Consider the following 72,089-nt stretch of genomic DNA (forward strand, 5'->3'; position numbering starts at 1 on the left):
ACAATGTGATGCGGTGGCTAAAACAGCCAATGGAATTTTGGTCTGCATAAATAGGAGTCTAGATCCAGGGAAGTCATACTACCCCTCTATTCTGCCTTGGTCAGACCACACCTGGAATACTGTGTCCAGTTCTGGGCATTGCAATTGAAAGGAGATGTTGACAAGCTTGAATGTGTTCAGAGGAGGGCGACTAAAATGATCAAGGGTCTGGAGAACAAGCCCTATGAGGAGCGGCTTAAAAAGCTGGGCATGTTTAGCCTGCAGAAGACATAGCTGAGAGGAGACATGATGAGAGCCATGTGTAAAAATGTGAGGGGAAGTCATAGGGAGGAGGGAGCAAGTATGTTTCTGCTGCCCTGGAGACTAGGAGACTGTGGTGGAGGCTCCTTCTTTGAAGGCTTTTAAGCAGAGGCTGGATGGCTATCTGTCGGGGGTGCTTTGAATGTGATTTCCTGCTTCTTGGCAGGGGATTGGACTGGATGGCCCATGAGATCTTTTCCAACTCTATATTCTTATGATTCTAAATCTATCATTCAGAATTACCTATTTGGGTAACTATTTGTTAGTATTGGTTCATTGCCTAGGACACACTGTGCCATCAGCCAAACTTGACAGGACAAGATCAAATGAATGAATATGTAAAGGAAAAAAGATTCAGTTCAGTAGAAAATGACATAAAGGCTGTGGAAGATGCTAAATCAGGGGGCGTTTGACGCTGCCAGGAAACTATAACATATGATTAAATACTATGTTAGCTGTTGTCTTGATAAAACAACTACGTATCATCTGCTGTTGGTAATATAGCGAGGTAGAGTGCACAATGCCCATATGTCCTCACAGCTTTTATTTACTAAATACTATGCCGTACATTTTCAAGCCATGATTTTCTGAAGCAACAACGAATACAGGTCGAGAATCCCTTATGCAGAATTCCAAAATCCCAAACACTCTAAAACCCAAAATTGTCCATATGGGTGACTGAGATAGCAACATTTTTTTCTTTTGATGGTTCAGTATACACAAGTTTTTTGTTTCATGCACAAAATTATTGAAATATTGCATATAAAACTACCTTCATGCTTTGTGCATAAAGGTGTATGTAAAATCATGTTTATAATGAAATCCTCACTTCAACAGAGGTTCAAACAACTTTGAATGATTTTCATTTATTAGAAAATGAGTTTCATTGCTTAACTTACTTCAGAATTACTGAAGGTTTCCTAGCAATATTATTACAAGAATTTCTTAAAAAATCTCTGCATATTCTGAAGTGCGATAGCATTATGGTTAATTTTTCTTCTTTTTAGGCAGAAAGAACAAAATGTATTTCCTGTAGAGCTTATACTTTTACGAGGCCAAGATTCCCATGAAATACAATTACACTTTCTTCTCCTGACATCATGTAAAATGAAAATCAGTTTTCCGGAGGGATATTATGCCTCTGAACCATCCTGGAAATTTAATCCCATCATGTTAAATGTGCACCCAAGTATGCCCTATTAAGTACAAATATCAGATGTCATCACATTAAAGAGCCAACTTGTTCCTACATTTTTCCAAAATAGCACTGCTGTGTCACATTGTTAAAAACCACTGCATGACACCACTACAGAAACAAGAACTGATGGTTGGAAGGAATTCAGAGATCTCTGTAGTAATGCAATTGTCACAGTGGTTCCTTGGGGATTGAGCACAAGTCCTTACCTGCAGCAATTCGTCGAAATAAATTTCAATCAAAAAACACCATAAATAATCATTAAAAGGAATTTACAGAGATTAGAACAAGTTAACGCTGATTTCCAGTTGTTTTTTAACAACTGATTTTTAAATATCTGCAATGTCTGGTATGGGTTGGAATAAAATTCCATGTCTCTATGTTTTTGTAACATTGAACAGAGAGTCAGCGAATTGAGCCACAGCAATTAAAGTGTTATCAGGCTGCATTAATTCTACAGTGTAGATGCAACCCTAGTGGCAACAATTTGATGGGACAAACTAGTATATAGCAAGTGGCTGAAATATTTTTAGTTGCGTGGGTGACAATGCCACAGAATGTAGCCACTTAGAGGTGTAAGTTCTGTGTTTTTCAGAGAAATAAAGCACTATGTCCAGGCAATTGAGAGTTAATAGTTTTTTTCGTATGTTGACTTTTCAGCTTTCCATTTACTTTGTTGTATTTATTATGTCTGTTTGAATATTTGATTGTGAACTGCCTTGCAGACCTGAGATGGCTCAGAATGAGGTATAAGTGTTTTTAAACAAAATCAGATAAGGATCTTTGGATGGGGCACTAATCTATCAGGCGAGAATTAAAATAGGGCATCTCTGACTGGTTCTTCAAACTAGACAGCCTGGGAAGAGTGAGCAGCTGCTATAGCCAGAAGCTTCCATATGTTCCTGCTTTTTTCTATAGCTTCCATAGTTTGCATAGCAATATTGGCAGCCACAATACTAAACCTCTGCTTTCCTTTGCCTCGGAGAAAGCATTTTGGGCTCTGCTTGCTGCAATATCCTCTTTCATTTGAACTGCATCCTCCTCCATTGCTAGAAGGCACACTCTTTAGTTTGAAAATTACAAGGCAAGGCATGAGAAGGCACTGGTTTGGTAAAGCAGCAAAAAATGGACACCAAAAAAGGAACCCATTTCTTTTCAAGATTAATTTTTTAAAAGCATCTACTTGTAGTACAAAAAAAGGCAAGTGCATTTGAATAATTTCGGAGGAATCCTCAACAGAAAAAACCAAATTCTAACTATCAAAGAACCCAGTATGAATTGATTTTTGGGGGGGGGGGGCTATGCCTCAGCACAATGTCATGCCGGTTACTCTTATTTAACGTAAACAGCTAATTTTAGAGTACTTTATAATCCCAAAGGCTGCATAATGCAGACCCACACAGGGACCCAACACATGCTTACATTTAATATTAACGAGAAATAATTACATGTGCAGAAAAAATGTTAGGAATTCCACACTGTAAATCCGGCAACATTTGAAAATACAGAGAATACAATTTATGCTAAGCCAAAATAAATTGTTATTCCAAGAGAAAGATGCTAGCTCTCAGAAGCTGCCCACCACCACTCAGACTTAGCCCAATGTAGATTTTTGAAACAAATAGTTTTATAGGGTTTTCTGGGAGTTTGTGGGCATATCTACACTGTAGAATTAACACAGTTTAACACCACTTTAACTTCCATGGCTTAATGTTATAGAATTCTATGATTTGTAGCTCGGTAAGGCACCAGCACACTTTGGCAAAGAAAGCTACAGACCTTATACAACTCCCATGATTCCATAGCACTGAACCATGGCAGCCAAAGTGGTGGCAAACTGTGTAGATGCACCCTAAGTAAACCCATTTTTGTATTTTCCAATGTTGTATCTTTAAAGAGGAAAGCAATCCTGTAAGTTGAAACTACATTCCTTGGAAAATATTATGAGCCACAAGTGTTCAATTATGCAATCTTCTTTATAATTTGTGGAATTGCATATTACATACAAGTTTAAAATACATTTGTTTCATTTGGGATTTTGAAAGTTCTATGCAGTAGACATGTTCCTTCAAACTTTTTGGTTACAAAAATGCTGGCTGGTTTTAGGTTGTGTCACATGATGTCAGATGGGGTGGCACTTGTTCCTTCCCAACAAGGTAATGCATGGAACCACCAAAGATGTAATTGCCTCCTGTACATACCTCCATTTTCTGTTCTTTGAGAGTAAATCATCATGCATATTAGAACCTCATGCACAACTTGTTTCGCAAGTTAAATTAGATATATAGGGAGAACTGAGATAACCACTCTTCCACCATATGAGTAAAAATGTAAATGGAAGACCCAGAGCTCACTTTATAATGGGATTTAAGTTGGTTAGGAATCAAAATGCATGTTACATTTTGCCAACACATATTAATTTAAAAACAAACATCTAATGTAGTGCACAATTCTGAAATACAAATGTAATTTATACAGCTATGTTTTATATCTCTACTCAAAATCAAGACCCACTGTATAAAGGTTATAGCCAGAAAACTGGACAAAGTCTTGCAACACTAGCTATTTTGTGTAAAAGGTGGCAGAAACCAAAACCATATTTTAAAGGATTTTGTAAAAACCAATATAGCTGATTCTGTATCAATCAGTGTCTCCTGGTATAATGATAGGCATAGGCCACTCTTTTCAATCTGGTATCAATCGGATGTTGCCCATACTAGTGTAATGGTGAAAGCAACACAGCTAAAAAGGACCATGTTGGATAAAGCTGATATAAGCAAAGCTGTTTCTACTGTCTCATAGAACTAACCAATTTTATCTGAAAATAACAAATAATCTTGTGCCTCTTTTATAAGTCCTGATTTACTAAGTTCCCATTGATTGAGTACATATATTCTTGTTAGGACAATGCACTGTATTTAGACCATTGTGTTTTTACATCAAACCTTTCAAATGTGGAATATTTGCAACAAAATTCTTAAAATACATTCATCCAAAAACATGAAATGGCATTTGAATGGATGTGGTGTATAAAATGTATTTTACTTAAGAATGACTGTCTTCTGCATAAACATAGATGACTTTCAGATATGTGGTTTTCCATTTACCTTATCAGAAGGGTTTTCTAGGAATCATTTCTGAAGTGGTCATTAGTATAATGCCTTGCACCCACAATGCACCAAACACTATATATCCCATAGTGGCCTTTCATTATGGTAACTGTAAGGTACTCTGATTTTCTCCAAAGGAAAACTTGCAACTTTCCATACAGTGTGTGAAATAATCCTAGATACTTGTAAATGATTTATTTAGGAGTTCTGGAAAAGTGCATTTCTGCTGAGGTTTGGTCACCCGAGAGACAATTATTTAACTGTGCACTATTTATGTCAATTATACTAATCATCAGATAAAGCTTATTCAAAATGTGAACTACTGCAAATATAAAAGAGCATATATACAACTATAACACTGAAAATACGGTACTTTATTAGCACAAAAACGCTGTAACAAGGCACAGCAAGCAGAAGGAAACACACATAGTGATAAACTAGTTAGTGTTGGCATACAAGTATAATTTATCCTGTATATGCAGCTTTGAAGTTTCCCTACCTCGCGCTCACTGCCATGAAGAAGAACATACTGTAGCAACAATTTAAGAAACTAGAAGCACTACTTATTGGTACAAGATACATCAGCAAAAAACAAGGGACGCCGTACTCCAACACAAATTTTAGTGCAAACACAGCTAGGACAAAACAAGTAATGTTCTGTCCACAAAGAGAGAAAAAGGAAGCAAAAGAGCAAGTTGCTAAAAGTATTTGCTGAAGAAGGAACACAATCTACAAGTTTAACCTCCCCCCTCCCAAAGTGCTACACAGTTTACAAATACAAGAGTACCTATGAAGCCTGAAACTTTAATTCTGATGCATTGAAAAGGGAGGGGGAAGGGAGAAGTAGGGTAAAATATGGAATATTTTGGATCAGCTAGAAGTTATATGTAAGCTAGATGGTCATTAAAACAGTTTATAGAAGTTTAACATACTGTTTTGAACCATTCAAAAACAGGTTACTATAGCAGTAAACTTTTGCAGACCATTTGAATGAAAAAATAATTAAGTGATCCACTGAGCTCCCAAGCAACTTTCTTGTATAAATGAAAGCACATTACATATTTTAATAACGTCTTTTTCAGGACAGATATTATCAAAACCAATGTGTTTTACAGAAATCTTGGGCCCTAGACCTGAGGCATAGTTTATGGAACAATGAGTAGATGACGGCATGAAAAGCATGGGTCCTAGGCCAGGCCCTGTTCAGTAATCTACTCTTGGACAAAATTGCCAAGATTTGCATTATCAGAAAAATAATTTACTTACTCATAATCTTCCACTATTATAAGCCGAGCATTCACATAATTGGTACTCCGCAGATCAACTTGAAAAACTCCAAATTAATGTGGAATTCTAGTTTCCACCACTATGATTCTTATGAGTGAAACAGAGTTTAGGTCAAGAACTACACCAACAGTAGCAGCTGGCTTAGTTAGCGGTAAATGAAAACTTCCTACATGCGATGAAATTTTGTTTCAAAACATTTTAGAAGTAGGATTGCAACACCAAAGGTGATTAATCAATTATAACTCTTTCAGTATTCTTAAAATGACCACAATTAATTTAATAGCTTTGTGTTTTTTTTAAATGTACATTTAAAATACTTATAGAAGTTGAATGTGCAATTCAAACAGTCCCCCTTCTGTATTAAGCAGTATGGTACCCTTCCTAACCCACACTTTAGATGTCATGGACTTCAAAACCCACACAATGCAGGTCATTTTGGAGGGTGACAGCCTCAGAGAAAGCTGCAGCCCGGAAATGCTTCTTCTACAGTATAATACTGGGGACTATGTGCACACATTATTCTGTAAGTATGTCTTTTCTTTTAGAACTACTATTTTGTTACATGCAAATCTGTGCAGTTTTAACTGGCTTATTAAATTATACTTACATTATTAATTCACTAAAATGTCTTTAATTTGGAGAACTAAATATTTGGCTATCGAGCAGAGTCATATAACAAATAATTAAAGCACATGATTGGGTTTAAGAAGTGCCAGGTGAAGAGACAGTTTTCCTTGTTAATTAGCTTCAATAAGGAAATTAGCATGGGGGAAACCAAACTCTGACAGGTGTTTGTTGATTTTTTGGTTTTGGTAATCAAGTGGTCATAGTCAAACAAACAAAAAAGCAAGCTACCCACTTTGCCTGAATCTTGAAACTGAATGGAACTTAAAAGTCAATGCCCAACATCTGCCTTGCATATTTCAGAACTGGCAAATCATATCCTAAAAGTCCATTTTTTCAAAAAATATATATGTGATTTTGTATTTTGCATGTTGTTTCAAGAAATATTCACAACTAGGTATGACCAATTGCAGGCAGCATCTGACACTCATAAACACAGTAAGTTTAAAGTACAATATTGCCCCCCAAAACAACCACCCTAAACACTGATGTGCTTATTGCAGTTATACTGTAACACACATAAAAAGCACAAATTCTATTGAGCTTTTGGGGATTTTGAATTCTCTGTTCATTTTGCTTTAATTGGTTCCCGCTCCAACCATCGAACTCGAACTTTTTGCTTATAATGATATTCCTTTAAGAAGTCCTGCAACATTGATGGCAAAGGGAGACAATCAATCCCATCGTATGAAGTATATCGGCAGATTACAGCCCGACATATATATTGCAGGCTGAAAGGGAAAGTCCTGTTTAGGGAAACTGTAAGCAATGGTTCAAAAAACATGCAAGAACTAGGATCTTTATAGTGTTCTAGAAGGCCTGTAACAGTTGAAGAGTGAAACACACAGGGGTCGTGAGCATCAAAACTAAAATTATGATTCCACTGCTCAATGCGTGCATGTAGAGACCGGTTGTAACGACGGAAGCTCACAGAGAAGAGGTAGTCTTCTTGAGCAGAATCCCTGAGCAAAAAAGTACCTTCAGGTTTTCCTTCCAAAAGTGCTTCAGCTTCATAGCGGTCCATCACTCCCCAGTAGCATGGATTACCAGTGATGTGAAGCAAATCTGGCACAAGGCAATGTATGTAATCAATCTGGGTATGCACTTTCCAAGCTCCTTGCCTGCTGATGTGGCTATGGCTCTCTCCAGACATCTGCCGTTGCTTTTGTCTGCGTGACTGCAAACAGAGGGTTGTTGTATCCTCCTCCAAGTCAGAACTTCCCTGTGGTGCTGAAGTACAGTCTCCTGTAAGCTCAGACATACCAGGGGCCAGCTTTGGCCCCAGTTTGTATAATGGATTAACCTGTGCGGTAGCTTCAAAAGTATGTATCTGAGCATTAGGAGGAGGATCAACTCCTTCTTCAATACTAAGTCTTCGTCTCTCTCTGAGTCTATCCTCCTCATCCTCTGTAGAAGCCAGAGACGGATCAAATGCATCAAAGAGAGTTGAGTGTGGGCTCACTGGAGCTGTATGCTGTTTAATTAGATGCCATTTTTGGGCCAGGTCTGACCCAGGAGGGAAAGGACATTTTTCTAACATCAGTTCAGAAAGATGGATCTTTCTTTTGTTAGAAAACAGAGGTTTGGACTGTTTGCAGTAAGTTCTCACAGGAAAACATAAACCCACAGTATCCTGCAGCCTTTGCCGCAAAGAACGATTACCTACAGTCCTGCTTGAGACACTATCTGTATCATGAACAGAACTCACACCGTATCTCCTTTCTCGCCTTTGCAATCGACAACAGCCAAATCTTTTATTACTCTCCAAAGAGCTCTGTGTTTTTGTAGAACAGGAATGTTTCTTTTTACCACCCCATGGTGCATGTCGTGAGTATGAATCCCTTCGTGCAAGTCTAGCTCCTGTGGCGGCACCCAAGTCACTCTCTTTCTCAATGCTTATTTCCACAATCTGTGGGATTTCAGCAGCGCAGTTTTGAAGTTTTTTTGAAGAGGCTTTTGAAGGATTTAAACTCAGCTGTAAAGAAACATCTCTTAAAGGGCTGCTTGATCGCTGATCCACTGGATCAAGCACAAAAACACTTTTATCTCTAACAGATGAATTATTGGAGTTCACATCTAAATTTTCATTTCTGTTTCCACTTTCGTTATTGAAGAGATTCTGGCATCTGTATTTAAAGCTATTCCACATCTTCCCAACTTTACCCATGGATTATGTTACCTAAAAAAGAGAGAAAGATAAAATTTTAGTTTGTTGTCTAATAAATAATAAATATCATCATCTGTACAATGAAGTAATAATAGATGCAGACAAGATAAAAGTCCCCAAGGTACTTTCAAATATAAATTTCCATGAAAATTAAAACCAATCCAAAATAGAAAAGTAGGACATGAATGTTCATAGATTATTGGGCAGGCCAATATGGATGTCATCTGTGATGTAACTTCACTGACAAACCAATTTTACTTAATGTAAATAAAAGCTTTACATATTATATTGTACTTTATTGTTACCTAAAACAACAACATATACAAATGATGCTCAAATTTAATATTGTAACCCCCAAATTAACATGATTGAACTACAATTACCAAATACGGTACATGGATTTCAGTATACAAGGAAAATTTGCAAACTGAGAGTGGCAAGAGCCAACACCAATGTACTTTTGCCACATTAACAGTAGCTAGTGCATAGATAACTTCAATGATTAAAAAATATACAGTATTAACAAAAACAACTGTGAATGAATCACTGTTGCTGACAAAAGTAAACTATAAAAACAGAAGTACATGACTATTAAATAGTAACATATCACTGAAGAGAAATATACCGCTCCACAAAATTTACTAATTCAAAAAGCTACCCTTAATGGGTATTTTGTTTAAAGTAAAGTATCAGGGAAGGAAATTCTTTTGTGTCACATGATTCATGCAAGTCAACCTTTTCAACAAGCAAAAGCAATATATGCATAGACTATGACTTTATAATCTATGAGCAATCACAATGATGAGGAAATGTAAATATTTTTCTATCTTTGCCACACTTCCTCAAAAAGCTTATTTCATACATGTCTTCATTACATTTTAACTCAGTCAACAGAACTGTGATATTAACTTTCCCCATAAAATGAACTAGAATAAAGAATCCAACCACAATGTCTACATAGAAAAAGGAGGCTGATGGTTTCCTTCCTTCCTGTTTCATACTATGCATTTATTTTCCTCATTGTTGTATTAAAGCAAGGATAGTAACCCACAGCAGGGACACTGAGGGGGTCCAAAAAAAGCAAGCTATCACACATCCCTGTAGGTAGATGTTTTGGCCAGATTATTCGCTACTCAATTATCTGGTGAATCAATTACAGTACTTAAAATAATAAGGAAGACACAAGAGGACTGTGAGTGTATCACATTCCTGACCAGAATGTGATAGACGTAGAAAAGGCAGTAAAAGAAATATAGAAAATACAAGGCCAACACACACTTTCCATCACAAGATCTAGTCCAATGTCCTGCTTCAGCCAGAAGTGAAACACAAATGTAGCCATCAGTCCAAACTTTACTCGAAGGGGAAGGCACTTATATTTCAAACTTAATTTCTTAAGCAACAGGACATGGACAAGAAGGTCTACCAGAGAACTCCTTAAATTCAATGAAAAGCTAAATCCAAGTAAGAACTTTAAGACAACTAGTGTAAAAACAGTTTGATGGACTATTTGATCTCATTTTCTTGTTCTAAAATGTGTTCCCTATCATTTAATTGAGTAAAATAATTTTTATTCCCAAAACAGTACATATCAGTAATATCTACAGTAGTGTTAAGAGATATTTAATTTGTTGGGAATTGAACATGAGTATCACTGTACATCATGACAGTTATACTTTCAAGGAATACTATAAAACACTAATTAAAATGTTTTAGTTTATTTATTTATTTATTTACAGTATTTATATTCCGCCCTTCTCACCCCGAAGGGGACTCAGGGCGGATCACATTATAACACACAAAGGGCAAACATTCAATGCCCATAAACACATCAAACAGAGACTGAGAGACACACACAGAGGCAAGTTAACGTTCTTCTGAGGGGATGTTCGATTCTGGCCACAGGGGGGAGCAGCTGCTTCATCATCCACACTGACGGCACTTCCTCATTCCAGGTCGTAAATTAGTTAATCTTGCCTCCCCACTTTAGTGGTACCTTATCTCCTACTTGATAGATGCAACTATCTTTCGGGTTGCTAGGTCAGCAACGAGCAGGGGCTATTTTTTATTTTTAATTGACGGGTGCTCACCCCGCCACGGGCTGGCCTCGAACTCATGACCTCATGGTCAGAGTGATTTAAGGCAGCTGCTCAACAGCTGCGCCACAGCTGTTTATATAACTGTTTATAATTCAGTTATGAATTATAAACATGTATATTATAACTTTTACATTGGTATGTTCTACTTTTTTGACTGAAGACTTTAAAATACATAGCCTATGCCCACTCCCTCATAGAACCAGACTCTCCACTCAAACTATTCACTTTTCAAACTATGATCATTTGTAATATTGTATAAAGGAGCACAACCAGAAATGTGATAGACTTTCAACATTTACATGCATAGATTTAGACTGGGGGGGAAAAAGATTGCTGTCACCAATATTTTGGTTTTCTTGAAATACGCATTTACAACTGATACAGATGCTGCAAAAATGTAATATAAACTACATACTTCCATGTTTTCCATAATTACTATATTTTAACTACAGTTCTCAATGATATTGGGATTGCCTATCCATTTTTGAAAGTATTTTAATTTTAAAAAATCTATTACCTTTTAAGAAACCCATAATATAACATTTCCCATTAATATATTGCTAATGTTGCACTCAAAAATAGCTTAAGGCAGGTTATCTTCCTGCTGCTATGAATTTTCACATCTGTAATCTGATTATTTCCCCCTAATAGCAGAACTAAAAAGCACAAGATCTGGATATTCCTGAAAAGGTAGGTACAAGTAAAACTCATGGAAGGCCCCTGTCAATCTGCAAATACATGAAAGCAGCAAACCTGACCGATGACCTACAAAGCAGTTGGTGATCTGAGTTGGCTGATCATTTGAGCTGGCCGCTTGCTTTCCCCCCCAGCTGCTGCTTAACATCAAAAGACTACTAAATATATATATCACTTTTCTAATATTAGTTTTCCAGGTAAGCAATTTTTATAGTTGCCATTAAAATGATACAACATTGTGAAAGAGCAGATTTCATTCCTTCATCATACCTGTCAGTATCTCCTTGCAACTATGAGTAATGAAGACATTTGATGGCTGAACAAATTTTTGCAGTTCAGAGTTTAATCCAGCAAGTGAAGATAACAAAAAGAGAAAAGAGTGCCTGCGAGGACATAAATATGAAAATATAATGGATTATGACTTGAAATGAGAGTATGGAGCCCAATTAAATATGTTGATGGATCACAGTCTTTAGTATACTAAGCCATGCTAACCATGACAAATAATCCACTCATGGCATGCTTTGAAACCATAACACAGAACTGTGGGGATGATCTGAATCCTCCTACCTTCAAGGTTCAAATAAATGTATCTATACAGCATTTCTAAGAAAGCATGACAACACCAACTAAAATACCAGTAACAGAATTATAATACGATTTAATATCTGGCTGTCTCACATAGGTATTTGGTCTTTATTTGGATCATTACAATTGTGTGTCTTTTTTACAAAATATGACCCATACAAAAATGTTGCAAATACAGTGTTTCAGCTAGTCACACTCTTCCAGAATAGTCTCCCAACACGCCAATACTGACAGGTGGTACGGGTGGAATAGCAGCGGGGTACACACAAATCCCTGTGAAAACTGGAGTAAGATGTGAAGCAGTTAGAATACACAATGCCTTGGAAAAGAAGATAGAGAACAATTCAAGAAGTCATATACCCTACAATATTACTGATTTGAGATGGAGGGAGGGATATATAAAACATCTCAGAGAGAGGAGGATATTTTCTCAGGCCAGTTAACTGGCAATCAAAATACAGTCCCACACAAACAGCACTCTCTACCTCAGGGGTCCCCAAACTAAAGCCCGGGGGCCGGATGCGGCCCTCCAAGGTCATTTACCTGGCCCCCGCCCTCAGTTTTATAATATAATATTTGTATATCAGTTTTAATAATATATTGTATATACATATAATATTGATAATAATCTTATGTTATACAATATAATACTAATAGTAATACCATATAATAATATTAATTGTATGTTATATATTACATATTATATAATAGTATAGTGGTATAGTTCAATACAGTAATATATAATGCTAATATTGTGTTATGCTAATAATATAATATATTGTATGTACATACAGCTGCTCTGAGTCCCCTTCGGGGTGAGAAGGATGGGATATAAATGTAGTAAATAAATGCAGTAAATAAATAATTAATTTTAAACTTAGGCTCGGCCAAAGCCTGACATGACTTGAAGGCACACAACAACAACAACAACAACAACAACAACAACAATCCTAATTAACTTGACTATCTCATTGGCCAGTAGCAGGCCCACACTTTCCATTGAAATCCTAATAGGTTTATGTTGGTTAAAATTGTTTTCATTTTTAAATATTGTATTGTTCTTTCGTTGTTGTTGTTGTTGCACTACAAATAAGACATGTGCAGTATGCATAGGAATTTGTTTGTATTTTTTTTTCAAATGATAATTCGGCCCCTCAACAGTCTGAAGGATTGTGGACCGGCCCTCTGCTTAAAAGGTTTGGGAACCCCTGCTCTACCTATTGCTCAAGCTACAATGGTAGCATAAACGTGAGAGTTGCTAGAGCTCTGGTTTCAATTTATCAAAATAAAAACTGAAAAGTGCTGAAATTGTACTTGAGATAATGTCTAGAAATTCCATGGTATTCACTGGAAGTTTATGGATGTGAATCTACGTGAAGCTGCTGCATTCTTGCTATTGGTGAGTCACTAAAATAATGTTTTTGTACTACTATATTTAAGTTTCCTGGCTCTAAATAGTAAAAGTTAAAATAAAAACAGGTGGGCAGAGGTAACAAAGTCATTCAGTCTGCAAGTGAAACATGGCAGTCCTCTTCATGACCTTTTTAATGAGCACATCCATTTAGGAAGGTTGTGTTTTAGTATATTGATGTACTACTTTGCTATAACCTTGCATTAAGGCTGCAATTCTTCACACTGTATTTTGGGAGTAGGTCTCACAGATTATCATGTGAATTACAGCTCTAAAAAATATGAGTACTGCCTTAAAATGATGTATTGTAAAAGAATGTGCAGGTAATGTATATTGCTGATACTTCAAAAATATGCCTCCTAAACATCCACAGATTATTATCCATGACATCTATACTACATCTACTCAATTTTTTCAAAAGGCATCCAGTTCTCAAAAGCTCTAGCTAAAAAGGCTTGTAATGCAGAAAAGTAAACATAAATTGAAAGTGCTCAACTAGCCTTGGGCAGCAGACTCCTCATGTCTAATACAGAAGCAGAGGGATCGAGTTTTCTGTTAATTATACACTTTAAAAGTCAACTGCTTCAAAACATTGGATTTCATAATCAAGTACAGAGAAAAAAAATAACTAGAATGTGGCCAAACTATATCAAGAGCAGTCTCAATCTCTTCATTGTTTTTTCTTCTTCCACAAATACCAGAAGATGGCAGAGGTGGTCATACACAAACAGCCTTTTTTCTTGCAATACCCAGCACTCTTCAGCCTGCTGCTCCCTTGTAGAGAGAAATATGGACATCCTACAAGAGCAACCTTTGCAGGGCACGTTTTGAAAGACTAAACAATTGGAACAGAGAGGATTAAGCAGTCTCCCATCTCTAAAATTCCTGCTTCTTAATCCCTTTGTAAGGATAATAGCAGTGCTTCGTCTCAAAATTTCACTGAATTGGGACAGGGACAGTGCCCAGGGAATCATGATGTCTCATTTGAGCAACTTTATGGGCCAGATGTTCCTCTTCATTCCTCCGAAATCAGTACTACCCACTTTATTTGTTTTTCTCTCAGGAGATTGAGAAATAGCATAAGGAAATCTCACTAACAGTTTATCATTGAGGATCAAGGAATATATGTACAAAAAGAAAGTCTGTCTGCCCTGGCAATGCAAAAAAATATAAGTAAATTAAAACTACCTATGAGAAGTACACAAAACCTCAATTTAGTGACTGAGCAGCCAAATCTAAACAGATATTTTACTCCTCAGCACTATCTCTGCATTACAGTTATGATTTCACTATATATCACAAGTCCATAACGAACTACTCAGGATACTCGCAGTAACACCTGTTGTGCAAGATTCTACAAATACTAGGATGGCTTACTATTTAACTCCTCTTAATCCCAAATCTTCCAGCAAGTGCCAAGTAGGGATGGAGAGAATTTGATATGAATGTGCACTTCCCAAATTAAAATGCAAACCAGAATAGAGTTATCTTTTGATATTCACATTTCCCAATAATTTTACAATGCATTTCTCAGGAAAAAAGGTGCATGCAAAAATTTGTTTAATAGAGAAGCATATATTCAAGTATGATAGACAATCTCTACAAAGATGATGTAAAATGAATACAAAATCATATATTGCAAGAAATGAACAGAAACATCATAAAATATATACAGTCTGTGTTAAGACCAAGCTCATACAGAAACAGAATAGAATAAATTGATGAGGAAAAAAAGAGAAACGGGGAGAAACCAAAATCGACAGATTTGTCCATCTCTAGCATGAAATGCAGACACTAGGATATCCTCTTGCTTATATAGTGATACAAAGGAAAACTGCCTTTTGAAATCTGATGTACAAGGTGAGAAAAATGTCCCTCTTCCAATTCTTTCACACAGGAAGAGAGAAAAGAGTGGATGAATATGGTTCAGAGAGATAGAGATTTTTTTCCTCCACTATAAGGAGATTTGAAAGATCAGGAGATATTTATTTTTCTTATTTCTTTCCTATTTGGACCTCCTCATCAATGACAGAAAAAAAAATCCTCTCTCTTCTAGTCTTCTCTAGTCTTGTCAAAAACACATCACTTTGCATGGAAGTCTGGTAAAGATAAGAAAGTATGTTTTAGAAGGAGATGGGAGTTTTCTTTCAGAGTTGCAGTTCAGTTTCAAAAAGCAGGACACTCATGCATGCTATTTGTTCTCTTTCCAAAAATGAAATTGAATGAGTAGCAGCTGAGAGAATTTCCTCACTTGAAGAAAGCCAAGGGCATTTGCTACTGGAAAATGACACTGGACACCTGATATTCTTGTTTCAAACAAATATTTCATACAAAGGAATCAGTCCATGGAGGAAGAAGTGTGACAAAATGATTTACTTCATTTATATCCCACCAGTTTCACCCCGAGGGGAATCAGAGTGGCCTTACAAAATAAGCAGCAATTCGATGCCATGAACAAACATACAATAAAATACAGGTACATTAAAACTAAAGACATTACAAAACAACCCAATTTAAAAACAATTATTAAAATCATGCCATCCAAAATCAAGCAAACCAAGCAATTATGCACATCTGCTTATTAACTTATTAAGAATTAATACTAAAGCTTCTTTAGCTGCTGAAAGGGCTAAAGAAAACTAGCTTAGGATTGCCAGATGTCAGGGAAACTTTCTGAAAATTCAACTTGGGAAAAACCACTTCTGCAAAACATTCACAAAAACATGATTGTATTTATTATTTTGTATTGCTTACTACAGCTGTCTATTTACCCTCGCTGCTTGGAAAACATCTGCATAAAAACACACTCAAACATACACAGAAGGAGAGGATACACTAATAAAGACCTACTACACATTTAAGTAGACAAAGTTCTTGAAATCAAGCAGACTTTCCAAGAATTGAGCTACAAGTATTACATAAACACAATGGGTGAACAATAGAGAAAAATAATAAATGCGTTGCAAGGTAAATTTCGTGTATAAAAAAAACGCAACTCTAATGTTTATTATGTTGGGTCAGACCACATTAAGTTTTCAATAGTATTTTGAATTAGATTTGTTGTTTTATATTCTTGTACAAAAAGCAAGCTAAATAAGCTCCAAATGAATATGGGTGCAGCCTGGCAATTTCTTGGGCTTGTGCCACTGATTCTAGCAAAAAAGGCTTTGCATATTGCAAGAACACATCTAGCTTTTATCAAACAATTGCAATGGTTTCTGCTGCTTCCATTTCATAAACCTCTGGAGCCTACCACTTACTTGCTAGAAGTTTCTGGCTCTTACAGCAACCAAATTCTGTCTGTCCACATTTATCATTTAATTGCAGTGTGCCCCCACATAGGATTTGAACCCCAATTCTATGCATGCTTTTATAGAAGAGGATCACATTGAGTATACTGGAGTTTATTCTCTGTAGCAGAGCAAAATAACAACAACAACAACAACAACAACAATCTCATGGTTTCTCCAGAACTGACATAAAACATTAAAATAGAAAAAAACCCCAAACAAATAAAAGATCACAAGAAATTAATTCCACTATCAAGAACACTGAAACATACTCACGCGAGTATAATCCCATTCAGCACAGGCTATTTTACTGCTACTTTAATATGCCTTTTGACTGACCAGCAGGGCCGGCCGGAGATATTTTTTGATGTGAAGCGGGGGTGCTGAAAAGCGCCCCCGCCACCGGCGCCCTGGCCCCGCCCAGCGTGCCCTGGCCCCGCCTCCCACGCTGCGTGGGAGGCGGGGCCAGGGCGAATAGTGAGGGGGGCGGGGCCAGAGTTGGCCCCGCCCCCCGCCCAGCGTGCCCTGGCCCCGCCTCCCACGCAGCGTGGGAGGCGGGGCCAGGGCACGCTGGGCGGGGGGCGGGGCCAGAGCTGGCCCCACCTCCCACGCTACCCCCGCTCGCCCGTCTGGCCATTTCTAGCAGGCCAGAGTTCAGCGGAGGTTCCTCCAGGCCGCGATTGCGGCCTGGAGGGACCTCCGCTGAACTCTGGCCTGCTAGAAATGGCCAGACGGGCGAGCGGGGGTAGCGTGGGAGGCGGGGCCAGCTCTGACGCCGCTCCCCCCCCCCGCCCAGCGTGCCTTGGCCCCGCCTCCCACGCTGCGTGGGAGGCGGGGCCAAGGCACGCTGGGCGGGAGGGGGGGGAGCGGCGTCAGAGCTGGCCCCGCCTCCCACGCTACTCCCGCTCGCCCGTCTGGCCTTTTCTAGCAGGCCAGACGGGCCAGGGCGCACTGGGCGGGAGGCGGGGCACCGTCAGGGCGGTGCCCCGCCTCCCGCCCAGCCTGACGGCGCCCCCCCGGGCCTGCGCCCGAGGCGGCGGCGTCAGGTGCCTCATTAGTGGGGCCGGCCCTGCTGACCAGAAGCTCTCTGCCTTGTCTGCTTAAGCTTCATTTTGTTCTTCTTTATCCAGTCCCTTATGATTAAAATGCTGGTCCATAACCAAAATCCCTTCCTCAGAATTGGGTGGAAATAGTAGCAAAATTAGGTATCATAAGCACACTGGTAGTGGTAGTACCAAACCTCCAGATTATCTTATTACAGCAGTTTCACCTATTGGTATGGGGGACAAAATGGAACATCAGAGAAACCTATAGGCCATCAAGTCAAGGAGTCAAACAAGAATCCCGCACACAGAAGCTAGACAGAAGTTGAACGAAATAATGTCTCATTCAGGAACATGTCAATTGGGATATAACCTGTCCTCCCAGTTCATTGTCTCAAAATACAATAATTGACTTTAGGCTTTGAGAATCCGAAGCTTTCAAACTATTTGTTCAAATATTTTAGCATGAAAAACGAGATGTTCCCACGCCAGCTGAACATGGGGGGGGGGGGCATTGAATCCCTGTTCACACTATTCTAGAATTCTCATAATTTTACATAGAACTTTGACAGAACCCATTTTCTTTAAAAATATCTAGTAAATCCAAAAATGCTAAATGGAGAATTGATTGCATTAAAAAAATCCCTCATCCAAACCACTGATCCTGATCAAGTCAAATTTGCTAGAACACATTGGTCTTGTATCCATCTGTTATGATTGTAGAATAGAAAACTTTACTAAGAAGCATTACAGATATGGTATTTATCATACCAATCAGACTCATGTTCCCTAAGAAGCAGCAAACTTTCCTCTGTAGGTTTATAAAGGCATACTTTGCTTTAATATGTAAAAATTGCAAACTTAAATCCAATTGGTAGTCAAAGCAAGAAAAGCCCTTTTGAATCACACGTCAAATGACAAATCCACACTTATGTAAATCCCATTGATTCAGTGAGTTTAATTCCAGCTAGCTGATTTACTCACAGTTTAAATCTAAATCTTCATATTAGAAGGAGCTGTAGAGATAAAGAAAATTGTTTGTAATTTTATGAGCCTAAGTATTGAATTTTGGGCGTTTCTTTCAAATACTAAAGCAAAATCGTTTGCTTATAGCAATAAATTATTTTGCTTATTTGAGACCAATAAAAATATACCCCCTTTCTATTTTTTCATCCCCTTAGTACTTTCATTTCTTTCTTAATCAAGCTGAAATTGTTCTCTGTTCAAACTAGATTCAGCATCTGACTTTCATCCTAGCTCTCCAAGATGAAATGGATACCAAGCCTTAAGATTTGCATTCAACCTGGATCTCAGTCACTAAGCTGAAACTGCTGGCTAGCCAGAAGACAGAAAATAAATTGTGTGTGTGTGTGTGTGTAGAAAAACTGCATGAACTAATATAACACCTTTCCAATTTTGTTTCCTTCTCTTCCAGTTAAGCAACCAATTCAACTTGATGGATGATAGGAGGAGTCTAGATTGAATGAAGAACATCCACCACAGGATCTCGAGCTAATATGGCTACCATGCCAGCAATGCCCCTTCCTAGAATTGGAGGACATAAAGATGGCGGTGCGCATGCTGGAAATCTCAAGGCTGGACTTCTGCAATGAGCTGTACACTGAGCTACCTCTGTGCCATATTTTGACATTCTAATTAGAGTAATTCAAAAGATGGCAGCCAAGGTTGGTTATGGGTACATTTAGGAGTTAACATATTACACCTATATCAAAATCACACCACTGGTGGCCAATTAGTTTCTGAGCAAAGTACTAATTTAAAGGTTGTTAGCTTTAAAACTTTTACATGGTTTGGGTCCAGGCTACCTACAGGATTACCTTCTCCCACATAATCCACCCCAGACACTTAGATCCTCTGGGGGCTGTTTACTTCAACCAGCCAGAACCCAACCAGCAACTGTCATCCAGAGGACCTTTTCATCAGCTGTCCCTAGACTGTAATGGCCTACCAAAAGAGGCTTGACAGCTAAATGAACTGCCAGAATTTAAATCATAATTAAAAACCTATCTTTTCTAGTAGGTCTACCCAGTCGATTTAAACTATGAAAATTAAAATTTACATTTTATTAGTATTGGTGTTTTAATCTATGTTTTAATATACTTATTCAATGTTCTTGTGTTTTATCTATTTTAACTATGGTGTATCCTACCTGGAACTTCATGGAGAGTTGAGTAACAAATAAAATTAATAATAATAATAATAATAATAATAATAATAATAATAATAATAATTTATTTATTTCGTGTCAAAAGCATTGCATAATAAATAAATTTAAAAAGTGATGAAATAAATGAAATCACAGGCATCTAAATAGTTTTAGACAAAAAACGGGCAACAGCGACCACATTACTTTTAAACTTTTAACAATAATAATAATAATGCTTTATTTGTATTCCACCCTATCTCGCCAAGGTGACTCAGGGCAGATTCTAACATACAACAGCAAAGCCTCCATCAAACAAACAGATTCTGACCTAAAATCTCGGAAAACCTCACATATGAAAATAACATCAAGATCTAAAATTATATTGAAATCTTATAATAATAATAATAATAATAATAATAATAAGTAATATGCATTTTAAGTGCATTTTAGGAAAGAGGATGAAGTAAAAGTATCATGAGTCATATAATTACCACACTAATTAGTAATATACCATTGTTTTTGGCTGCTGTTTTAGTGTTCATTTTAAAGAGGGTGCTCTTTTTTTAATGCAGGGACCTCTAAAGGAGGAGTACAAGTAGACTACATTAAAACTGAAAGAAAAATTAAAAAGATTTTTTTTATATAAAAAAATGTTGATTAGACACATCCATCATTAATATTCCAGTTTACATGACTGGCAGATGTTAACCAAAATTAGCTATTTTTATGAACTCACAGTGTTGAATGTGGGTGTGTACAGAGAATATCACTGTTTTTAAAATAACCAATTTCAAAATTGAGCAAAATGGGTTTGAAGAAAGCAGAAATTAAGATAGGAAAGTCAGTGACTAGCAAAGTGTTGTTTGGGTCTGGGGGAAATGGTAGTTACAACAGGCACCAATTACTGGTGTGACACACAGCATCTATTATATGAGTAATGAACAACATAGGCAAACTGTATCTTTTATTCTATCAGTTTGGTTTGGCCAGAGGAGAGTTTAGAAGGAAACCAGTTACACAAGCCAGGGAGTTCTGTACTGGCAGGACTTTGGAGGAGATGCCTGTTGGGTTTTCCTTCCAAGCAACAACAATTCTATGATTCAAAGAGCTTAACAGTAACATACCAGAAATGCAATCTAGTTTTGTATAAGAGTTTCTAGGCCAAATGTATCCACTGATTTTACCACTACAGGTAGCTCCTGAGTTACAAACATCCAACTTACAAATGATTCATAGTTAAGAACAGGGGTGAGACAACAGGAAGTGAGAGAAATCTACTGCAAGGAAGGGAAATTCACTCCTGAAAGAGTTATAATGGGGAAAAAGTGTCTCAGCTGAAGCTTTATCACCAATCCTTGTTTCCATAACAAGCCAATTTTTTTGAAATCCAGTTATCACAGGGACAGAAAGTGAGGTGATATTGTCTGAACAGGGGCACAGGCAGCAAAACAAACACCACAAGGGTGTTAACCCTTCCCTATGCTATCCAAAGATGGATAGATAGATATGACTGGAGTGGCACTTTAAAATTGTACCTGTTTCAACGTACATACAAATTCAACTTAAGAACAAACCTGCATAACCTATATCATTCGTGACTTGCGGACTGTCTGTATTGGACGTTCTTAGATATGTTTTCACATTCAACTTGCTTTCACCTCCATGCAATAGCAAGCTTTTGGTCCCTCAAGCCATAATGAACAGTTAAACATTACTTTGCTGCTCAGTGTCTTCAAATAATTTCTGATTTAAGACAAATCCAACAATGGGTTTTCTTGGCAGAATGTGTTTAAAGGGAGTTTTCTTTCACCTTTCTGTGGGGATGAGACAATGTGACTTCCTCATAGTTATCCAGTAGCGGGGATTAACACCCGAGCCTCTAAGTGTCCCAGTGCAACAACAAAACCACTACTAAAATCAAAAGTACATCTAACTGAATTAACAATATGACCAGTTGTGCTTGCTTTAAAGTATAATTTCAAATGTATAAGTAGCCTAATTTTGGCCTAGTATTCAACTGAATTCATAAACAGTTTTATTAAAATCAAGCTAACATCCAGACATGCATCAATCAAGGGCAGCTAACACCTCTGAACAAAGGATTCCCCTACACAGGAAGAAGCCAGGCCATGAAGCTGGCAAGGCCATTAATGCTAATCAAGGTGATTAATTACAACATTCACACTGGCCTCCAACAGACAAGTTATTTCTCCCACCCTGGACCTTCTAGATATATAAACTTCACTTGCTTAGTTTTCCAATATACCTCACAACCTCTGAGGATGCCTGCCATAGATGTGGGCCAAACGTCAGGAGAGAATGCTTCTGGAACATGGCCATACAGTCCAGAAAATGCACAACAACCCACAAAAATATTAGTTAGATGATATAATAAAACCAATTAGAGCTTGAGATTTGGTTAAAAAAGAACTATTCTCCATAGTGAAGATACTCAATTTAGGTATATTTCAGATCTCTGTTTGTCCATTTTACAATTAATAAGTTGCAAAATGACTTTATAATATAGGATGCAATGTAAGTATTTTAATACATAAAACATTGCAAGATTGTTTTCAATTAAAGATACAATTGGAGCCTGAATGTTTTTTATTGGGAATGCTAAAAACCACTGAACTAGTATTGCATTATATGATAATAGCAGCACCGACATTATATGCACAGCTTTGGAAGACCTCTCGACAATAGAAGAATGGATTGTTAAAAGTTTTTAAAATAGCAGAAATTGACAACATAGCAGTGATTAACAAAGAAAAAAACACACAAAAACTTTATCAAAGACTGGGAGCAATTTCTATACTTTGTAAAAAAAAAGAAAGAGGGAAAATTTATTATAGAAGGTTTCATAATTTAATATGTTAGAATCTTTGTAGGGAATCTATAAATAATAACTATTAGGTCAGAAGGAAGAATAGAAAAGCAATGTAATAGGAAGGAAGAACAGAATTACGTATGAATGTCTCTAGCCCAAAGGATGGGAAGTCACCACAACCATATAATTATAGTGATGGAAGAGATCACAGGAGCTGTCCAGTCCAAACCCTGGCCATGCGAGAGCACACACTCGAACACCCAACAGATGGCCACCCAGCCTCTGTTTAAATATCTCTAGAAAAGGAGACTCCACCACACACCAAGGTAGCATATTCCTCTTCTGAACAGCTCTTACCATCAGGAAATTGTTCCTAATATTTAGGTGGAATCTCTTCCTGCAATTTGAATCCACTGCTCCATACCCTAGTCTCTAAAGCGGGCTTGTACAACCTGCGACCACTCCAGATGTTTTGGACTTCAGCTCTCAGAATTTCTGGCCATGGGAACAGCTGTCTAGAGCTCTGGGAGTTGGAGGTCCAAACACCTGAAAGGCCACAGGTTATGCAGGCCTAGAATGTAGAGTTGGAAGAGACCTCACGGGCCATCCAGTCCAACCCCCTGCAAGAAGCAGGAAAATCTCATTCAAAGCACCCCCGCCATCCAGAAGGAGCCTCCACCACAGCCCGGGGGAGAGAGTTCCACTGCCGAACAGCTCTCACAGTGAGGAAGTTGTTCCTGATGTTCAGGTGGAATCTCCTTTCCTGTAGTTTGAAGCCATTGTTCCGCGTCCTAGTCTGCAGGGCAGCAGAAGACAAGCTTTCTCCCTCCTCCCTATGACTTCCCCTCACATATTTGTACATGGCTATCTTGTCTCCTCTCAGCCTTCTCTTCTGCAGGCTAAACATACCAAGCTCTTTAAGCCGCTCCTCATAGGGCTTTTTCTCCAGACCCTTGATCATTTAAGTTGCCCTCCTCTGGACGCTTTCCAGCTTGTCTACAAATCCCTTCAACTGTGGTGCCCAGAATTGGACACAGTATTCCAGATGTGGCCTGACCAAGGCAGAATAGAGGGGTAGCATAACTTCCCTGGATCTAGACGCTATACCCCTATTTATGCAAGACAAAATCCCATTGGCTTTTTTCGCTGCCGCATCACATTGTAGGCTCATGTTTAACTTGTTGTCCACGAGGACTCCAAGGTCTTTTTCACAGGTACTGCTTTCGAGCCAGGCATCATCCCCCATTCTGTATCTTTGCATTTCATTTCTTCTGCCGAAGTGAAGTATCTTGCATTTGTCCCTGCTGAACTTTATTTTGTTAGTTTCAGCCCATCTCTCTAATCTGTCAAGATCGTTTTGAATTCTACTCCTGTCTTCTGGAGTGTTAGCTATCCCTCCCAGTTTGGTGTCGTCTGCAAACTTGATGATCGTGCCTTCTAATCCTTCGTTTAAGTCGTTAATAAAGATGTTGAACACAACCGGGCCTAGGACGGAACCTTGCGGCACTCCACTTGTGACTTCTTTCCAAGATGAAGACGACGCATTGGTGAACACCCTTTGGGTTCGTTCGCTTAACCAATTACAGGTCAACCTAACTGTAGTTTTGCCTAGCCCACATTTGATTAACTTGTTTGCCAGAAGGTCACGGGGGACCTTGTCAAAGGCCTTACTGAAATCCAGATAGGCTACATCCACGGCATTCCCTGAATCTACCCAGCTTGTAACTTTATCACAAAAAAAAAAGAGATCAGGTTAGTCTGGTATGATTTGTTTTTGGTAAATCCGTGTTGACTATTAGCAATGACCGCATTTGTTTCTAAGTGTTTGCAGACCACTTCCTTAATGATATTTTCCAGAATCTTGCCTGGTATCGACGTGAAGCTAAACGGACAGTAATTGTTTGGGTCATCCTTTTTTCCCTTTTTGAAGATAGGGACCACATTCGCCCTCCTCCCATCTGCTGGGACGTCTCCCGTTCTCCAAGAACTCTCAAAAATGATTGCTAGTGATTCCGAAATAACTTCTGCTAGTTCCTTCAATACTCTTGGGTGTAGTTGATCCGACCCTGAAGACTTAAATTCATTTAGAGCAGCCAGGTATTCCTGGACGACTTCTTTCCCTATTTGGAGTTGGATTTCCCCCAATCCTTCATCCACTCCATGTTACTGAGGTTGAGGCTGGCTTTCTTTTTGTGAGAAGACTGAGGCAAAGAAGGCATGAAATAGTTCTGCCTTTTCCCTATCCCCTGTCAGAATTTCCCCATTTTCTCCTCGCAGAGGCCCTATCACCTCCTTGTTCTTCCTTTTCCTACCGATGTAAGCAAAGAAGCCCTTTTTATTGTTTTTAATGTCTCTGTCAAGCCTGAGCTCGTTTTGCGCTTTAGCCTTGCAAACCTTTTCCCTACAGGAGTTGGCTATTCGTTTGAATTCTTCTTTGGTGATTTCTCCCTTTTCCCACTTCTTGTGCATGTCTTTTTTAAGTCTTAGACCAGTTAGAAGTTCTTTGGACATCCATTCTGGCTTCTTTGCACTTGTCTTGTTTTTATTCTTTGTTGGCCCTGTTTGCATTTACGCCTTGAGTATTTCACTTTTGAAAAACTCCCATCCATCCTTGACTCCCTTGTCTTTTAGTATTGGCGTCCATGGAATGCCGCTCAGTATTTCCTTCATTTTTTCGAAGTCAGCTCTCCTAAAGTCCAGAATGCGGGTTTGACTTGTCTTCGTTTTGGCCTTCCTTTGTATCGCAAACTGCAGGAGCACATGGTCGCTTGCCCCGACTACTTCAACTGCATTGATCTGGTCCTCCGCATTTGTTGGGATGAGATCAAGAGTAGCTGATCACCTTGTTGTCTCTTCTACCTCCTGGACCATAAAATTGTCCGCAAGGCAAGTGAGGAATTTGTTGGACTTTGTACTCTTGGCCGAGTTTGTTTTCCAGCAGATATCATTTGATAGTTGAAATCACCCATGATTACTATCTCTCTTCTTTGTGCCTGTTCGGTCAGCTGCTGACAGAAGGCTTCATCAAGTTCTTCATCCTGGTTCGGAGGTCTGTAGTAGACACCCACAATGAGATCATTTTAAGTCCCAGTTGTCTTGATTCTTATCCAGATGCTTTCAAGCTGGTTTCCCGGATTGCCGTCTTGCATCTCTTCTGCAACGTAAATGATTTTGACATATAGGGCTATTCCCCCTCCTCTCCCCTTTTTTCTGTTTCTGTGAAAGAGGTTATAGCCTTCAATGGCTACATTCCGGTGATGGGAGTCATCCCACCACGTTTCAGTGATGTCTATGACATCGTTAAGTGTGGTGTTGTGCTAAAAGTTGGACTTTGTCTTGTTTATTCCCCATGCTCTGTGCATTGGTGTAAAGACATGTAAGCCCCTGGGACCTTCCCCTGAGCTGTTCCTTTGGGATTATTGTGTTCTTGGTAATTGGTCCTTGTTGTGTTTGTGCAATCCTCCATTTAGCCTTATGGCGATTCCCTGTGGTCGTGGGTAAAATACTGTTCGCAAGGCTATTGTCCCCCTCCCCCAGCTGACCTAGTTTAAAGTGTACCTGATGAAGTTTGCTAGTCTGTGAGCAAAAAGGTGTTTTCCTAGTTGTGTGAGGTGCACCCCATCCCTTGCCAGTAGGCCTTCCTTCTCGAAAAGCAGGCCATGGTCGAGGAAGCCGAAGTGTTCTTCCTGACACCATTTTTTGAGCCAGTTATTGACCTGTACTATTTTTCTGGCCCTTGCAGGGCCACATCGTACAGCGGGGAGAAGGGATGAAAAGACCACATGTACATTACTTTGTTTTAGCTTTGTTCCAAGAGTTCAAAAATCATTTGTGATCTTTTGAAAGGTATGCCTAGCTGTATCATTGATTCCTACATGAATCAACATGAGGGGGGCGGGGGAGGATGATGGGGCTTTAGGAGTCTGGTGAGCCTCTGAGTGACATGGTGCATTTTTGCCCCTGGGAGGCAGCATGTTTCTTGAGCCATCCCATCCTGTTTGGAAATGATGGCTTCTGTTCCTCTAAGGAGGGAGTTGCCTACTACCAAGACCTGTTTCCTTTTGAGGATTGACAGGGTCTCTTTTGTGCAAGATAATGTGTAGGTCCGCTGAAAAGTGTTCCTGTTGAAGTGGATTGTGTAGGTATAAAGTGTTGTCCTCCTCCTCGACATCCCCAGTGCATTTGCCAATGACAATCCACTGAGATGCATCAAAGAGCCCATCCCTCTCCCAAGGGTGTTCCTGTTGCTCCTGGTCTACGATTGGGGATGGAACATCTGCATGATTGTGTAAGTGTGAATGTGGTAATGCATCATCCCTGTCAGGGCTATCCCCCACGCATTGATCAAGAGTGGCTCTAGAAAGAACAATATAAAATTCAAAAAGCAATACTAAAGAGAAATTGGGTATTATATTGCCAGCATTTGCTTATAATAATCAGGTATTACAACCTGGGCCAGTATCCACTTAAACACAATCAAATACCAATACAACAGTAATTACTTTCAACTATGCACAGGATTGTGGCTTCAGTCTAACATCAATTTACTTCACAAGATCTCCGCTAAAGTGCCCCACCATAATCCTGAACAATTCAGATTACTAGTTTGGTTTGGAAATACATACATTAAACAAACAGGCTTAGTGGACTCACTGTTCAGCAAGTATTTTACAGCCCAGCGAAGATGGGGGTCCATTAAATATCGAATAGGGCTTATTGTGAAATAGGCAATCTTAGGAATGTAGCCTTCATATTAAAGCTTTTTTACATTCACACAAAGCTAAGATTTAGAGCAATCTAACCCAAAATAAATGGTTTAGAGAATAAGAATTTCTTCAGGTCTTTTGGAATGCACATTCCACCACTTCTGACAAAGGGAAGACAATAAAATGTGACAATTCATGTAGTCACTGAAGCACTTAGATACCACCACAGCAGTAATGAAATCAGTACAACTGAGTGGCTGAGGACAGACTTCTTTAGCACTTACGTTTGGCAATATCAAACTGCTGAGTAATATTACTAGTGAAGTGCTGGTACTCAACCACAACTGTACTTTCACTTTAAACTCTTTCTCCTGGAAAGAAAAGTCTGTAACCACATTTTGAGGACTACGTTTGAGGCACATTCACTCAGCGTGACAAGTCAAGGGAATCTAGCTTATTACCAAATGATTTCCACTTGCAGCTGGGATAGTTAAGCAAGCTACCGAGCTCAGCATTAGAGTTAATTTTGCAGTAGGTAGCTTCCTTTTTCTGGTTTGTTTCCTTTCATAAACAAGAGAAAGAGTCAAAAGATTTCTTCCTGGTTCCGTTCTCTGTTTGTTACAAGTGACAACAGCATGCTACTCACACACATGACAAGACAGAGTCCTCAATTTGTTAAGGCCTGCATATTTACGACACAGTCAATCTACAAAGGGTCAAACTAAACAATGGGTTTAAGTTCCTTTAGTCAGGAAATGATATATTCAACCTTTGCCTGCAACTTAACAGAAATATAACATAGAAAGAATTTAATGCAAACACTGGTTCTCTGAGAAATTCCAGGAATCATAAAGGAAAAGCATGAACCCAAAGGCTGATGTTACAACAGACTGAAGTCTAAAACTTACATCAGAATTTTTAAAGAACAGTTGAGCTGCCACCACCAAAGTCCCTACAAAAAAACTACTTAAATACCGTATTTTTCGCTTTATAAGACGCACTTTTCCCCCCCCAAAATAGAGGGAAAAAGTCAGTGCGTCTTATAAACGCAATATGACCTCACGATGACGTCATGCAGTCGCCCAGGCAGACACGTGTCGATGCGGTTACGCCTCCAGGCGTTCCCACGAGCCCTGCGCTCAAGCCGGCTTTAAGGCCTGCCTCCCATTACATTTTCCCTCCGGAAATGTGAGGGGAAGCCTCGAAAAGCCCACTTCCACGCAGCCGGCGCTCCTCATACCCCCTCATGGAGACATATTTGCACGTGAATGTCTGAATAAATGCCCGAAAGGTGTTCTTTCGAGGGCTGTCCCGTTCTCCCCGGGTCCTCACCATCCTGAGGGTCGTCTTCGGGGTCCTGCGAGGTGCCGGGAAGCGGGTTCAGGAGCCGCTCCAGCTCCTCCGCCAAGGGCGCCGCCATCTTCCCTGGCCTGGCTTCTCTTCCGCCTCGCTGGCTGCGAGACTTCATTTCCCAGAAGCCCTCATCATTGCAGAGCGCAGCCGAGGCTTCTGGGAGTTGAAGTTCGCGTGCTCTGAGGCAAGCCAATGAGGAGAGAGCGCCTTTGTGAAACTGGGGGGGGGGGGGGGGGAGAAGGGTAAGGCACAGTATAGGGGCAATCCTAATGCTGCTGTTGACTGTTTGGTAATGTCTACATATTACATGTTATTTTATTAAAATGTTCTAGGTCATCTTTTAGTTCAAATTATTTTTCCCCATTTTCCTCCTCTGAAAACTAGGTGCGTCTTATCATCTGGTGCGTCTTATAAAGCGAAAAATATGGTAATTACTCCAATATTTGATCTGATTTTGTAACATGACTAAAATAGGCAACAGTTAATCACTGTAATTAAATTATATTAGATAAAATCAAATCAAATTAAATGTACGGCACTGAATGCATGCATCATCTTTTCAGAATTATTACCAACTTTTCTTGGAAATGCTGTTAGTTGCCTTCCTATTCAAAATTAAGAACCCGTGTATACAATTTCGACAATATTATAAAGCTATTCAGTATTTTTAGTTCACAGCTGCATCAAATTCTTTACAATCTTTCTAGAACCAATCCAAGGCTAGCTTCTATCTATACATATACTACAGTGAGAACAAAGGGAAACAATTCAATTTCTAACGTGTTAAGTATTCATAAAGTTCACAGCAACTTAGTTAATGTGGAAAATACTTTATTTCCTTTTGGCAACTACAAAAAAACTGCCATGCCACTGCTAAAATCCTACAAATAAAAAAGTGTTCACAGATAAGCACATTTTAGTATTACAACAAAAATGCAAGCTGTATTGCAAAATATCCCTTTATTTAGAGCTCTTTTAATACAAATAGCAATTTATTAAGTGGCAGGGTACATATTAGCTTTTACAAATATTAATTTTTCACAAACCTTATAAAACATTGACAGACATAATTTGCCTGCAAACAGCCTGAGCTTCGTATCTGAGAATTTTTATAAAATTTTATCTTTTTTTCACAGGGAGCTTCAGGGCTCATGTCTTCGTCAGTAAAATAACAGATGTGTTTGCACAAATGGACTTTCCTCAGGGCACTTCCACATCACTGTATTTGCACTGTCCTACAGGTGACCCTGAATAAACATTTTATTTCATGTGCCAATTTGCAAGGCAAGTATATATCATGTTCCTTGTTCACTGTACATGTTGTCCTAAGGTTAAAGCATTTCCTAGCTTTTTAATGCTAAAAATCTCATACATCATGTAGCCTCCTGATTATCCAAATGAAGCCATTTGTGTGAAAAAATGCCTTGATACTAAACAAGCACTGTGTGGAAATCTGAAAGCTCCTTTATTTAAGTACTTTTCCTTAAGGCATGTTTTATACGATGGAATATATTTTCTTCAAATTATACAATAAATACTTTTCATATGTTTCCAGTTAAAGTGACAAGCCAACACACATCTGGTCCCTGGAAAGTTCCTGTTGACAGTATTGATCTGATAATGCATATTATTATCCAATAGCACAATGCAGCTTTATATGTGCAGATGCAAGTACAATGGTCGTATTTCTTATATTTACAGGCCATCCCTAAGTTACAAACATGATAGTTCTGAAGGTTTAAGTTGGATGTGTATGTATGTTGAAACAGGTACATTTTAAGTGTAACTCCAGCCATATGTGTATGTGTGCGTGCATACACATATACACATACAACATTTTAAAAAATAGTAAATGTTTTAGTGAATGCACATGTATGAAATCTACATCAATGTGAAGGAGATGTCTTCAAATTTTTGTACATACATCGCCTGGACGGGGTAATTTCACAAGTGGCCACCAGGCAGAATTCACACACCCAACAGTGCAAAATGACTGCAACCCATCAGGAGAAGACGTTTTGTGTCCTACAGTTTCAAAGCATTAAGTCCGTAATTACTGTGTAACAGGCATTTAGAACGCACTATTAGAAAGTAGTGCCAGATGGAAAGGCGATTAGATGCTGGTTCAAACAGTTTAACAAAATGGGTTGTTTGTGAAAGAAAACGTCTCTTGGCTGCCCAAGCTGTGAGTGCGATCGATCGCAACATGTTGCAATGTGTGTGGCAGGAGTTGGACTACTGTTTAGATGTCTGCTGTGTGACTGGTGGCAGCCAAATTGAGTATATTTGAGTCTGGAAAAAACTTGAAGACTTCCCCTTCATATTGATGTAGGTTTCATATGTGTTCATTCACTAACACGTTTACCATGAAATGTAAGCACAGGGAAGGGTTGACACCCCTGTGGTGTTTGTTTTGCTGTCTGAGCCCCTGTTTAGAAGCTTTCATCTCACTTTCTGTCCATGTAATAATTGGATTTTGGAAAATTTGGCTTGCTGTGGAAACAGGGATTGGTGAGAAAACTTCAGTGGAGACCTCATTTCCCTATGATAACTCTTTCATGGAGAAAAGGGGTCCCATGAAGTGAAGTGCCCTTCTCAGGGGTAGATGTCTCTCACTTTCTGTTCTCTCACCCCTACTCTTCTTCTTTTTAAAAAAGTTTTCAAAGTTTTATCTTTAGATGTTGAACATTTTAAATACATTTAAATACTCAAAAATCTCAACATTTTCAAGAGTGCTCACTGTTATGATTGAGCCTCATGGCTCTGCTACTGGGAAGCGTGGGCGTAAGACTCCTCGAGAGTCAGATACTCTCGAGGAGCGAGAAAGAAAGAGGCTGCGAGATATCTTTGCAGAACCATCTGACGAGGATTCTTTTGAGGGGTTTACAGAGAGAATGGAGGAAGAGGTGGTGAGCTCGGAAGAGGATGAGATGGATTGGACTCGGGTAAGGGAGGAATTGGGTGCCACTGGCAATGATGGGATGGAAGATGATTGGGGACCTTCAGGACTAGACCCATGGACAAGCTGGAGGGATGGGACGGGATCCACAGCTGGGGATGCTGTGGGGCGTAGTCAGAGGTGTTCCAGCTCTGATGAGGAAAGTGATGAGGAAACGCCCGGGTTAAGGAGGGCAGCTGATAGTGATGAGGACTTGTAACTGGCATAAAATGGGGCTTGGGAGCAATTGCAAATTGCGTTGGGCAAGGTAATCTGGACGAACGCTTGGGATCTGTGTGGGACGTTTTCCTGAAGACGGGTGTGTTTCGTGTGCTGACTACGTAAGTTGTTTTGGAATTTGGGTTCAGACGGCGGGAGGAATTGTGTGGGCTTTTGTTTGTGCAACCTCTGCTTAATCTCAATAGCTTTGACCTTCCGTCGTCTTCTTGACGGACGCCATCTGCTACTCTGGATTTACGGACTGAACTGACTACGGGCTCGGATTCTCCTACCTGGACTTGGTGAACTACAAACGTCTGCTTCTGCCTTACGACCTTCGGAAAGAACTGGGACTACGCTACTGCTTCAATCCTCGGCTGTTGTGTTTGTATTGGAACCTTGCCTGCTGTGTGGAGGAGTAACTTCTAAGTTACTCAAAACATAGTGCTGGCAGCAGAGAAGCATCTGCTGCCAATTAGTTACATTCTTTTGAACTCTTTGTTCACCAGTTTCTGTTTTGTTTATTCTCAGGCTGAAGCAAGCTGTTTTGATTTTGTCCGGATTAAACTCCGGTTTAATCCGGTTTATCTTTTGAACGTTTTTCTTGCCCCTTTTTGCTTTTTAAGGCCAGCGTTGCCTAGCCCTTGTCTTTTACGGGCATTTTGAGTTCTGTAAATCCAATAAACTCTGTTATCTTTGATCTTGTGGCGTTCTGTCCTTGACACTCACAGCATGTTAACATCTCAGTTATAATGAAATAACCTTTACACATTTTTTTCTGTCCTGAGCAAAAAGAGAATATATCTGGAAAGTAAGGTTACACGATTTTTTAAAATACAAAGAATGAGCCACTGGAGCAAGGAGGAGGAGTAATGTGACAGGGAGGAAGAGGAGGAACTGCCACTTTAGAGAATTGCCAGTGAGCAGCTTCTGCCACTGCCTCCTCCTCCTCTCTCCTCCTCCTCTCTCTGTTGGGCTGGGTGCTCTCGGCCATGGCGCAGCTCGTCAGGGGGGCTCAGCAGCTCGGGAAGCCCCTCTAGCCAAAAGGCAGCTCTGTTGCTGCTGCTTCCTCCTCCTCATCCTCTTCCACCACCACCAGCTCCTGCCAAAGTGACGGACTGGCTAAAAAAGGCGGTGGGAGACTTTAGACAGACATCAAAAATCTTGTCCCACGGATGACAAAATGTATTGAACTGAACTGTGATTATGTGCAAAAATAATGTAATACCTATGCTATAATCCATGTAAGTTTTATTAAAATATATTCATTCTTTGTATTTAAAAAAAAATCTTGTAACCTTACTTTCCGAATATCCCTCCTCTCTCTCTCTCTCTCTCTCTCTCTCGCTCGCTCACACTTTTTCTGTAACCTGACAGCATGAGAAAGTAATGAGTTTCTGAGAAAGTAATTAGTTCTTGTTATAAAATAAGTTAAACATGGCACATTCAAACAAAGTAAAGCACTTCTAATTCTTAATTTTAGATTTTCAAATCTTGATGTTAGCCCTATTGAATTCCATTTCCAGGGAAAGCATTAATGCTTTTCCAGGAAACAGAATCCAACAGTGCCTTTGTCCTTCATTTCAATTACCACATTTGTTAAAACTTACTCTACATGTAAAATATGATATGTAATCTTTCATATTTTCTTTATGGCTACTGTTAGACAACTCTGTTATTAATGGAAAACACAAACTGATTTATCATTCCCTTAAAGTGCTAAAACAAAGAATGCTATATTTGATGTTTCTCATAATTAATTGTTTCAAACATTACTTCTGAACATTCATCTTAATTTTAAAACATTTCTACTTTCTTTGAGAAGTACAGAAATACGTATACAATGGAAAAGAGAGTCACATGAGATTATTCCAAAGGGTTCTTCATCATGTCTTTCTTCAAGAGAAAACTGAACAATTTGTTGAAAATTTAGATTTTGTAATAGTCAAACTTTCCATTTCAAACATTAAATCCTCATATAAAAATAGTCTTTCCTTCTTACCTCCGTTCTAAACTATGAGTTGTTTGTAAATTGGATCTTTACAACTTGGAGTGGGATATATGACCTGAAGACACACAAAAACAATGCAGGTTTTTCTTAAAACGAAAGCTAGGGATCCAACTCAATAAATCTGTTGGGTTCCAACTCTAAATGGAAAGATTCATAGTTTATCTTTGTTTTTAATTAGAATGCAACCCAATACACATTTACTTATGGATATGACTCATAGAATATTGTGGACTATGTAAATCAATATAAAGTTAAATCTAATTTGAAACATCACTTTTCTATGAAAATAGAAAACCTTTAGTCAATTGCAGATCTTGTACATAAAGCACAGTCCTCCAAATGGTACTGGACTGGACTTTCCATTTTCTTTAAGTTATGTTGTAAAGATCTGAGGGGGAACAGCTGACTGTATTCCACCATTAGGACCTAGCTATTTTATTTGATGAGCCAAATGTTACCAATCTATATCTATATATCTATATATCTATACAGTAGAGTCTCACTAATCCAAGCCTCGCTTATCCAAGCCTCTGGATTATCCAAGCCATTTTTGAAGTCAATGTTTTCGATATATTGTGATATTTTGGTGCTAAATTCATAAATACAGTAATTACAACTTAACATTATTGCGTATTGAACTACTTTTTCTGTCAAATTTGTTGTATAACATGATGTTTTGGTGCTTAATTTGTAAAATCATAACCTGATTTGATGTTTAATAGGCTTTTCCTTAATCCCTCCTTATTATCCAAGATATTCGCTTATCCAAGCTTCTGCCAGCCCGTTTAGCTTGGATAAGTGAGATTCTACTGTATATAAAAGTGAATATATAAAAGTGAATGTTTGTATGTTTGTATGTGCCAGTGTTTTGATTGGTCGGCCGGAATATGGGCCAGCGTTTTGATTGGCCTGGCAGAATATGGGCATGCTTTCTGATTGGCCGCCACTTTCACAGGCCACTGGAACCCCTGAGGCAAAAACTACTACCAGCAGGCTTCATTCGGCCTACTCTCTCTCCTCAGAACGACGCTAGCTTTGGTACACTTAACAGCCTTCGGCCTACACTTTTGTAATCAAAAATACTACTGTGACCACCACGAAGGCCGGACCTGGACCAAACTTGACACACATAACCCCTAGGACCCATGAACCCACTGATAATGGATCTGGACCAAATAGACCCAACATGGCCAACTGTGCATACTGATGATAAAAAAAACTTTACATTTACATTACTATATCTACTTTCCACAACAGACTCAAGAGGAAAAAAAAGACCATCTTCCTTTAAAGGATGGTTTTGGCTGTCTTTATGAAAACTTTTATTCCTCCCCCACCTTACCCACCCACCACTGGGCCCCTTTGGCCCCTCTGCTGACATGTTTAAGGCCTTCCAGGCTGCTTTTCTCCTCCTAGGCCGCAAAAAAGGACGCCATCTTTCCTCCTTAAGATTGCTCCATAGAAGGCAGCTTCTTCTACTTTTATGTCTTATATATTTATACTATTGTTTACGTTACTTTTATGTTTTATTTATATGGTGGATGTTACCACGTGGCTTAATGACCTTGCAAGCCACTTTGGGTCCATTGCAGAAAGGTGGGGGAGAAATATCAGAATTAAATAAATAAATAAATGTCTCAATCGTATGTATGGTTTGAATGAGCTTCTGTCGGGAAGCTTTGAATGTTGTCTTCCTTTGTGGCAGACGGGGCTGGACTGGATGACGTCTTCCTTTACAGCAGAAGGGGCTGGACTGGATGACCTTTACAGACCCTTTCAAATCTCCCAATCATATTTAGCACTGGACAGTCATCTGTCAGGAGGACTTGAATGGTGTCTTCCTTTACACCAGAAGGGGCTGGACTGGATGACCTTCAGAGACCCTTTCAAATCTAGGACTCTATCTATCTCCCAATCATATTTATGACTGGATGGCCATCTGTCGGGAGGGCTTGGATGGTGTCTTCCTCTATGGCAGAAGGGGGTTCGACTAGATGGTCTTTTTGGCACCCCTTCTAACTCTAGGATTGTATGAAAGCCTTTAAACCAGGCACGGGCCAACTTGGGCCATCCAGGTGTTTTGGATTCCAACTCCCACAATTCCAGACAGCCTACCCCATGAACCCCTTTAAATCCTGGGGCAGTTTGGGGGAGGATGGACCAAGGATGATGGGACATGCAGTACCTTCACTCGCTTCTTCAGACCACAGCAACTGCTACAAATGACAGAACTAAACCAAATGTGGTATATATGTTGCAGCAGTTTGGGGGAGGATGGACCAAGGACAATGGAATTTGCAATACCTTCATCCAATTCACCCTCCACAGGCCACTGTGATTCCCATGAATGACGAAACTGTACCAAACTTGATACACAGGTGCAATGTGACACAATTTATGTCCTGGTGTAGTTTGCAGGAGAATGCACCAAGGATGATGGGATTTCCAGTACCTTCATCCAATTCACCTCCCACAGACCACTGTGAGGCCCATGAATGACTTGCATATGGGAGTTGTAGTTCACCCACACCAACTAAAGCCAACTGACACTGGATCGAGACTAAACTTGGAACAAAGGCAAACAATTCCATTCTGAAATAACCCGGGTACTGCCGGGTCCCCAAGCTAGTGTATTATATAAATTTGGGATTCACATAATTACTAATAACTATGCTGTCAAATAAAAAAAAATCTCATTCATATATCTAATATGGGCCACTAACAAGACACAATAATATAAAGATTGAATCTCCTATAAATAACATAGCAAATGCAGTTTTTACTACCAATACGAAGATTACCCAAGACTGCATGTTAGTTCGGTTTTTTTTTTTAAATCACATCATATTCATGATTAACACTGTTTTTGTATTCCTTCTAATAGTTTTCGGCTTATGGTGGCCTTAAAGCAAACCTAACATGTTTTTTTTCCTGGTGAAATTTGCCTTTGCCTTCATTGGACGGTGAGAATGTAACTTTATGAAGGTCACCCAGTAGGTTTTCATGGCTGAGAGGGGGTTCATACCCCCCCCCCCCCCGGTCATAGTCCATTGCTAAAGCCGCTACATCATGCTTGCTCTACTGTGTATAAAGAACTTGAATACAATATTTTTTCTCAGTTTCATTAATAATTCTATAAAGTATGTGTTATTCCTTCACACTGCAGATCAGGAACTATGACTGAAGGGAAGTGACTTACTAAGTATGGACTGCTTCCAACAAAGCAAATATATTACAGACAGTATTGCAATGTATGAAGCATACAAACTACACACAAGTCACAATCCTCCTCACAGAACCATGTCATCACAAATGACCACAGCCTCCATCCTCAAGAGTAAATACACTCATTTCCCTGTATAATTGCTCCATGTGATTTGCACATTTATCTACACAGAAGGGCTTCCAGGCACAAAACTGACCACATTTGAAGTTGCCTTATCCGCAGTTTGGTACATGAGATTTGAATGCCACTCCCTGTGAAGCACTCAACTATAATAAGGAAGAACCCAGAGCTCATTTGTGTGGGAGCAAAACTTGTCAGCTAAGTTATATGCATCAGCAGGTCTGTGAAAGGAACAACCTGAAAGCTGGTGCTAGTCAAGGAAGACAGAACCTTAGCTCAACAGGTAAATGACCTAGTTCAATATAAGACAGTTATATATGCCCACTTAGATCTTTTATTTCAACCAAAGTACATACGTACTTATTACCACCACATCTCAAATATAACATCTAACAATGATAGCAGTGATTAGCAACTCAATATAGTAAAAAAATAAAATTACTCTAACTCAGTATATAAACAAGACAGTGAGTAAAAGGTAAAGGTATTCCCCTGACGTTAAGTCCAGTCGTGACCGACTCTTGGGGTTGGTGCTCATCTCCATTTCTAAGCTGTTGTCCATAGACACCTCCAAGGTCATGTGGCCGGCATGACTGCATGGAGTGCCGTTACCTTCCCGCCGGAGTGGTACCTATTGATCTATTCATATTTGCATGTTTTCAAACTGCTAGATTGGCAGGAGCTGGGGCTAACAGCGGGCGCTCATTCCGCTCCCGGGATTTGAACCTGGCACCTTTTGGTCCGCAAGTTCAGCAGCTCAGCGCTTTAATGAACTGTGCGTAATTACTGTAGTAATTTTAAGGAAATTAATTGCTATGGCTGATGGGGTGGCTATAGAGCCATTGTGGACACAGAATAATTACAAGCCTTAGAGGGAAAGCATGCCTATAAACTCTGAAACAACCTATTGGGATTCCATTGCCAATATTTGACTGCAAAATCAGACAAGAGAAAGAAAATTACAGCAGGTAATAAATGGCCCTAAGAAAACACTCAAATTGGAGCCAAAATTCTATAAATCAGTATTGTTTAATTTTTCCTCACCTATTTGCCTATAAATCATTCCTATTATGATCACACGGTCGACTCTAGATCTTTTGAATCATAAAGAAATTTCCACCCTCTACCATTATAAATTGATGGAAACGTATGTTTCAAGGCAGCAAAAATTGCTGAAGGGGTATTTTATTCACATTCAATGCCACAAAAGCTAGCGTAATATTAACTCTGTGTTGTCTATTCAGAGCTGGTGCAAAGTTAAAGCCCAACATCCACTTGAACTTGCAAAAAAGGAACGCATGGACAGGTAAAATCTTAAGTGCAAGACTCACCCATTCTTATTATCAGCTTTTATGTTTTTCCTCAAATCAAATTCTTGTTTTCTTGCCTTTTATTATAGGTTATAAGGCCCCTCAAGAGTTTAAATACGATATTGACTGTGCTAGGACAACAAAAGCAATCCACTACAATTCTTCTACTAACTTCTTTTTCTCATGTAGTCAGTCTCAAAGGTTCTAAAAGATCACTGCATATAAACTGAGCATGCGTTATTGGGAATTCCAAAATCTGAAATACTCCAAAATTCAAAATTTTCCAGAGAATAATACTGTAACACCTTTTTCTGAGTTCAATGTATGCAAAATTTCATTCATGCACAGAATTATTTCAAAATGCTGCATAAAATTACCTTCGGGCTATATGCATAAGATGTACAGGTTGAATATTTCCCATCTGAAATTCATTGTATCATAAATAGTTTGGATTTTTTAAATTATAAAACATGCACGCACATGCGCGCACACAAACAAACATAATGAGCAATCAAGGAAAGAAGACCTATGTGTAAACACAAAACTCATATGCGGCATATGCACATAGCCTCAGGGCAACTTTATGGAATATTTCAAATCATTTTGAGCATGAAACATTGAATCATCAGAACACAAAGTTGTCATTGTCTCAGCCACCTATTTGGACAATTTTGGATAAAGGATGCTCAATCTATATATGAACCACAAATGAATTTGGTGTTTAAACATGGATCCCATTTCCAAGATACCTCATTGTGTACTTATAGGCAAATAGAGACATTCCAAAATCCCCCAAACTCCAGCATCCAAAACAGATCTGATCCAAGGCATTTTGGATATAGGACACACAAGCTGTGTTTGCTTTTGATGTGAGTGCTGATAAAGAAATATGTGTTAAGAAAGTTTCGGTAAGAATAACCATAACCATAAACATGTGCTGTATTACTTAAAAATGGGAAGTGAAAGATTTGCCTGTGTCTTCAAAAACAGGTTGTTAAGAAGTGGGTTCATGTTTTGAGGATTGATGCTGGATCTGAAACAATTCAGTGGGTTCAGACGTCTCATCCTAAAAACGAAAGGGGCTTGTGGCAGGTCTATCAAGCACAATTAGCTGGTTTATACTTTGGTTCAGTTTCTACATCAAACACTCTGCCTCTACCAGAGCATTATGCACTTCTGGTCCCAAGCACTTTGGATAGGGATACTCAACCCGTATCTCAGGCTAAGGTACCTTCCACACAACCATACAACCCACAATATCAAGGTAGATAATCCACAATATATGCTTTGAACTGGTGCCCCTTCTACACAGTTGAAAAACATTCCATGTTATTTGCTTTGATCTGGAATATGTGGCAGTATGGACACAGATAACCCAGTTCAAAGCAGATATTGTGGGATTTTCTGCCATGATTCTGGGTTATATAGCTGTGTGAAAGGGCCCAAAGACACAGTAGTTAAAGTGGTGTCAAACTGCATTAATTCTACAGTGTAAATGCACTCTTTCCATTTCCATTTAGAATGTGGTCTTCCTCTCTTCCTGCCGCCTCTTACCTTACCAATTATTATTGTCTTTTCTAATGAGCTATTTTTCTGATAAGTTCAAAGTATAGGCAGTCCTTGAGTTACAAACATTTGACTTACAAATAACTCATAGTTAAGAATGTGGGTTATCATGGAGGAAAGCTGTCTTCACTGAAGCTTTATCACTAATCTTTGTTTCCACAAAAAGCCAATTTTTTCAAAATTTAATAACCACAGGGACAGAAAGTGAGGTGACATCTTCTGAACAGACAGCAAAGCAAACACCACAGGGGTGTTAACCTGTCCCTATGATATTCAAAAGCTTTGGCTGGGATTACAGTTAAAACATGTACCTGTGTGGAAGGGCCCTGGGTTATCTGAGTCCACACTGCCATATAACTCAGTTCAAAGCAGATCATGTGGAAGAGGCCTATGATATCTTTGAAAGAAAATTTGAATTCTTCCATCTCCTCAAAAGAAGAGGCCACACAAGCCTGGATATTCTTTCTGTTGGAAAGGATGTGTGCGAGGAGGAGAAAGAATAATAGTAATAATAATGGGTTGCTGTGAGTTTTCCAGGCTTTATGGCCATGTTCCAGAAGCATTCTCTCCTGATGTTTTGCCCACATCTATGACAGGCATCGTCAGAGGTTGTGAGGTCTACTGGAAACTAGTCAAGTGGGGTTTATATATCTATGGAATGTCCAGGGTGGGAGATAGAACTCTTGTCTGTTTGAGGCACGTGTGAATGTTGCAATTGGCCAGCTTGATTAGCTTTGAATGGCCTTTCAGCTTCAAAGCTTGACTGCTTTGGGACAAATTCCTACAGCTGTTAGGAATTGTGGGAGTTGAAGTCCAAAAGACTAGGATAGCCGGAGTTTGCCCAGGCCTGAATTGATGCAGTTGGACACTAATGTATCAGCTATGGAATCCAGGCCCCTTCCACACAGCTGAATAAAACCCCATATTATCTGCTTTGAACTGGGATATATGGCAGTGTGAACTCATATGACACAGTTCAAGGCAGATATTGTGGATTATCTGCTTTAATATTCTGGGTTATATGGCTGTGTGGAAGGGCCCTCAGTCTCTCCCTTCCTTTCTCTTCGTTCACTTCTGTCAAGGCCTTCTCTTCCTCCTCCTTCCCTCCCTTTCGGCCTGGCTTACCTAAGCTCCGGTTCGGAAGCCGTGGAAGGTGGCGGCGCTGTCGGGTCGAAACATCTCTCTTCCGCTCTTCCTTCTCTTTCTTCCCTCAGCGCTCTGCTTCCTCTTTCCCTCAACGCTACGCCTGCCTCTCAACCATCGACGCCGAGCAGCCGAAGTCTATCGTCCTCCTCTTCGCCTCAAGAGTAACTGTCGCTCGGAGGGGGGAGGGGGTGCGAAACGAGTGACAGCGCTGCAGCCATTCACAGCACGCTGCCGCTGCCCCGCCTTTCCCCTAAACGTGACGGCACGAAGTGGGCGGGGCCGAAGGGCAGCGTATAGCTCTGCGGACTCGGCCAGCGACGTAGTCCCCGCCCCTTTTCGAAACCGGAAAATGCTCGCCTCGTTCGCAAACCACGCCCCATTTTGGTCTCCTTATTTCCTTTTCCTACCGCCATATTGGTTACGGGAAGATGGCTGGGAAAGGGAAGGAATATACAGGGAGGCGGCCATTTTGGAAGCGGTAAAGAGACGGGAAGTGGATGGTGATGCTTAACCTGAGGTAAATTGAACTAGTAGTAATAATAATAATAATACATAGTTAAAACACAGATAATAATTTAAGCTAATAAAAATAGTTCGTAGTTAAAACACACAGATAGTAAATTAAACTAATTATAATAATAATGAATAGGTAAAACACAGATAATCAATTAAACTAATATTTATTTATCGTGCAAGAAGCGAATTGAGAATACAGTTATATAGAAAAACCACAAACAAAGTTAAAAACTTGGCATTTTACTAAATGTCCTTTGACCAGAAGCTGGCCTCTTGGTGTGCCTCTGGTGTTGCTGTAAGAAGGTCCTCCATTGTGCATGTGACAGGGCTCAGACTGCATGGTAATAGGTGGTCAGCGGTTTGCTCTTCTCCACACTCTCATGTCTTGGACTCCACTTTGTGGCCCCATTTTTTTAAGGTTGGCTCTGCATCTCGTGGTGCCAGAGCGCTGTCTGTTTAGTCCCTTCCAAGTCACCCAGTCTTCTGTGTGCCCAGGAGGGAGTCCCTCATCCAGTATCAGCCACTGATTGAGGTTCCAGGTTTTAGCCTGCCACTTTTGGACTCTCGCTTGCTGAGGTGTTTCTGCGAGTATCTCTTAGGAAGTTTTTTTCTTGATTTAAGGCATTTGCATGCTGGCTGATATTCGAATAGAATGGGTCAGAGATGTCCATGCCTTGGTGCTTTCATTATTGGTTGCTACTTCCCGACAGATGTCAGATGGTGCAATTTAGGCTAAACAGTATAGTTTCTCTAGTGGAGTTGGGCATAGACATCCTGTGATAATGAGGCATGTCTCATTAAGAGCCACATCCACTGTTTTAATGTGGTGAGATTAAACTAATAATAATAATAACAATAGGGGCCCCTTGTGGCACAGTGCGTTAAAGCTCTGAGCTGCTGAACTTGCGGACCAAAAGGTGCCAGGTTCAAATCCCGGAAGTGGAATGAGCGCCTGCTGTTAGACCCAGCTCCTGCCAACCTAGCAGTTCGAAAACATGCAAATGTGAGTAGATCAATAGACACCGCTCCGGCGGGAAGGTAACGGCGCTCCATGTAGTCATGCCGGCCACATGACCTTGGAGGTGTCTACAGACAACGCCGGCTCTTCGGCTTAGAAATGGAGATGAGCACCAACTCCCAGAGTTGGTCACGACTGGACTCAACGTCAGGGGAAAACCTTTACCTTTACCTTATAATAACAATAATATGTACTGGTAGTTAAAACACAGATAATAAATTAAACTAATAATAACAATACAATTTAAAGGGCCACAAAATATAAATATTAAAATAGAATTAAAGATTACAATAATTTAAAAAATAAGTTAAAATCATATTAAAATGAATAAGTAAGAAAACCCTGTTGAAAACCATTCCTAAACCCCAGATTGATTGATTATTTATTGTTACAAGTGAAGCATTTCTTATCTAGAAATCCAAAAATTGTCCACGTGGGTGTCTGAAATAGTCACACTTTTATTTTCTGAGAGTTCAGTAAATGCAAAGTTTTATATACAAAGTAATTTTTAAAATATCTTATAATAAAGTTATTTTCAGCCTATTCTGTATTTATTTTTATCATTTACATCCAGTTTTGTCAATGTTAAAAGGGGCTCAAATTGGCTAACAGGGTTAAAAAAACAAACAAAAAACAGGCAACAATGTACAATCAAAATCATATAAACATTAAAATGGAATTGAACACAGGAAATTGAAAAATAAATAATTAAAACAATTTAAAATCTATTAAAATACATGAACACCAATCAGCACCCTCTGTCTCAGTTTTTAAAATATCCTTCTGTAAAAGCCTGCTAGGAAAGAAAGATTTGAACCTACTGCCATAAAGTATATATAAAATAAATACATTTTCTGTTTAGGCTTTGATACCATCTCCAGGATCTCTCATTGTGTGTATTCTGAAATCCAACAGTTCTTCTCTCAATCGTTCTGGATAGGAAAACTCAGCCTGTATTCATTATTATTAATTCATGTTACTTGCCATCTCATTCATAGGGCTGGTATACACTGAAGACATCTTGACAGCAATGAAAAACAAATTAACATGCCTCCTTGTTCCTGATAACAATAGTATAGTACTGTTTTCACTGGGGGATTCTGTTGCTTATTGAGTCTGTAGGAGAACTGTTATCAGCTTAATGCAATGGTTATTAGAGAGTAAGCCCTATTTAACCTGACACTGAACTCGCACGCATAGAATCTCCACTGGTAAAGACTTAAGAAAACCAAAGGAAACATGGTTGAACCTTACAATGACCTGGCTTTATCCCAGAAGGAAGCCCCCTTTGTTCCAGTATGACTTATTCCTGAGTAATTGAGGCAAGGGATCCCCTGCAAAGAAAAATAAATATGGGGGAGCAAATTTGGCTGTTGCTTGATGGCCTGCATGTGTATGGCTTTGGGTCTATAGTCACATTCCATGATATTTGAAAATCTACACAAAGTAGGAAGAATTACTGGATATAGAGCAAGGAAATTCTATTTTTTAGAATTTCCTTTCTCAATAATACAGGCATTCCCCCAAGTGGCAAACCAAATATGTTCTGTATGTTTTTATGTCAAATTTGTGTGTAAGTTAGATCAGGTACATTTTTAAGTGTAACTCTAGCCGTGTGTGTGTGTGTGTGTGTGTGTGGCATAGGGAAGGATTAACACCCTGTGATTTTTGTTTCTCTGTCTGTGCCCCTGTTAAGAAGATTTCAATTCACTTTCTGCCCCTGTGATAATAGGATTTTGAAAAATTTGGCCTCTTGTGGAAACAAAGATTGGTGAGAAAGCTTCAGCAGAAACACCTGTTCCTCATGATATCCCAGGAGTGAATTTCCCTTCTTAGAGGTAGATTTCTCGCACTTCCTGTGGTCTCACTCCTATTCTTATGAGTCGTTTGTAAGTCAGATGTTTGTATCTCGAGGACTTTTGTGTTGTTTTTGGGGAGCCAGGTTTACAGACAATACACAGCATAATTTCATCAATAATGTAGAGTCATAAAGTTGGAAGAGACCCCAAGAACCATTCTGTCATGCAGAGACACTCAATTAAAGCACTCCTGACAGATGGCTATCCAGCTTCTGCTTAAAAACCTCCAGAGAAGCAGACTCCACCACACTCTGAGGCAGAATATTCCACTGTTAAACAGTTCTTACTGTCAGGATGATCTATTTAATGTTTAGGTGGAATCTCTTTTCCTATAATTTGGTCCCATTGTTCTGTGTCCTAGTCTCCAGAGCATCAGAAAACAACCTTCTAAATGTGGCATCCTTTCAGATATTTCAGCATGGCTGTCGTGTCCCTGCTCGGCCTTTGTTTATCCAAGCTAAACACATGTAACATTGATAACCTCATATGGTGTATCAGGAAAAGGACCCATGCTGTTAATTTTTTTCCTTTTGTTATCAGGAGACTGTCTCCCTAGTCAGAGGAAACAGTTCTGTGATCTTAAACAGGCTGTCATTGCCATGGTGTTCCTCAGAATGGCTTTCCTACATACAAACATTAATATACATGCTACTGTTTCCCAATTTGAATCTCATTCCAGTGAGTGAAACCAATACTAATAGCACACTAGTTTTCGTTTCCATGTTGCAGTAATGATGGAACAGGCAGGAATGATCTCCTGAAATTGACTTGCTTCCCCACCCCAACCTTTTTAAATATAGTATTATCAATATTGTAAACCATATTTGCCATTTGGTTTCACTCATCTTCTGCAGGCAGTACTGTACCATAGTCCTTTTGAACGAAAAATGTATCTTCTTCTGAAAATGTTTAATGTTTTTATTTCAGTGTTTTGATTAACTTGGTAGTACTGCCTCATAGTCTTTTATTTATTTTAATATATATTTTATTTAAAAAGTGAGTTAATGAAGTTTTCTCAGGCCATAGTATTGTTCTTTCTAAACATAGATTATAGCAAAACAGAAGACTGTAATCATAAAGTTTGGGACAGGGCATGTCTATATTGTCATATTAATGCAGTTTGACACAACTTTAACTGCCACAGTTCAATGCTATGAAATTATGAGGATTGAAGTTTGCTTAGGCATTGGCATTATTTACTAAAGAAGGCTAAAGACCTTGTAAACCTACAACTCCCATGATCCCATGTTCCAGCTGTATTCTTCAGTAGCTTATTGAGAGGATTGCTGCCTATGTTACTGGAGTTAATATCATAGACTGGAAAGTTATTTTTGAAAAGTAATCAGTTACACTTAAGAACTGTGCTGTTCAGAGGGTCAGTTAATGGACTAGCACCAGTCCCAGAGTAATTTACTACTTGTCCCTTATAGAATTTCCAGTAAGGAAAGAAGCAATAGGCCCAAATATGGTACTACTCCTTGGCACAAATGAGAGAATTGCTGATCCTCCTTGTGAGATAACTTATGAAACAGTAACCTAGAAAACCCTAAGAACTGCCCTTTAGGAGAAAGGGCATGCCAGTATGTACCAGAGTGAGATGATAGTGAACTTTGGATGGGTCATGTGTACACTTTCCAAGAAGGTTTGCCATTAGGACTGGCCCTACCATTAAGCAGGAAGCCAACTGCCTCTAGCAATAGATATTGAGAGTCATTAGTAGCAGACCCCCTAGCTATTTCCTCCATAGCCCACACCCTAGCCATTCCCTGGTCTCATAAACTAGCCTTCTGCCTCAGATGTAGTGGTGGATTATGTCCTTTTACTGCCAGTCTAGTTGGCTACTGCATTGGGAGGGGCCCCCGGTGGCACAGTGTGTTAAAGCGCTGAGCTGCTGAACTTGCGGACCAAAAGGTCCCAGGTTCAAATCCCAGGAGCGGAATGAGCGCCTGCTGTTAGACCCAGCTCCTGCCAACCTAGCAGTTCGAAAACATGCAAATGTGAGTAGATCAATAGACACCACTCCGGCGGGAAGGTAACGACACTCCATGCAGTCATGCCGGCCACATGACCTTGGAGGTGTCTATGGACAACGCCGGCTCTTCGGCTTAGCAATGGAGATGAGCACCAACCCCCAGAGTCGGTCACGACTGGACTTAACGTCAGGGGAAACCTTTACCTTTACCTATACATTGGGAGGCTGTTGTCATATCTCACCTTGAATCTTTGCCTCCAGGGGCTTGAAATGCTGGAGATAGGTCCTGAGTAGACTCTTAAAGTATGATGCAGCAGCCCAGTCTTCTATTTTTTTCAAGTCCTTTTGAGTAAAATGAAACTTATCCAAATATGAGTTTCAATGAGCTGGGGTTTTATTCAGATGCACACTACATAACTGAAACCTGAGGGCCAGGCTAGCCTAAGTCATTTACCAGATAACTGCCCAAAGCAAGCCAAATTATTTTGGCCCAGAAAAATTGCAGAAGCATTTCTCATTTTTGAAGATGGAACCAAAATAACAATGAAGTCAAAAATTAACAATGGTGCTCAAAATGTGATCCCTAAGATAGTATCTTATCTCTGCCTAAGGATAATCTCTGAATGAGAATGAGGAGGTGAAATTTTTAATTTCATCTTAATAATCAAAGTAAGTGGACCTTGTTTTTCCTGTATTTGTCATTGTTCTTTTACAGCTGGAATTTTAATTGCATCTTTCTCACTGCCTAAAACCAGGCTAACATTTCAAATGTGGCTACTTTGGTGCCACCTAGTGAAATGTAAGTTATTTCTATCTCATTTTATTCTCGAAATGCAGAAAGTTCATTTTGTGGTGTTTGGGTTAGGCCTAATATCTTCCAGATTTTGAAGCTTAACTGGGGAGCCAAAGCTGAAATCTCTTTCATACTGTTGATGTGCTAATGTCCTACTGGTTTTTCTGTTCTGGCTGTGGTGGCTTATGACCTAAGTGAAAGGACACTCAGTTTTAAAATGGCCATCTGAGGTGCCCTACACTAGTTTGGACCATGGCCCATAACTGCTTACGGTTAGAGCTGTGGAACAATAAGTTACAGATAGATTGGTTTCCGGTTATTATTTAGGTATTAATGGAGGCGAGATGATGAGCTTACATTTCAAAAGTATTGTAGGAAACGAAGAAGGATTAAACTATTTATGAAAGCTTTCAAGCCCCGGGGAATCATGGCCTAACTAGGTTATGAAACTCTTGTTTCAATATAGATAGTTCCAATTTGTTTTGAATCATTTCCAGTTGTGTAACTTGATTTGACATTGTTTAAATGTTCCAATAGCCATTGCCCTGCCCTCTCGGTAGATTGTGGAATATACATTTTAAGAAAGTATAACTGTATTGGTGTAACATTTTTCTAGTTACAATGGGAGGTTTTGATTCCCCGACCACCCACATATACCCCAATCTGTGAATGTTCAAGTCCCACTATACAGGGTGTTTGAAAAAGAACACTCTATTCACCATTTAAATTTAATGGTGAATAGGGAGTTCTTTTTCAAGCACCCTGTATATAACAGTGTAGTGACATAATTCCCCTTATATAAAATGCATCTTGTCCACCCCAAAGACAGTGGATCAGGTCCCAAAAATTCATGTGCTCATGTTTTTGTGGATTCCTGCCCGGTATGCTGTAGCCAATTAAAACATAAGATCGGACTCTGTATTAACACTCTGCGTAGAAAGGGGTGCTCAGCAATCATTCACAAACCAAACACTCCATCTACCAGTTTAAAAGTCTTTTCAAAACTTTCAACTGCCTGTTACTATCTGATGGGTTGTTTGCCACCTGCCTTGGCAATAGTTGATTGGTGGCTGTTTGCTCATAACCTGTAAGAAGAGTTAACACAGAATGCAATAGCTGTACACTTGCTAATAAAACACAGCTAGATCTAACTGTAAATGACCTTGGCCTTGTATCCAAACTTTTTAGCATGGTATTCATCATGCCAAAAGAAGATATTTTCAAGCTCTGGATGGTTGGATCTGTGGATGCAAAATCAGTGGATATCGAGTGTTGACTGTACTTTCAAAAGTTAACTTTTGGGGTTATATTTTGAAGCATTTTAGATGCATATTGTCATTTTTAAAATCTCCTTGCTCACCATTAAAGGAAAAATATTGAATAGTAGAAAGCACATTGACAGATAACATAAGTTAACGTTTCAGTAACAATAGGTTACTTCTTAAATACCAAGCTTTCTATATTCTGCCTCTTGTACTTTACTGCCCAGCCATCTCCTGTAACAGTTTGGCCCTCTTAGCTCAGGACTCAGGAGCTTTCTGTGATGGGCAGGACAGGAACATTCCAGAGTATTTCCAGGAAGAAAAGTTAGAGGAGGTGGAAAGCACTTAGATTTATTGTCAGGTACAAGGATTTTTGTAGTGCAAGGTATTTACGTGCTAGCAGTTAATAACATGTTTACTAACTGTTCAGTTCTTCAATAATAGTGTTTGCATTTTCTGTCTAACCTAGTGGCTGTGGTGCTGATTTTACAGAGGTTCTTTTGAAGATGAGGAAAAAAGTTTAGTAGGCCAGGTGCCATGAAGACTTTGCTAGGGAACTGAATGGAGATTAATTTTTAATTGCATTTTTAAAAAAATAAACAACCGTTTTGTTTTTAAATTTACAATCCTATTGTGTGTGCACCATCTTAGTTGGTTTTAGAAGAGTAGCATATCAATATCTCCCGAAATAATAAGTAAAGGCTTCTTCAGCTTTCTGACATTGCTGTTCTCCTAAGTGCCTTTAGTCCTGATCTAAAATTAGAGCTTGCTCTTGAAATGAATACAGTTGCTCTTCAATCAGCAGACTGCAAATTGAACTATAAATTCTTGTCTCATATATTTCACGCCAGATTAGCCTGAAGCGGAGAGAGGGATGATTTATGTCTTGACATGTCTAAGGTTAGAGGCTGGAGCAATAATAGAAAATGTTTTGTTCATCCTCTCTACTGTCCTTTGGTGAGTGATTTCAGCTTGACAGCCACAACTTCATAACCAATTCTTCTTGGTCATAGAGACTAAGTGGTCTAGATCAGAGGAGGAAAACATTCTGTTTTTAAGATTGTTTTTACCAGTAGCTCCCTTCAGCCACACTCATCAATTTTAAGGTAGTGTGTGGGTTTAATAGAGTTGTCAGAATGAAAACCGAAGGTGTCTCCTTTTAAAAGCAGTGCAGATTGGTGAATTTCATCAAGGGATACAGGCTGTATATATCTTGTGGAATATCTGCATTTGCATATATATACATAATGAGATTATCTTGGACAAGGGACCTATGTCTAAACACAAAATTTATGTATTATACATTCCCTATACTCACAACTTGAAAGTAATTTTATTAGAATGTTTTTAAATTGTTTAATAACTTTGTGCATGAAACAGTTTGTGTACATTGAACTATTAACAAGCACATGGTCTCAGCAACCTATCTGGAACATTTTTGATATTGGAATTTTCAGATCTGCTGTTTAGAGATGGTCACCAAGTTATATGATACACAGCACTTGCTGAAATCCCCTCTTCTACACAGCTATTAAAACTATATGGCAATTCTACAGTTTTCATTTTGGCAAACCTGATACATTTGAATAACACTAATCCAAAGCGATTAGCAATAAATCGCACACCTCTCCCTGCCAATTCTTTCCCATAACACCCCAGAACAATGTTGTCAGTATGTAATATTTCTAAGTTTGGTTCCAACTTGGTTCCATTTAATTATTTGGAAATCAAATATTTTAAAATCTGTTTCAAATGAGAATTGGATTAAAATACAAATCATTCTGCCAGGCAAATCAATTTTACCTTTCCAGAGAACTAAAAATAAAAAATTCAGGTGTGGCATCCAAAACCTGTTGAACTAAAGTACACAAAATAAACAACATAGTCGGAACATCTGTAGATTTTTAGCCTCAAAGTCCTGGAATTTGGGGATATAATTCTAAGATGTTTAAATAAATGATCAGCCAAACAGTTACTTTTTCAGAATCTTTATTATAATATTCTTCAGTACTTGATGGGAACAATGTGGCACTGCCCCATAAAGAACTCATTTAAATTCTAATCAGAGCTGCTAGAGATGAAATGGTAAGATCTTGACAAATTGAAGAAGGACGCTCCTTCCGACAGATGGACTGCTGTTGCTGAAAAATTGTCAGTAAGGTGAGAAACAGCAAAACACAACTTTGGAGAAACAACGAACCCATTCTTATCTCACATCTTGGTTTTAACATCAGATTCAGGCCCACTGTTGACGCATATGGTATTTTGACACAGTACTTTCTAATATCAGAAAACACTCTTGCACATTATCTTAAAAGTTGTTAAGATACAATGTCTGTCAATGCCATTGAATTTTGTACTGTATTTTGACAGTACTTTCTAATATCAGAAAACTATTGAATAGAAAGACTGTTGTTCAAATGAAACAGTTATATAAATCTTGATAATGTTGTAGAAGAATTTCTTTTCAATAAAAGCAAATAAAAATAGTTCTGTTTTAAAAAGCTGTTGATCCAAATCTCTGGCAACCCTTTCCACATTGTCTTCTGAGGTCAGAAGTTTCAGGTCTCCCTGCAATATTATATCACTACATTCTCTCTCGCACAGTACCTTAAAAGTTGTTGAGATATAATGTCTGTCAATGCCAATGCTCTTTGTAATCCCCAGAAAATCAGAAGCTGGCTACTCACATGGCCTGTCAAGACAGGTGTGCAGTGCCTCAACACTGCTGAAGGAAACTCGAGAGCCAGGACTGCAGCTTGAAGCTGTCAGGGTCAGGGCATCTAGCACAGACTTTTGTTATTAAGGCAAAGTAAATGCAAAAGAGAACAGGGTTTCCATACAGCCAGCAGAGCTGTTTGACAATTGACACTGCTGACTTCAGAGCTTGGGAAAATTACTGTTTTAGATTTTAGTTGCCAGAATCACCCAGCTGACCACACACTCACCCCGGAGGTTTGAGTATTATAGTTCAAAAAGTGCCATTTCCAAATTTGAAGTGCAATCACTTTTTTCCATCTAGGGGAAAGAACAGTCCCTACTTTAACCAGTACTAAGGAGGCAATAAGAGAGGCAGAGGGCAGTTGGTAGTTGGTCCTCTGTAAGGGCATATTGCTGCTTGGATATTTACTTAGGTTGTTCATATTGGTAGAATCATAGAGTTGCAAGAGACCACAAGTGGCATCCAGTCTAACCCCCCGCTATGCTGGAATACATGGTCAGAGCACTTCAATGGATGACCATCTAACCTCTGTTTAAAAACCTCCAGAGAAGGAGAACTCCACTGCATTTCAAGGTAGTATATTCCACTGTTGAATAGCTCTTAATAGGAAATAACTAACTATCCTATACGATGATGTATAAGTCTTGAAACTTTAGTTTAAAAAATTAACCTGAAGAGTCTGGATCAATTTATCCATGTATCAGTGTGCACACTGTACCTTAAATCTTATCAACAATGAGCCACCCCGTTCTCTGAGTAGAGTGGCAAAAGACAATTCTGTAGTGAACCTAAAAGAAGCACTGACTCCCTCTATTCTCCAACATGGCACTGCTGCTAGACTTCTTGAATGTCTTTGTTTTACTGGTTTGACTGGTCCTGTGAGGTAGCATTAGTACTTTCCCTAACATGTTGTTTCCATGTATAACAACAAGAAGTTATACATGGGAATGGTTTACATAAATATATGGTAATATTACGCATTACTGCTTGAGATAGCCTCCATCTCCATGGCTGTGTGCCACCTTAGAGCATGCATGGTAATGCTTCACATTTATATTGTTCTTTCAAGTGTTTAGATCACTTCCAGTGGGCTCGGGCTGTGGCGCAGGCTGGAGAGCAGCTGCAATCAATCACTGCAATGAATCACTCTGACCAGGAGGTCATGAGTTTGAGGCCCGGCTCGGAGCCTATGTTTGTTTGTCTTTGTTCTATGTTAAAAGGCATTGAATGTTTGCCTATATGTGTAATGTGATCCGCCCTGAGTCCCCTTCGGGGTGAGAAGGGCGGAATATAAATGCTGTAAATAAATAAATAAATAAATTATTTTTTTTTGAACATTCTATAATCTTGTAAAACAGGAGCTGCCAGTTGTTGGTGTTCACTCCCATCAGTTCCAGCTAGCATTGTCGGATTATGGGATTTGCAGTGCATCAAAACCTGGACCACAATTTGTCCATCCCTACTGTATAAGGTAACTCAATACTATTAATCTCCCATATGGAGAGACTTCAGTATGGTTGGGCTAAAACCTCAATGTCAATTCACCACAAGGGTGTGATTTACTAGGGCCAGCTGGATGTGGAGATTGTCATTATATTACAAGACCAAAATACCCATTATACTCATAATGCTCCCCATACAAGTAGGCTGAAAGCTCCTACCTTTTTTCAGAAGAAAAAGAAACCACAGGGTCTCAATCTGAATCAGATATCCGCATCAATTTCTTGTTCTACTACTTCTTGCCCCAGGATTGTTTGGTCAAATCTATTAAAGGGATGTACTGTAAGCTCATCCGTGTTAGACTTTGTAGAACTATCCTTCTGTGCTCATTGACAAGTGTATTAGAAGTGCCACATGACCCCATACGTTGAGGTAAAATGATGACCTAACATAACTGTTCCAATGAGAATTGGAAGGAAGATTCAAATTCCTCATGACCCTTCAGCCATCCTGACAGAGCCCTTCTGAACACATACAGGTATATTGTCTTTCGCCATTATAATTACATTCCAGCAAGCATTTTCCAGCTAGTTAAAGTTCTATTTTAGGAGTCATAACAACTGGTTTGCTAAGGTTTAGTCACATAATATCCTTCTGAGAATTTAACAACTCTTTGCTGTTGATGTTTTGTGCCTTCAAGTCATCTACAACTTGTAGCAACCGTAAGGCGAATTTATCACAAGGTTTTCTGAGGATGAGAGTGTGACTTGTCCAAGGTCACCAAGCAGATTTCTGAGCAGTCAATTGAATCCTGGTCACCAGTTATAGAATCATAGAATAATAGAGTTGGAAAAGACCACATGGACAATCTAGTCCAACCCCTTGTCATGCAGGAAAAGCACAATCAAATCACACCCGGCAGATGGCCATCCAGCCTTTTTTAAAAAAGCCTTCAAGGAAGGAGATTCCACCACACTCCAAGGCAGAGAATTCCACTATTGAATAGCTCTCACTGTCAGGATGTTCTTCCTAATGTTGAGGTGGAACATTAGTTTGAGTCATTAGTTTGAGTGTAATGCTCAAACTATTACACAAAACTTCCTCTTTTTTCCTATAAACACATTATGGAGGCACTCTACTTGTACCTGTAGTAACAGCTAGCTCTTTGAAGAACTGTAATTCATTAAGAAATCTGACTGCATGCCCTTTTAGTATCACTATTTTTCACTGAAGAGAAAATAACCAGTTGGTTGTCCTGCTAGATCAGTTTCACATCTGGCTGAAAAGAGGAACAAGGTGGAATGACTCTCTTCTTGGATAGATAATTAAGGTCCAGAAATTTGTAGCCCTTCAGATGTTGTATGTCTGTTGAAATACATGCCTACTCTTCAAAATGTACCACTACACCATGACTGTGATTCAAACTATCTGTTGTTCTTCTGAGTAAGAGAGGAGAGCTTATTCACCGCAGCATCCAAATCATCCAAATGTTGACCTTGTCACAGATTTAACTGCTCTTCATATAATGAAGGTTATGATGAACAAGCTCATGGTTCTTCACATCCAGATTGCCCCACTATTATGCTATATATGGAAAATAGCTGGAAGGGCCATCCCAAAACTATCACAATACAAGGAGTCCAGTGCATCAGTGTGTCAAGCCTAGTCATCTGTCTTATTTATTAAGGCAAAGCAAAGTTTGGAAAAGATACATTCCACTCGGGTTGCAGAAGGCCCAATCTATTTTTCATCAGTAGCTTCTTGAATTTTGTAATATATGTATTTCACTCACTTGATACAACATGCATTGCCTAGGGGTACTAATGCCATGGATTCCTCTAAGTTAAATGAGGCTAGTAGCAAGGGATTCTATAACCAGCTCATTTAAAGATCTGTTTAGCACTTTTTCTGAGCTCCACATAGTTCTCCAAAGGCAATTAAAGCTGTTCTTTGGGAAAGCTCCCTGTTTCTAGTGCTGGCCATCATAAGTGTACATAGTTAATCAGCTTGCATAGTGCAACCTTGTAAATATTCAGGGGTGATCCAAGCTGTGAATAAAAATAGTCCACTGGGATTTGGACAAGGCCATAAACAATCATTTGTTTTTTAGGGGGTAGAGAGTTGGTCTTTATTTATCCAAGTATCTGTATTGTTCCTGCAAGAACACATGCTTTTTTTTTAATAAAAAGAGAACATTTTAAACACACATGCATTCCTAGCCTAATGTTTCTCCCAATTATGTTTCAATAAGGATCATTTTAGTCATTTGGCAGAACCAAGGGGTGAAGTCTTTCCCCTTGGGCTTCAGGCAGTGCTTCCCTTAGATTACTCCCACATCTAGAAATGACTCCTTGCAGAAACTGAACTTAAAGTGTGTGCTTTTTCCTAACACTTTACCAAAGCTTGGAATTTTGGAAAAATTTCTAACATTTTTCATTTATTGCTAGTGAGTTCAAATTCTATGGAATTATATTAATGTTGGATGGCAGAAAATGTTTAAATGGTCACTTGCCATTGTGTAAAATTGTAATATTATTCCATTAAAATTAGAAACGAAGGGGTTGAAACGAAGGTTCAAGTTCCTGGTCACAAGTGTTATATTTTCACAAAGCATGTTCGAGGGGTTTAGGTTCATTTACTCCTGAGTTCCGAGTGCCTAAGTTCAAATTAAACACAGTGAACGTTAACAAAAGATCTTCCATCAGCTGAAATGCAATCTTTTAACTTTTAATTAGAAACGCAAGCAATCCAGTGGAAATAACTCTCACCACTTAAACTGCTAGCATGAAATAGGAGCTTCATCAAAGGAAGAAAAAAGATATCCAGCTCCTGCTTGATTATCTTCCCCATTTTGTGACACAAACAACAGTACAATATGAAAGCTTCATTATCATCTCATTCAATTTAAACACATCCAGAAAAAAGTGGCGAGGACAGAAACACAATCCTGTGAGCCCTGAATATTTAAATCACTTGATATTTTCAGCCCCAAGAAGAGAAAAATAAGGTGGGACAGATCTGAAATGCTATAAAAGAACACAGGATAGTGTTGTTCTTTGTCACTCCAGAAGGAAGGACTAGAAATATTGCAAAGAAGCAGGTTTTCCCTAAAAGTTTAGGAAAGGCCTCTCAACAGTGATAGTTGTTTGGCAATGAAACTAACTGACCTGAGAGACTATTTGTTCTGCTTCACTAGTAGAGGGATTTATGCAGGGGCTTGGTGCTCAGAGATGATGTATTTGCAAATGTGTCTTTCAGTAATAGAGATGACATAAGCAGATGCTTGACAGAAATTCCAAATGTTGCCCATTTTTGAATATTTGGTATATATACTAGCAGACTGCTAGTGCCCTTGTAGTGGGTTTGTTGCTAGCCTTATAGGACTAAGCACTGCAGAACTCATAACTGGGTAAAAAGAATACATTTATTCAGAAATATATAAGAAAATGAGTCCTAAAGCAGTTGCATCACTAGGGGTATGTGATCTGGACTGGGTGACACCAAAATGATTGTGTATTATTATTATTATTATTATTATTAAACTTTATTTGTACCCCGCTAGCATCTCCCGAAGGACTCGATGCGGCTTACAAAGGCCAAGGCCTCAACACACAATGTAGCAATACAAACAAAAGGCAAATTAAAACAATTAAAACAGTATAAACCACAAGCAATAACAATACGCTAGAACACAATAAAACTGGGCCGGGCCAGAGTAATGGGTACAAGATTAAAAGTGCTGATGTGACAGGTGATATATAAGGCTTATAGGGCAAGTGCAGAGTGCGATATGCGATCTTAGTTCTAATAAAATGCTTATGGGACTTGGCATTGGAGATTTCCTATTAATCTGGGAAGGCACATTGGAACAGCCAGGTCTTCAAATTCTTTCTGAAGACTGCCAATGTAGGGGCCTGTCTGAGATCCTTGGGGAGGGTGTTCCAGAGCCGAGGGGCCACCACAGAGAAGGCCCTGTCTCGTGTTCCCACCAACCACGCTTGCGACGCAGGCGGGATCATGTGTATATATTTTTGTCTCATTATTACTCAATTATATTGATGCTTTGAATCATATAATTGTGTCTGCACGTACTACAAGCATGTGCTTTTTGGTATTGCTTTTAAAAAAATAATAGGTCAAATTTTCTGGTATTTTAGCTAGGGTATTGTGGCATGGTGTGGAGCAGGGGGTCCATGGGGTGATACCATGAGTTACTACACTGAGCTTAGTGATGCTGTTGTACTAAAGTTAGTAAAAGAAGCTACTGAAGCTGGCATCCATGCATACTAGCATTTTGGTAGCCACAATTAAGTAGAACACCTCTCTAAATAATGAAGAAAAAGAGAACAGAAGTAGAAAACCAGAGCACAGCAACCTATAGATCAGTGGTTCCCAACCTGTGGTCCGTGGGCTACTAGGAGGAATTGCCGTCAACGAATTTCCAGGGAGAAGCGCAACAGGGTTTTTGCGACCCTGGAGAAGGATAGGTGTGGTAGCCTCCATGGTAGCCCCTCCCGGCTGAAGGTCCTGCTGTTTAATGCCAGATCCGTCAAAGGTAAATCATCTATTATCCAGAATCTAATCATGGATGAACATGCAGATCTAGCCTGCATCACCGAAACCTGGTTGGATGATCTGGGTGGGGTTAGTCTTACCCAGCTTTGTCCTCCGGGTTTCGGGGTGCATCAGCAGGCCAGGCCAGGAGGGCGGGGAGGTGGGGTTGCGGTGGTCTTTAGGCAGTCCATCGCCCTGGTCAGATGCATCGCTTTGCAATCGGTTGGGTTTGAGTGTCTCCACTTGAAGGTGGGTACCCGGGACAGTTTGGGGATTCTGCTGGTGTACCGTCCACCCCGCGACACAGCAGTCTCCCTGCCTGAGCTAGCAGAGGTGGTTTCTAGCGTGGTGTTGGGTTCCCAGCGCCTGTTGGTGCTGGGCGACTTCAACATTCACGCTGAGACCACCTTGACAGGTGCAGCTCAGGAATTCATGGCCGCCATGACGACCATGGGTCCGTCCCAAATAATATCAGGTCCCACTCATCAAGCTGGACATACACTCGACCTGGTTTTTGTTGCGGGCGACGGTTTGGTCGGAGTGGAAGAGCAAATTATTCTTCCATTGTCATGGTCCGACCACTATCTGATCAGTTTAAGACTAACCGTCTCTTCCAACCTCCGCAGGGGTGGTGGGCCAATTAAGATGGTCCGCCCCAGGAGACTTATGGATCCTGAGAGATTCCTGAGGTCTCTTGGGGATCTGTCTACCATGGAAGCTGATGATCCTGTCGATGCCCTGGTCACTCGTTATAATGGCGAGTTGTCCAGGGCAATAGACACGATCGCTCCTGAGCATCCCCTCTCGCTGCGTGGAGTTGCCCCAGCTCCCTGGTTTACTAGGGAGCTGGCGGAGATGAAACGTGCAAGAAGGAGACTAGAGTGCCGCTGGCGGACAACTCGTGACGTATCTGACCGAGCACGGTCTAGAGCCGCTATTAGGGCCTATTCCGCAGCGTTGCAGGCAGCCAGGAAAGTTTTCTCGACTGCCTGCATCACGTCTGCAACAAATAGATCTTCAGAGTTGTTTCGAGTTGTTGGGGAGCTCCTCTACCCTCCTCAGGTCGGGGGAGCACCCGACGTCTCGTCAACTCGGTGTAGCGAGTTCGCTCACCATTTTGCAGACAAAGTCGCTCAGATTCGTTCCGACTTAGACGCCGGCCTTGATGCATTGCCAGGTGAGGTAACCGAGGCATCTGTCTGTTCGATCTTGTGGGATTCATTTCAGCTTGTGCAGCCTGATGATGTGGACAAGATTCTTGGAGCGGTGAGGGCGACCACCTGTGCCCTTGACCCTTGCCCATCTTGGCTCTTAAAACAAGCCAGTGGGGGGCTAGTTGATTGGTTTGTGAGAATAATCAATGCCTCTTTGGAGCAGGGCATATTTCCATCTGGCCTAAAACAAGCTGTGGTGAGGCCTGTTTTGAAGAAAGCCTCCTTGGATCCGGCTAATCTCAGTAACTACAGACCAATCTCTAACCTTCCATTCTTGGGCAAGGTCTTGGAGCGGGTGGTTGCTTCCCAGCTCCAGGGATTCTTGGAAGATACGGATTTTCTGGACCAATCGCAGTCTGGTTTCAGACCTGGCTACAGTACCGAGACGGCTTTGGTCGCCTTGGTGGATGACCTCCGCAGAGAGCTGGACAGGGGGAGTGTGACCCTACTGGTTCTCTTGGACATCTCAGCGGCTTTCGATACCATCGACCATGGTATCCTTCTGGGACGGCTCTCTGGGATGGGCCTTGGGGGCACTGCATTGCAGTGGCTCCAGTCCTTCCTAGAGGGCCGTTCCCAGTTGGTGAAGCTGGGGGACACCTGCTCGGACCCCTGGCCATTGACCTGTGGGGTCCCGCAAGGTTCCATTTTGTCCCCCATGCTTTTTAATATCTACATGAAACCGCTGGGTGAGGTCATCCGGAGTTTTGGAGTGCGGTGCCATCTCTACGCAGATGACACCCAACTCTACTACTCCTTTCCACCTAATTCCAAGGAAGCCCCTTGGATACTGGACCAGTGTCTGGCCGCTGTATTGGCCTGGATGAGGGCGAACAAGCTGAAGCTCAATCCTGACAAGACAGAGGTCCTCCAGGTCAGTCGTACGTCTGATCGGGATATTGGGTGGCAACCTGTGCTTGACGGGGTCGCACTCCCCCTGAAGGCGCAGGTCCGCAGCTTGGGGGTCCTCCTGGACTCTGCGCTGACACTTGAGGCCCAGGTGTCGGCCGTGGCTGGGAGGGCCTTTGCACAACTAAAACTTGTGCACCAGCTGCGACCATACCTCAAGAAGTCAGATCTGACCATGGTGGTCCATGCCTTAGTTACCTCTAGACTGGATTACTGCAGTGCGCTCTACGTGGGGCTGCCTTTGAAGACGGCTCGGAAACTACAACTAGTACAACGATCGGCAGCCAGGTTTCTAACTGGGGCAGATTATAGGGCGCGCTCAACGCTGCTGTTTAAAGAGCTCCACTGGCTGCCATTTATTTTCCGAGCCCAATTCAAGGTGCAGGTTATCACCTACAAAGCCCTTAACGGTTTGGGACCCACCTACCTTCGAGACCGCATTTTCCCCTATGAACCCGCACGACCTCTTCGCTAATCGGGGGAGGCCCTCCTCTCACTTCCACCAACTTCGCAATTGCGATTGGTGGGGATGAGGGAGAGGGCCTTCTCCGCCGTGGCCCCCCGGCTGTGGAACTCGCTCCCCAGGGAGATTAGGCAGGCCCTACCCTACTTTCTTTCAGGAAGAGCCTGAAAACTTGGCTATTCCAGAAGGCCTTCATTGACTGATCCTTGTGGGATCATGTTATTTACCTATTAAGCAGTAGACCCTCTGGATTGTTTTTAGGATTCATTCAGCACTTTAAGTATTACACCTGCTGTATAATTATCCCTCCCTGATAACTTGATATTGCTTTGCACCTTGGCCTGGATCTTTTGACCCAGATCGGGATTTTAATATTATTGTGTATATTGACTTTTATGACTGTTTTTAATCATGTTGAAGTTTTACTGCTCGGTTTAATGTTTTATCTGATTTGTGCTGTCATGTCTGGGCATGGCCCCATGTAAGCCGCCCCGAGTCCCTCCGGGGAGATGGGGCGGGATATAAGAATAAAATAATAATAATAATAATAATAATAATAATAATTATTATTATTATTATTATTATTATTATTATAGTGGTCCGCAAGAACTAGAATATGGTCCACAGCCTCACAGTTACTACTACGGATAATAAAAGCCAAACCAAAATATATTTTTTTCTTGGTGTCTTCATTTTTAGGCCTGTTCCTGGGGTTATTTGGGGTGCTGATTCAGAACATTGCATTGGATAGACCACATTAGCTCTAAATGATTAAATATGGTTTTCTGTGGGCGAGCAGATGGCGACTACTAGATGGCATATATTCTGTATCACAAACTAGAGCTGATGTGGTCTATCCAAAGCAAATAACCAAACCGAATTTAAAATTGACCAAAAACTGATTTGTAACCCTTTTTGTACTAATGTTGCAGAGTGGTCTCTGGTCAAAGTGGTTCCTAGTCAAGGGGTCCCTGGTCAAAAGAAGGTTGGGAACCACTGCTATAGATCAAATTGATGGCTATTTGGAAAAGTCAAGAGGGGATGAATGTTTTTTTTTTCCTTCTGTCCCCTCCTCACCAATTCAGATTATTTGTAATGGTGCTTTATCTTCCAGTAATTCCCAACTGTAGTTCTATTGGTTAGTCCCAACTAGAGGAGACCATTCAAGTCAACGCATAGGTATGTCTTTTTGATTCAGTGGCTTGGGTAGGATTCAGGTCTTTATGATGGGACAATGTGAGGGATGAAGGAGGGCGGGCCATCAAATACCTGAGGCTCCAGGAAAAACACCACCATTTCTCTTTTGAATAAATTATGGCAATGATCTATTGTAACTCCAGCACTAGAAACTAACACTGGTCTTCTAATAAGAGGCTAGTATTTGGCAACCTTTTTGCAACAGCATGCAGATAGCACCTGCATGTACAACATTGGTTGAACAACAGCATGCCTTGTATCCTGTGTACTATAAAACAGCTGATTAAAAAAAGGGTTTACGGGAGTATAATTATTATTTTACAAATGTATTTTATATAGAATCATAGAATCATAGAATAGTAGAGTTGGAAGAGACCTCATGGGCCATCCAGTCCAACCCCCTGCCAAGAAGCAGGAAATCGCATTCAAAGCACCCCCGACAGATGGCCATCCAGCCTCTGCTTAAAAGCCTCCAAGGAAGGAGCCTCCACCACAGCCCGGGGGAGAGAGTTCCACTGTCGAACAGCCCTCACAGTGAGGAAGTTCTTCCTGATGTTCAGGTGGAATCTCCTTTCCTGTAGTTTGAAGCCATTGTTCCGTGTCCTAGTCTGCAGGGCAGCAGAAAACAAGCTTGCTCCCTCCTCCCTATGACTTCCCTTCACGTATTTGTACATGGCTATCATGTCTCCTCTCAGCCTTCTCTTCTGCAGGCTAAACATGCCAAGCTCCTTAAGCCGCTCCTCATAGGGCTTGTTCTCCAGACCCTTAATCATTTTAGTCGCCCTCCTCTGGACGCTTTCCAGCTTGTCAACATCTCCCTTCAACTGTGGTGCCCAAAATTGGACACAGTATTCCAGTTGTGGTCTGACCAAGGCAGAATAGAGGGGGAGCAGGACTTCCCTGGATCTAGACGCTATTCCCCTATTGATGCAGGCCAGAATCCCGTTGGCTTTTTTAGCTGCTGCATCACATTGTTGGCTCATGTTTAACTTGTTGTCCACGAGGACTCCAAGGTCTTTTTCGCACACACTGCTGTCAAGCCAGGCGTCCCCCATTCTGTATCTTTGATTTCCATTTTTTCTGCCGAAATGAAGTATCTTGCATTTGTCCCTGTTGAACTTCATTTTGTTAGTTTCGGCCCATCTCTCTAGTCTGTCAAGATCATTTTGAATTCTGCTCCTGTCTTCTGGAGTGTTAGCTATCCCTCCCAGTTTTGTGTCGTCTGCAAACTTGATGATCGTGCCTTCTAACCCTTCGTCTAAGTCGTTAATAAAGATGTTGAACAGAACCGGGCCCAGGACGGAGCCCTGCGGCACTCCACTTGTCACTTCTTTCCATGATGAAGATGACGCATTGGTGAGCACCCTTTGGGTTCGTTCGCTTAGCCAATTGCAGATCCACCTAACCGTAGTTTTGTCTAGCCCACATTTTACTAGTTTATTTGCCAGAAGGTCGTGGGGGACTTTGTCGAAGGCCTTACTGAAATCCAGGTAGGCTACATCCACAGCATTCCCTGTATCGACCCAACTCGTAACTCTATCGAAAAAAGAGATCAGATTAGTCTGGCATGACTTGTTTTTGGTAAATCCGTGTTGACTATTAGCAATGACCGCATTTGTTTCTAAGTGTTCGCAGACCACTTCCTTGATGATCTTTTCCAGAATCTTGCCTGGTATCGATGTGAGGCTGACCGGACGGTAATTGTTTGGGTCGTTCTTTTTTCCCTTCTTGAAGATAGGGACCACATTCGCCCTCCTCCAATCTGCTGGGACTTCTCCCGTTCTCCAAGAACTCTCGAAGATAATTGCTAGTGGTTCTGAAATAACTTCCGCTAATTCCTTCAATACTCTTGGATGTAGCTGATCTGGCCCTGGGGACTTGAATTCGTTTAGAGAGGCCAGGTGTTCCTGGACAACTTGTTTCCCTATTTGGGGTTGGAGTTCCCCCAATCCTTCGCCCATTACATGTTGCTGAGGTTGAAGATGGCTTTCTTTTTGTGAGAAGACCGAGGCAAAGAAGGCATTGAGCAGTTCTGCCTTTTCCCTGTCCCCTGTCGCCATCACCCCATCTTCTCCTTGCAGAGGCCCTATCGCCTCCTTTTTCTTCCTTTTTCTACCAACGTAAGCAAAAAAGCCTTTTTTGTTGTTTTTTATGTCCCTGGCAAGCCTGAGCTCATTTTGTGCTTTAGCCTTGCGAACCTTTCCCCTACAGGTGTTGGCTATACGTTTGAATTCTTCTTTGGTGATTTCTCCCCTTTTCCACTTCTTGTGCATGTCACTTTTGAGCTTTAGCTCAGTTAGAAGTTCTTTGGACATCCATTCTGGCTTCTTTGCACTTGTCTTATTTTTCTTCTTTGTTGGCACTGTTTGCATTTGCGCCTTGAGTATTTCACTTTTGAAAAACTCCCATCCATCCTTAACTCCCTTGTTTTTTAATATTGGTGTCCATGGAATGCCGCTCAGTAATTCCTTCATTTTTTGGAAGTCAGCTCTCTTAAAGTCGAGAATGCGACTTTATACAACTGATAGTGGTTAAGAAGGCTTGGGAAATTCCTTTTTCATTTTCCTTAAGCTATTATTGTTCAATCTGATAATTCAGTTTTCTTGTAAGCATAACAAGAAGAGGGATAGAACTAGGTGTAGTGATTTCTGCATTGGATTATAACTGGAGACCAGGGTTCGATCCTTTCTTTGGACATGGAAATCCATTGGGTGACCTTGGATGGGTTACACATTCTCAGACCCAGAAAAGCCTGTGATAGATTCATCTTAGGGTTACCATAAGTCAGAAATGAACTGAAGATCAACAATAACAGAGGAAAGAGGATAAGAATGTAACTATAGTCATTCCTCCACTTTAATGTATGTTATGGGCATAGCTATCCCACAAATGTGGAAAAGCTATGAATATCTCTGAGGGTGGGAATGGCATTCTACCACTGTGATCCCAGAGGAAAGAGAAGGAAGAGCTGGCCCTTACCCTGCTGCACGAAGAGAGAAGAGTCTTGGGATCCTCTTCTGCTCTCTGTGTGGTTCCAAAGGTGGATCACACAGACTTTCTTCTGTTGTGTAGCTGGTCAGCTGGGTTGCCAAGTAGGGGAAATATCACTCCCTGGATTTTCATACTGCTGTTTATCTATTGATTCAAACTGTACTGAGATGCCCAAGAGCAAGACTATAGGTGTGTATTTGCCATGCATGTGATATATGTATGAGAGAGTTCACACACAACAATATATCCATAGGTATGTATGAACGTATGCAATTTTTATGGGCCCAACAAGTTACATGTGAATTCTGAAGTAATCCTCAGCATTTAGCTGGAAGGATCAAATAGTACATGATTGAAAATGCCTTTGTCTGGGAACCTGGAGATATGGTGCCACTCTGCTCGTATAATACAAATCCCTAACCATTTGCAAGAACACTTTGGATAACATCTCTAAATGTAGCAGTTAATATCTCAGTCAGCAGGTGACACTCTACAACCATAGAAAGAAAGAAGCACAGAGCAAAGCGTGGGAATGAGAGGCGATATGTTTTAAGTCTAATTTGCACATGGAGCAAAATGAAGTGGTAAAGAACCTGAGGCACCAAAGTGGAGGTAACCATTATAGAAAACATGATATAAAAGGTTAACAAAAGAAAATAGATTGGGATGTTATATATTCAGTGCTCATTGAAAAATTCAAAAACAGAGGACGTAAATGGAGATACAGCTGCAGTTCCCCTGAAAAGTAGACAATTACCTTTTGTATAAATATTTCCAATAAACAGGACCAATCTGAATAATTCCTGGGTGGGATATCACCAAGAACCAACATGGGATTTGCAGGTAGGACTACTATTTCTTTCTTTTTTTATCGCATCAGAAGCAAATTGAGCAAGTTGCTTCTGGTGTGAGATAATCGGCGTCTACAGAGATGTTGCTCAGGGGATGCCCGGATGTGTTAACCTCTTATGGGAGGTTTCTTTCATGTCCCCGCAAGGGAAGCTGGGGCTGACAGATGAGAGGTCACCTGTCTCAAATTCGAACCACTGGCCTTCAGATCAGCCGGCACAAGGGTTTAACCCATTGCGCCACCATGGCTCCATATTTTATTTCTTGTTATAAAATACCATGTGTGTTCCCTTCAGTTCATTAAATTAAATTAAAAGTTGGAGCAAAAGGTAACGCAGGCCCCTTTTACACTACTATATAATTTCATTACTAATTTCAATCCTGCAGTGTGCCTACTGTATCTACTGGGTTTTAGTTCCAGGATCCACCACGAATATAAAAAAATACACGGACAATCATGCTCCATGTTATTAAATGGTGGTAGTTTTCAGAATGAAACCGTGACATTTTCCCACATAGTTTGGGCTCCTTGTGACCTGCATGAATTGCTGCAAAGAGATTCAGCTCAATACATTTGATCTCATGTGATTTTCCCCCTTTTTGTGTAATGGCCAAAAGGGCTTTTTACAACCATGAACTAAACTGCTTTATACCCAAAAGGGCTTTTGATCCAAATGTTCTCAAATGCTCCAAACTCTTAATAAGCTGAACTCCATATAATCGCCTGGGAATGTGTAACCGTGATAACTATCTCTAAATAAGAAAAGATGTGAGCAGTGACACTGATGGCTTTGCCTCAAGATTGGAATGAAAACTATCATGAGAAGACCACATGATTCTCACTCCTCCTGTGCTTTCACAAATATAAACGTTCTTATGATACCTACCTAATGAATATACGTGAAGTACATATAATCTAATTTATCTTGCCTTTGTCTTCTTGACTTGCTGCCCATCAAATGCATGATACTGCTTCACAAGAAGTAGCCATTAGAGATATACAGTTGGTCTTCCACGTTTGTGGGACCTAACTTTTGTTGATTTGATTATTCTCGGATTTGATTAAAATTGAAATTGTAGATGCAAGTTGACCATAGAGTCATGTTGGAGGATCATTCTAGAGATTTGTTGAGAGATGTTCTCTTAAATTTAAAAAAGTGGTTTTTTAATTCATGGTTTTTCCATCTTCATGGTGGCCCTGCATCACTAACCTCGGTGAACATGGAGAGCTGACAGGATATTTATATGGCCTTTACTTTTCTGTGATACCACATGTAAAAATACTTACTAGATTATCTGAGCTAGCTGTTGCATGATGCACTTTCTTTCCTATATTTGCTTATGAAGCAAGAGATATACATTTTCCTTTAGTCAGGGATGGGCAAAGTGAGCCCCTCCAGATAACAACAACAACAACAACTACAACTTTATTCTTGTATCCCGCCCCATCTCCCCGAAGGGACTCGGAGCGGCTCACATGGGGACCAAGCCTAAAATACAACACAATATACAACAATGAAGTAATTTAAAACATATAAAATAAGAGGCATATAAAATACAGTAAAAACATACAATAACCCATAGCCTTCTAGGCGCAGTAAGCATAATCAGGATTGGTGGTAAGGCAGTAAAATTAATTATGTGTAATATTTTGCAATCTCTGAACTGGGCCAGAATAAAGTGCAATAGCTGGGTATAGGTGGAAGTGAAAGGACACAGTCAATTTGTGCCCAATCAGTCAAACGCACATCGAAATAGTCAGGTTTTCAGCTCTTTCCAGAATGTGGCCAAAGTGGGGGGCTAATCTAATTTCCCTTAAGAGCGAGTTCCAGAGCCAGGGGCTACCGCCAAGAAGACCCTCTCCCTCGTCCCCACCAACCGTGTTTGAGACGGTGGCAGGAACGAGAGGAGGGCCTTCCCCGCAGATCTCAGGGATCGTGTAGGTTTGTAGTAGGAAATGCGATCCCAAAGATAAGCTGGACCCAAACTGTTTAGGGCTTTATAGGTGATAACCAGCAGCTTGAATTGAGACCGAAAACTAATGGTAGTGGCTGCTTCTTCTTTGTCTTGTTCCTCCTCCTCCCTTTCCTTCCTGCTCCCCTTCCTCCTCTTCCTCCACCTGCGCCTCCTCTTTTTCTGTGTGTACTACAGATTTCCTCAACCCCTTCCACACATCTGAATAAAATCCCACATTATCTGCTTTGGACTGGAATATATGGCAGTGTGGACTCCGATAATCCTGTTCACAGCTGATACCGTGATATTTTCTGCCTTGATATTCTGGGATATATGGCTGTGTGGAAGGGCCCCTAGTCAGGACAGCCAGTGCTGAGTCTTGCTAGAAGATGCAGTATAACAACATATAGACCAGTGCACTTTGCTTATCCATACTTTAATTCAAGTGTGGAACACTTTGCTTCACCTAGACAGTGGCCCCTTCTACACAGCTGTATAAAATCCAGATTATCTGCTTTGAACTGGATTATCTGGCAGTGTTGACGCAGATAATCCAGATCAAAGCAGATAATGTGGATTATCTGCCTTAATATTCTGGATTATATGGCAGTGTAAAAGGGCCCTCAGTCTAATTCAGTTTCAGAGAAGTTATTGGGTCCATATTCTGACAAAGGCGAGACCAGAAACAAAAGGACGAGACTAAAACTACAGCCTATTTTAGCTCAACACTCTTTCTTTCCGGGTTGTTGTGTGTTTTCTGGGCTGTATGGCCATGTTCCAGAAGTATTCTCTCCTGACATTTCGCCCACATCTCTGGCAGGCATCCTCAGAGGTTGTGTACCTCACAATGACATTTTGCCTCATTGTGAATGAGTTTCTTAGCACCAATTCTACATAGTTCAGTATATACAATCTATATATATAAAAGGATAAAAAAAATTCGGCCTAGAACAAAACAACAAAACTACACATCCCAGAAACACTAAACTTGGCAACACAACCCCTCATCCATGCCTCTACGTTCATACAACAAAAAGAAAAGAAAAATAAAGTCCTAATTAGAGGGAGAGCAATAATTGTTTTTTTTTAATCAAATTGCTGCCAGTTACAAGGCTAAACTCTGCCCACTTGGTCTCCTAGCAACCTACTCAGCCCAGGGGACAGGCACAGTTAGGCCTCAGGCCTCTTCCACACTTCCTATAAGATACAGATTATCTGATTTTAACTGGATTATATAGCAGTGTAGACTCAAGGCCCTTCCACACAGCTATATTACCCATTTATAATCTTATATTATCTGCTTTGAACTGGATTATCTTGAGTCCACACTGCCAGATAATTCACTTCAGTGTGCATTTTATACAGCTGTGTAGAAGGGGCCTCATATAATCCAGTTCTAAGCAGATAATATAAGATTATAAATATATAGTAGAGTCTCACTTATCCAACATAAACAGGCCGGCAGAACGTTGGATAAGTGAATATGTTGGATAATAAGAAGGGATTCAGGAAAAGCCGATTAAACATTAAATTAGGTAATGATTATACGAATTAAGCACCAAACATACACCAAAGCACAAGCACCAAATACAACAAATTTGACAGAAAAAGTAGTTCAATCCTCAGTAATACTATGTTGTAATTACTGTATTTACAAATTTAGCACCAAAATATCACAATGAATTTAAAACATTGACTACAAAAACATTGACTACTAAAAGGCAGACTGCGTTGGATAATCCAGAACACAGGATAAGCAAATGTTGGATAAGTGAGATTCTACTGTAATATGAAATAATTACTGTGGTAATCCAGTCCAACCAATTCTGCCATGGAGGACACAATCCAAGCACGCCCAACAGATGGCCACCCAGCCTCTCAATAATAATAATAATAATAATAATAATAATAATAATAATAATAAGAAGAAGAAGAAGAAGAAGAAGAAGAAGAAGAAGAAGAATATCATACAATCATAAGGTTAGGGGACACCCCTAAGGATCATCCAATTCAACTTCCTTCTACTATGCAGGATGACACAAACCAAGCACTCCTGACAGATGGCCATCCAAGATCTGCACAGTAATAATACAAATCGAATCATAGAATCAGACAGTTAGGAGACACCCCTAAAGGCCATCCAGTCCAACCCAATTCTGCCATGCAGGACACAATGCAAGCACTCTCAACAGATGGCCACCCAGCCTCTCAATACTACTACTACTACTACTACTACTACTACTACTAATAATAATAATAATAACAACAACAACAACAACAACATCATCATACAGTCCTAAGGTTTGGAGTGACCCCTAAGGATCATCCAGATCAACTTCCTTCTACTATGCAGGAGGACACAATCCAAGCACTCCTGACAGATGGCCATCCATCCTCTACATATTAATGATGATGAACATGATGATGATGATGATGATGATGATGATGATGATGATGATGATGATGATGATGATGATGATGATAATAATAATAATAGAAGCATAGAATCCAAGAGTTTGGAGAGACCCCTAAGGGCCATCCAGCCCAACCCTTTCTACTATGCAGCAGGACACAATCCAAGCATTCACAACACATGGACAACATATAAATACTATACAATATTACACAGGGACATAGACCCCCTCTACCCTCACCACTTTCACAGTACACAAACAACCAAATGCATACTAAACATAAAGACAAACATACAACAGACATTCAGTACCACCACTACCTGAACAAGTTCTCACCAACACCACCAGACAATGCCATAGCAACTCGTGGCTGGGCACAGCTAGTTGTTTTATATTATTTTAAAATTATAAATTTTAATTAAAAATTTTCTGTGTGTACATATAGGTAAGAAAAAAAAGTGAAAGTGGCAGATACTATAGTGTAGGGATGGCATAAAGGGGGTTGAAGGGGATGGGAAGGGGGGTTATAGCTTGAGTCTTGGGGTGGGAAGGGAAGGATAGGGAAGGAAGGGAAAATTGAGGGGGGGGGGAGAGAAAGTTATTGTCTTCGTCTTCCTCTTCATTATCAATTCCTTCTCCAGTCACTTATTCTTTCCACAGTATGCTTCTCCTTTCCTCTCTTTGTTGTTGCTGTTTATTCGTTCAGTCACTTCTGACTTTTCGTGACCTCATGGACCAGTCCACGCCAGAACTCCCTGTTAGCCGTTGCCACCCCCAGTTTCTTCAAGGTCAAGCCAGTCACTTCAAGGATACCCTTGGTCGGCCCCTCTTCCTTTTTCCTTCCATTTTCCCCAGCATAATTCTCTTCTCTAAGTTTTCTTGTCTTCTCATTATATGGCCAAAGTACTTCATCTTTTCCTCTAATATCCTTTCCTCCAGTGAGCAGCCTGGCATTATTTCCTGGAGTATGGACTGGTTGGATCTTCTTGCAGTCCAAGGCTATCTCAAAATTTTCCTCCAACACCACAGTTCAAAAGCATCTATCTTCCTTCACTCAGCCTTCCTTATGGTCCAGCTCTCTCTTTATTGGGGCTATTTTCCTTATAGTTTTCTGCTTGAGTTATATTATTGTCATCTTTTTTCTGTATTCATATAATCTTTAAACAGTTGCCAGTCAGTTGTCTTTTAGGGGTTTTCTGGTATTTTCAACATCAATTGGGTCAATTTGTCCATGTCCATGATTTCCGTAATTTTGATTAACCATTGTTCTTTTGTTGGTAATTCTTTTGTTCTCCAATTTCTAGCATATACAATTCTTGCTGCTGTTGTTAGGTAACTAAAAAGGATTTCCGTGTTTGCATCTATGTCAATGTCTGTATTTGTTAGTCCAAGTAAGAAATACTCTGGTTTCATTTGTATCTTGAGTTTAAGAATCTTTTGGGATAGTTCCTGGATCTCCCCCAATAGTTTTTAGCTTTTTCACACATCCACCACATATGATAGAATGTGCCTTTTTTTTTTATTACAGTATTTATATTCCGCCCTTCTCACCCCGAAGGGGACTCAGGGCGGATTACAATGAACACATATATGGCAAACATTCAATGCCAACAGACAAACAACATTCAGTTTTTTAGACAGACACAGAGGCATTTTTTAAACATCTTTCCAGTTTCACGATTCCGGCCACAGGGGGGGCTGTTGCTTCACCGTCCATTGGTGGCTGTTCTTCCTCTTCTTTTCCTTGTGAGCAGTTTTATAGTGTTGTAGATTAGTTAAATTAGCCTCCCGCATAAAGCGTCCCTAAATTTTCCCTACTTGACAGATGCAACTGTCTTTTGGGGCTGCTAGGACAACAGCAAGCTGGGGCTATTTTTTTTTAATAGTCGGAGGCTTAACCCGACCCGGGCTTCGAACTCATGACCTCTCGGTCAGTAGTGATTTATAGCAGCTGGTTATTAGCCAGCTGCGCCACAGCCCGGCCCCTTTCCACATTTCTTTCCACATTGCATTCCACATTTCCAGCACTTGCTGTGCATGTTTTTGTAAAAAGCTTCTAATTTGTGTGGGGTTATATACCATCTGTACAACATTTTATACCAATTCTCTTTTAGGTCCATTGCATAGGTAAATTTTAAATTCTGATACCACATGCATTCCCATTCTTCTAATTTTATTGGAGGACCTTACAGCGACACCAGAGGCACTTGAAGTGGCCAGCTTCTGATCAAAGGAATTTAGCATAATGCTTACTTTTTAACTTTGTTTGTGGTTTTTTTTTAATACATTATAGCTGTATTCTCAATTTGCTTCTGATGCAATAAATAAATAAATTTGTCCATTTATTTATTTATTAGACTTGTATACCGCTACTCCCATTAAAGTTACATAAATGGGGGATTGTTTGAGTGCTGCTTATTATTGATTTGCACGCAAAAATTAACTCTTCTCAAATGTAGTTTAGGAAAAATCACAATTTCATAGCTTTTTTGTTCAGTCAATGAAAGCCTTTATGCATAAAAACTTGAGGTAGCTTGTGACAAATGTTCTTGAGATTT

The 72,089-nt window shown here is 40.1% G+C and overlaps 1 protein-coding gene and 2 long non-coding RNA genes across 4 annotated transcripts; 2 read left to right on the forward strand and 1 right to left on the reverse strand.

The window, feature by feature from the left end:
* Positions 1 to 4,958: 4,958 nt before the first annotated feature.
* On the reverse strand, positions 4,959 to 41,649 carry socs5 (suppressor of cytokine signaling 5). Of its 2 annotated transcripts, XM_016991522.2 has the most exons (3): positions 41,382 to 41,649; positions 11,749 to 11,861; positions 4,959 to 8,695 (listed from the first exon to the last, which is right to left on the reverse strand). In XM_016991522.2, the coding sequence occupies exon 3, from the start codon at positions 8,681 to 8,683 to the stop codon at positions 7,085 to 7,087; it is 1,599 nt and encodes a 532-aa protein (XP_016847011.1). In that variant the 5' UTR covers positions 8,684 to 8,695; positions 11,749 to 11,861; positions 41,382 to 41,649; the 3' UTR covers positions 4,959 to 7,084. The 2 variants fall into 2 exon arrangements, with proteins under 2 accessions (XP_016847011.1, XP_008103104.1); XM_008104897.3 differs by lacking the exon at positions 11,749 to 11,861 and having other exon boundaries at positions 41,382 to 41,648.
* On the forward strand, positions 31,392 to 32,723 carry LOC134296379 (uncharacterized). Its single transcript, XR_010003105.1, has 2 exons — positions 31,392 to 32,145; positions 32,230 to 32,723. It is a non-coding gene; the product is annotated as an uncharacterized LOC134296379 (long non-coding RNA).
* Positions 41,650 to 52,923: 11,274 nt separating the features above from the next.
* LOC107982444 (uncharacterized) lies at positions 52,924 to 71,870 on the forward strand. Its single transcript, XR_001729987.2, has 2 exons — positions 52,924 to 53,015; positions 65,098 to 71,870. It is a non-coding gene; the product is annotated as an uncharacterized LOC107982444 (long non-coding RNA).
* The last annotated feature ends 219 nt before the right edge of the window (positions 71,871 to 72,089 follow it).

This window comes from Anolis carolinensis, chromosome 1, assembly GCF_035594765.1.
Source record: "Anolis carolinensis isolate JA03-04 chromosome 1, rAnoCar3.1.pri, whole genome shotgun sequence".
Taxonomy (NCBI): Eukaryota; Metazoa; Chordata; class Lepidosauria; order Squamata; family Dactyloidae; genus Anolis; species Anolis carolinensis.

Bases quoted from the DNA above. Each gene is read 5' to 3' on its own strand.
- socs5 (XM_016991522.2), bottom strand. From the start codon at position 8,683: ATGGGTAAAGTTGGGAAGATGTGGAATAGCTTTAAATACAGATGCCAG.